Source organism: Mobula hypostoma, chromosome 20 (genome assembly GCF_963921235.1).
Source record: "Mobula hypostoma chromosome 20, sMobHyp1.1, whole genome shotgun sequence".
Lineage (NCBI taxonomy): Eukaryota > Metazoa > Chordata > Chondrichthyes > Myliobatiformes > Myliobatidae > Mobula > Mobula hypostoma.
The window spans coordinates 52415333-52473123 of NC_086116.1; the positions used below are offsets into that span (position 1 = coordinate 52415333).

The window sequence follows — 57791 nt, forward strand, 5'->3', positions numbered from 1 at the left end:
AATTGGTGAAAGCATGGATAAATGAGCGGCTACAGAGATGGAGCAGGGGACAGGAATTCAAGCTCTTGGATCATTGGAATCTTTTCTGGGAAAGGGGGTGACCTGTACAAGAGAGACAGATTGCATCTGAACTGGAGAGAAACCAATTTCCTGGTCAGGAGGATTGCTGTTGCCCTTGAGGAGAGATTAAACTAGTTTTGCAGGGGGCTGGGAACCAGAACACCAGATGAGTGAGAGAAATATTGGGAAGGTAAAATAGATGTCAGGAAAAGTATTGAAAAGCAAAACAGAAGTAACAGATATGATGGGTTAGTATTTTGAAGTGTGTATATTTTAATGCTAGGATTATTTTTGGTCAGGGTGAGTACATGCAACTTGATATTGTAGCAATGACTGAAACTTGGCTGAGAGAGGGGCAGAAATGAATGATTAATGTACCAGCTTTTTGAAATTTTGGAAAAGATGGAGGAGGAGGTAAAAGAGAGGGTGGAGCTGCTCTAATACTCAGGGACAATATTGAAGCTGCACTCAGAGGAGACACAATGGAGCCGTCAGATCCTGAGTCCATTTGGGTGGAACTCAGGAATACGAGAAGTGCAATCGTGTCGATTGGATTGTACCAAGGAGCCCCTAATAGTGACTGGGACATTGAGAAACAGCTATGTATTCTGATTAACGAAATGTGCAAAAATAAAAGGGTTGTTGTCATGGAGGATTTCAACTTCTCTCAGTTTTAGATGAGGTACAATGTGTTAAATATATCTAGGAAGGTTTCTGAAATCAATATGTGGACAATCCAACAAAAGGAGGGGCCGTATTGGACCTGGTGTTGGGTAATGAGCCTGGGCAGGTGATTAATCTTCCAGTGGGTGAACAGTTAGGGAACAGTGACTACAACTCAACTTTCAGGATAGCAAGAGAAAAGGATAGTTATGGTCTTTGTGGGAGAGATTGAAATTGGAGTAGAGCAAATTATGAGGGCATAGGTCAGCAACTAAGAAATGTCAATTGTGAGTGCCATTTCTCTGGTAAATCCACATCAGACACTTGGAGGGTGTATAAAGATGAATTGCACAGAGTACAGGAAAGGTAAGTTCCTGTTAGAAGGAAGATGGGGAATGATAGATACAAGAACTATGGATGCCCAGAGGTAATGAAATTAGTCAAGAAGGAAAAGGAAAACCATGTGCAACGACCTGGGAAAGGTTTCATTGCTGATGTAATGGTTTATCGGTAGCACGGTGTTTGGGTTATGACCAGCGATAACAGAGGCTTTGGAATGTGCACTGGTCAATGAGGGGAGATATTTTCTTTCTCATTTGCCGAGCGAAAGTTTTGTGGTCTTTTGTTCAGCGGAAGATGGAGAGAGAAGATGCCAGAACGGGGCACTCATAGACCGCAGGACGGAGTTGACTTGGAAAAGGGTCGGTAGTCGACGTCCGGGGAGAAAATCGATGGAGAACGAACAGACGGAAAGCGGTCAGCTCCAACATTGCACATTAGAGTTTTTCATGAGAATGGGCCCTCTTTCTTTTTTTGTTTCTTTACTAACCCGATAGTCTGATCAAAAATTATAAAGCGTAATCACTTAAGTGCATATTGTGTACAGTTTGTTATTTCATGGTACTGATTTGTTACAGGGGAACACATCACACAGCATCCACACAAACAAGATTTCTCAAGTTTGGCCGGGCCGGAGGCTGTCTTCCTCAAGATTAAGCTGTTAGCCGCACCTGAGGGTTACAATTGTTGGGGCTCGTCTGGGATTGATTTCATTGGATGCTGTGTGGTTACCCTGAGCATTGAGCCAGTGGGGCAGATATTCGTACTCCAGATGAATTGTTAATTTGCATGTTAAGTACTCTTAAAGTTGTGATTGTGGGCAGAGGTTAGATAAAATAGCAAGCGCAGCTCTCGTTTTAATGCAGACCAGCGCTGACATAGTTGTAGCTGGCGGCGAGATTTCAACGACAGGGTTCTATCATTTCTGAGGAGTGAGGGGAAGGAGTGGTCGGATTTGGAATGTCTAATTAGTCCCCGTTCCCCAGGGAAGAGTGAGAGTTCTGAGGCAGTATCCGCCCTTACCTCTCTGGCAAATAAATGGAAAAATGCCCAGGTTCAAAGTCCCAGCTATGGTAAACTCAGCCTATTATCTGGAATAACACCCACCCTAAAGGGGAAGAGGAGTGTGAGACTTGGGCAGTGCAGACCTCTCAGTTGTTAGATGAGTGGCAGTGCTCTGATGACATAAAGCAACAGTGATCGGTTGAGTGTTTGAGTGGGCGGGCTGCTGACATTGTGAGAGCCGTCAGGTTCCAGTATCCCGTCGATTACGTGAAAACACTGGACAATGCTTTTAGCACGATGGGAAGCCCAATGGAGCTCATGGCAGGGTTTCAGAACATGCGTCAGGAGAAGGGAGAGAAGCTTTGTGTCGACATCTTTCGGCTGGAGAGGCAGTTAAATTGCTTCAGGCACAGGGGGGCCACACAGGTGAGCAGGATGGCAGTGATTGTCAGGAACACTATGAGGAGGGATGTCACTTTCAAGCGGGGTATGCCCATGGCGTATCTGTGCCCGGTGACAGTAATGTCTAGTATCCCTGTGGGACAAGCCACGGAGGAACTATTGGAAAAGCGGGAAAAGTTGACCGCTGAGTCATTCACCTACTGGGACTCTCCGGTTCCCGCGGGTTGAAAGAGGAGGTTGGTAGAGAAGATGTTGAAGCTGGAAGTGTCTTTTCCATTGACGAGTTTGATGTGGATGAGCACTTGTCACTATCACGGTGCCCGAGGACACCCCCGTCAGAGAGAGGTCACAGCGACTGGCCTCTGCAGAGGTGGAAGATGTTCAGCAGCAATTTACTATGCTGAAGGAAGCTGGGATCATCACCAAGTCCCGAAGCCCCTATGTCAGCGGTCCCCAACCACATGCAAAGCATGTGCTACCGGGCCGCGAGGAAACGATATGATTTGGCGATATGAGTCAGCTGCACCTTTCCTCATTCCCTGTCACGCCCACTGTTGAGCTTGAACGCACGCGAGATCATTACCCACGCGTCATCCATGTCAGCGTGGGAAGGAGATCAACTCCTCGAGCTTGCAAATGACGGCGGGCTGAAAAGTATGTTTGACATAACATCTCTGCCGGCATTCTGGATCAAAGTCAAAGCTAAATATCCTGAGATAGCCACGAAAGCACTGAAAACGTTGCTTCCATTTCCAACATATCTCTGCGATGAATGCAACGAAAACTAAGTTACGGAATAGACTGGACATAAAGAACCCCGTTCGGGTATCACTGTCTCCCATCACCACTCCATGGGACTGCCTTGTTGCAGGGAAACAAGCCCAGGGCTCCAACTGATTCAGCGATATTGGTGTGTTGCAATGATTTTATATCTTCATATGGGGAAAATATGTGCTGTGTGTTTAATATCCAAACATTACTTAAAATGTTATGATGCTATTGACTTATATAACCATATAACCATATAACAATCACAGCACGGAAACAGGTGATCTCGGCCCTTCTAGTCCGTAATGAACGTTACTGTCACCTAGTCCCACCGACCTGCACTCAGGCCGTAACCCTCCATTCCTTTCCTGTCCATATACCCATCCAATTTTTCATTAAATTATAATATTGAACCTGCCTCTACCACTTCTACTGGAAGTTCGTTCAACACTTACTTCAAGCTCCCCTGTCCTCCCCTGATAATTGACTTATCGCTATATTCATGTGAGAAAAATATGCGCTGTGTTTAATATTAAATTCGTTAGATAAACCTTTTTAGAAACGAAATTGAGTGTATGAGCCGCTTGTCACCTATATTCCGGTCGTGATTAACACCAACCCCCCGCCGAACAGAATCGCCAAAAACGATCTGCAGAAAACAAAATCAGCACGAACACGTATGCGCAAGGCACGCATGCGCACTGGTGCCCACACAAGGCTTCAAGGTCATTGCAGTCTTTCTCGGGGTAAACCCAACATTTTGACTGCTACTCTTGTCCAGTGGCAACCCTACCCACCCCCCCCCCCCCGCCCGGTTGGCTGGTCTGCAAGAATATTGTCAATATGAAACCTGTCCGCAGTGCAAAAAAAGTTGGGGACCCCTGCCCTATGTGCCCCCAGCACTAGTGGCATGAAAGAAGAATGGGAAGGTACGGATATGTGTGGACTAAATGCGCACAGTCCCTGACCGGTATACGACCCCGAGGATCAAAGACACGCTAGATGTCTGAGTGGTGCAAAGTGGTTCAGTGTACTGGACTTACTTATTAATTATTATTAATGGCTCTGTCTGTCTAAGTAGACAGTGAATGCACCCAGTTTTCTGGGGCATAGACATGGGAATGAATATGGAGATCCTGGGCTGCCCAGACATCAAGAACCCCCTCTTGGCCTTGTGGATGAGGTCCAAAGGAATGTGAAGCATTATATTTGGCATCAGCTTGGCAGCAGGAGCTGCCAAGAAGTGACGTGATACGTCATCCACCTGCCTTAGGGGCTCCACTCCGGAGTTATGTAGGGTTTACTTCTTAGCCTTCTCTTCTCCCGAAGATACCCATAAGGCAGTGGGATCTGTAACCCTGGATAGGGGCCCATACCAGGTACTGTCAGCCTGAGTCAGCTGAGCCCGGGATTCGTGTAAGGCAGGGTCATCATGCCCTGTAGTAGTGACATATGGGGCCACTACCCACTATCCATTACCCACTGTACTGGACCGGACTTGAGGAGTGGATATTACCAGATCTCCATGAGTGAGGCTGACAAAGAGAAGATGGGATTTATAAGTCCACTGAGATTCTTCCAGTTGAAAGGATGCTGCAGGGCATTTCGGGACCCCTGTAACCTTTCAGCAGGTCATGGAGAAGATGGTGGGGGTATATGAACTTGCTTCAGGTATTGCTGTATCTGGATGACCTCATAGTGTTTGGATCCACCCTGGAAGAACATGAAGTGAGGCTACTGAAGGTGCTGGGCTGCCTGAAAGCTGTAGGGTTAAAACTTTCCCTGGACAACTGCCAGTTCTGCAAAAAATCTGTAAGCTATATTGGACACATAGTCTCATGCGATGGAGTAGCTAATTTGCAGCTAAGATAGAGGCAGTGACCACTTGGCCAAGGCCCCAGACTGTGAGCGCTCTGCGCTCCTCCCTCAGGTTCTGTGATTACTATCGGAGGTTCGTGAAGGGCTACGCCAAAATGAGTCACCTGTTGAATCAACTGCTGTGCGGTTACCCTTCCCAGGGAAGAAAGGGAGAGGGAAAGAAGGACAGGAGGGTGGGGAGTATCTTAGCCCGTCAGAGATCTTTGGACCAAGGTTGGCTGCAAAATGTGAGGGGGCCTTTCAGTCGCTGAAAGAGCTGCTGACCCAAGCACCGGTGCTGGCTTTCGCGGATCCCCGATTGCCGTATTCACTATACACGGATGCCAGCCGAGAGGGTTTAGGGGGCATCCTGTATCAGGATCAGGGCACTGTTGCATTTGTCAGCCAGAATCTGTCACCCTCTGAGAAAAACTATCCCACTCACAAGTTGGAATTTCTGGTGTTCAAATGGGTGGTGGTGGATAAGCTGAGTGACTACCTCTATGGGGCCAAGTTTGAGGTGAGGATGGACAACAGCCCCCTAACTAATATCCTGTCCTTGGCAAAACTGGATGCCACAGCACATCGGTGGTTGGGAGCGACGTCTGCCTATGATTTCAACTTGAATTATCAGCCAGAATGCAGGAACATTGATGCTGATGCTTTGTCTTGATGGGCACATGAGGGACTGGACAGGGACGAGGATTCGGATGAAGAGGTGATGTCAGTTTACCATCACCGTGAAGGCAGAGGGAAAGGAGGGGCAGGTTCGAGCAGTAGATCAATTGGGAGATTCTGATGGCGCCATTCCCCAAGATTACTGTAACCCGACTGCTCTAGCCACATATCAGCTGCCAGAATTGAGTTGGGGGGAGTGGCATCTGCTCAGTGAGATGACCCAGGCATTGGTACCATTTGCTCAGCAGTCAAAAGGGGACACATGGCTCAGGCAGAGAAGACGAAACACGCGGCAGTGCCTCCATTACTGAGAGAATGGCCTTGGTTGAAGTTTCAGAACCAGATCCTATACCAGGTCACATCACCCACAGACTGACCTTGGCATTGCCAGCTGGTTCTGCCGGAGAAGTATCGGAGGAGCGCATTGAAGTCATTTCATGAAAAGATCTATGGATAGCTCAGAGATCGGTTTTACTGGCCCCGAATGAAGTCGGAGGTCATGGAATACTGCAAGTTGTGCATTCGATGCATACGGCATAAGACAGTGCCTACGCAGGCAGCTCCCTTGTCCCACTTGCACAGCGTAGGGCCCCGAGACCTGGTGGGTATGGATTTCCTGTCCAGTGAACCCGATGCCAGCAATGCGGCGTATGTCTTAGTCATCACAGACCATGACACCAGATATGCTCAAGCTTTTCCTACCAAGGACCAGAGGGCGTCCACAGTGGCAAAAGTGTTATGGGAGAAGTATTTTGTTTACTATGGCCTTCCCAAGTGAATACATAGTGATCAGGGACGGGATTTTGAGAGCAGACTCATCCATGAGTTACTGTGCACGCTTGGAGTCCAGAAGTCGAGAACCACGCCCTATCATCCACAGGGTGATCCCCTGCCCAAGACATTGAATCGGACCTTGCTAGACATGCTCATGAACTTGGAGATCAGCAAGAAGAGCAGGTGGCATCAACATATTGGACATCTGGTCCACGGTTACAACTGTACCCGAAATGAAGCTACTGGGCACTCGCCATACTATCTGATGTTTGGTCACAAGGCAAGGTTGCACATTGACCTTTGTTTTGGGACTGACGAGGGCAACTTAGCACCAAAGACTTCTCTGAAGTATGTGTCTGATATGAGAAGAGAACTGAAAAGGGATTATGAATGAGCTGGGGTCGTGGCTGCCAAGCAGAATCAAGAAAACAACAGGAGGTATGATCAAAAGGAGAGGTTCTCCCAACTCCTGCCAGGAGACCGAGTCCTCCTAAAGAATTTGGGGCTACTTGGGAAACATAAATTGGCTGACTGCTGAACGGCTGCGCCCTAAGTGGTGGAGAGTCAGATGCCAAACCTACCAGTTTTCCGGGTGAAACCAAAGGATGGGCCTGTCAAGATTCTCCATTGGAACCACCTCCTTCCCCGGGACAAGAGGTGCAGGTAGACCCAGAGCCTGACCGGAAGCCTACACCTTTCAAGAGGACTCTGTGGAAATGCTGGGTGACTGTAGGGCCAATGGAAGGAGTGGTTAAGCTAGTCCCTACCCCTGAGAGAGATACTAATTCAGAGAATGAGGACCTGGATGTGTGGTGTATGCTGCCGTTTGCTAACTCCTCATTGATTGAGGAAGAGACTACCAGCCCTTCTCCTGCTGAGTCAGGTGAAATTGTGGGGGTGTGGGGCTATCTGTGGACAGCCTACAGCCTGGGTTGCAGCGGGACCCTGCAGGGTATGAAGTGGGGGGTGGCCACAGAACAGAGCGGTCCAAGTTGCCGGTGGGCTCGAGTGAGAGGCTGGGGGAGGTCTCGCCAGGTAGACCAGAAGTATCCCCAGTAGTGTCAGAACCTGAAGAGTTAGGTGAGGGGAACAGAGGTCTCAGAGAATTAGGAGACCACTGGATAGGCTGCCCTGTGTAGCACCAGGGGAACAGAGTGTGGCCCCTACCATTGTGGGGAGCTTTTACACCTGGGTTAGATTTTATGTTTTGCAGGATCAAAAGACAGAAGTCAGGATCAAATGAAGCACATGAGGCATGTAAAGAAGCCAGATAACAATTAACACCAACATCCCCTTAGGTCTTACACTGGCCCATTCCACATTTTGGAACAGATAGAAAAGAAATTATCTTAGATATGAGCGATAAACCTAAATGTATTTCAGTAGATCACATTAAACCAGCTGACCAAGACTTGGAGGATTCTGCTACCATGTCCCTGCTGGCATTACATGACTTCAAGCCTTTGGGACGAGTCAGAGGCAACGGGTGTTCCTCCACCTAAGGAACATAGCACCCAAGCTGGGCAGGTCATCTGAGTTCCAGACAGGCTCACAATGCTGTTTTTGTGAATTTTGGGTGCCCAGTGTAGGGTAATGTAATTGGTGGAAACGTATATGATTCACAAACACCGACATTAAGTTAGGGTTCACTTTCAGAGGCTGGTCTGACGTGATGATGCAATTATATGCAGTTCAGTTATCACGGTTTGTGTTCAGGTTTTGGAGTGCAAATTCATTGGAAGTTTGAGAGGGTGAGCTGCTAAAGTAGTGAGGGCTGTAAAGGCACAGAACCCCCTTGCCACTTCTGTGACCTACATGCAAGCACTAGGAAAGGTGTTTGGTGTGATGGGAAGCCCAAAGGAGCTCATGACAGGATTTCAGAACGTGTCAGGTAAAGGGGAGAAGCTTTCTGCCTACGTTTTGCGGCTGGAAAGGTAGCTAAGATGCTTGCGGGTTGGAGGGGCCATTCAGACACCTAAAATAGTCATAGTCATACTTGATTGATCCCGAGGGAAATTGGGTAATGAATGGACCAGATATCAAAAGGCGCCCAGTCCCAGAACCTGATCGCTTGGGTTCTCTGACTGTCTCGTCAGATGCGTCCCCCTCCCTCATTTGTTGAGCTGATCAGAGAAGTACAAGAGAAGGAGAATGCATCAGAGGCGCAAGAGGCCTCTGTCAGCAGGGTACAGTCCTCGGTAGTGGTCCCTTGCTTTGAAGTGACCACGGATAGCCCACTCCGGGAGTGGTAGAGGAGATCATGGCAGATTTGAGAACTGAGGTGTCCCGGTTGTTATCAGCTGGTGTGGCCCCCACCCGCCGTTTGATGGAGCTGATAGGGACCCCTCGGAGAGTGAGCCCTCAGAAACCTAAGCAGAGAGAGATGTCGGGAAAACTTGAAAGAGACCCAGTGAGGGGACAGCCTGGCGTCTCGGGGGCAACACATACCCAGCAATACAGGTTTCCCCCACCATCCGAAGGTAGAGCGTTCCTATGAAACGGTTCGTAAGCCGAAATGTCGTAAAGCAAAGAAGCAATTACCATTTATTTATATGGGAAAATTTTGTGAGCGTTCGCAGATCCAAAAATAACCTACCAAATCATGCCAAATAACACATGAAACCTAAAATGACAGTAACATATAGTAAAAGCAAGAATGATATGATAAATACACAGCCTATATAAAGTAGAAATACTTTCCCACAATCATTACTAAACTGTTCTCCGTAGCGAAAATCTCACGCAAGCACCGTCGGCAGAAAATCTCACGCAAACGCTGTTGGCAAGAACACTCTCTCCAGTAACCTTTAAGCGATGAAGCTGCCAAATCATACCAAATAACACGTAAAAATACACAGCCGATACAAAGTAGAAATAATGTACGTACAGTGTAGTATCACTTTCGGGAATCGGGAAGCTAGCTTGCCGAGCACACTGATGATGGTGTGTTAAACTGAGTCGTCGCAGGTTGGGTGGTGCAGTGGCCCCCACCCTCCAGGCTGCCGAGCAATACATTGCTGCGAAGCATGCAGGGATGCAGCGGTAGCCAGAAGGTACACAGCACATCTTTAAGAAAAATGCCAAAATAAACAAGCTAATTAATTAGGTGCCGCCCGACACGTAATTGTTGGCCCAGATCAGTGCCGATTTCTGATTGCGTCGTCTCTGATCTGGGCCGACAATTACATGTCGGCTGCACCTAATTAATTAGCATGTTTATTTCGGCTTTTTTCTTAAAAATGTTCTGTGTGCGTCCCGGCTACCGTTGCATTCTCCGCGAATCGGTATCTGTCTGTGGCCTGGGGGTTGGGGTGGTGGGACTCTGGGGTGTCATCTCGTCGTCTGTTTCCATTAGAGCAGGCAGCTCATCTTTTTCTATCTCTGCCTGCCTCGATGTCGAAGGTCGAGGTTCATCGTCTGCTGTGGCTGATGTGGAAGGCTTGCTTGACTGCTGAGGCTCGCGCATTTTTCTATCACACAGTTCTTTAATAAGGACTCAAACCATCCTGCAAATATCTCCTAAACCGACGTACCCTTTCAAAATTAAAGTCGTACTTTATTATTACTCATTCGGTTTTGATTGTTATTCTTTTTTCTTCCAATTGCATCAGCTCTTCATCTGTCAGTTCTTGGTGATGGGATGCCAAAACCTCTTCAACATCATGTTCGTCAGCTTCCACAAGCCAAACTCACGTTGTCCTTACTTCGTTCACCACGATCAAAACACTTGTCTAGTTTTACCATAAGTGTAACATCCTTACGAGCTCTTTCAGGCTTTTCCGATACCATAGAACTCATCTTGCAAACGGCTGCTTACAGGCACGTGTTAAAGCAAAGCAGTTCCCAATCCCGTGGAGAGCAGCTGCCTTTTATCGCGCACTGAATTTTTTTTCATAACAGTGAAAACACCTTCTGAAAGCGAAAACGGGGTACTAATGTAGGTCTTTCGTAACAGTGAGGTTTTGTAAAGCGAACGTTCGAAAAGCAGGGGACACCTGTATGTCAAGGGACACCCTAAAGCAAAGAACCCTATTCCTGAAGACTTAATGGGGCCAAGCTCCAGTGTATCGCTATGGATAGAGGATATTTATGCTAGAGTCATACTTGACACAGGGTCACAGGTCACTTCACTGTACCATTCATTTTACAACCAGTATTTGACGCATTTACCATTGATGCAACTCAGTGCACTGGAGATCTGGGGTCTTAATGCGGGTGACTATCTGTATGATGGTAATTTGTCAGTGAAGCTGGAGTTTTCAGAGGCAGATGTGGGAGTGGTTGAGATTTTTGATACATTTAGCGATGGTTTCTCTGGCCCCATTTAGAGGGATGGAGTTTCAATTCTTGTGGGGACAAATACTCCTATTGTGAGGAGGCTAATGGGAGCCTGCAAGGAGAGAGTTGGAGGGAGCTTTCTGAAGACATTGTCCATTCACTCAGTGTTTCGAGTTGCTTTAGAGGAAGTGTGTGGCCGCACTGGGCTGGGCCATCAGTTTAGACGAGGGACTGAGTGGTTGACCCAGACAAAGCCAATCGTGTTACGGCCTGGGGAAGTAGCGAGAGTGATGGGAAACCCCAAATTTCCCGGAATGCCTGAGGCTGAGGCCCTCTTAGTAGATGCTCCAGGAAACCACAAAGAGGAGTCAAATATACCTGCTGGGGTAGTGGTGAAGCCAAACTGCACAAGCCCTCGGTTGTACAGGCGAACAGGATGGCAGTGATTGTCAGGAACACTATGAAGAGGCAGGTCACCTTCAAGCGGGAAATGCCCCTGCTGCACCTCTTCCTGGTGGTGGTAATGTCTAGTGAACCTGTGAGACAAGCCAGGGAGAAACTATCTGCAAATGGGGGAAAGTTGACCACTGAGTCATTCAACTTTGGGGCCTCCCCAATACCTGTGTGTTGGAGGAGGCGATTGATAGAGAAGATGTTGAAACTGGAAGGTGTCTTTTCTACTGACAAGTTTGATGTGAGTTGTTCCAAGAGCACTCGCCACGAGGCCACCCCGCTCAGAGAAAGGTCGCGGCAACTGGGCCCTGCAGAGATGGAAGACATTGGGCAGCATTTGTGTAAGTTGAGGGAAGCTGGGATCGTCACTGAATCCAGAAGTCGCTATGCATTCCCAATAGTAGTGGCCAGGAAGAAGTACGGGAAGGTATGGATGCGTGTGGACTATAGGACTCTGAACAGGCGTACCAGTATATGGTCCCGAGGATCGAAGACCACTGGACTGTCTGAGTGTTGCGAAGTGGTTCAGTGTGCTGGACTTGAGGAGTGGATATTACCAGATCCCCATGAGTGAGGCTGACAAAGGGAAGATGGCATTTATATGTCCACTGGGGTTCTTCCCGTTTGAAAGGATGCCCCAGGGCATACCAGGAGCCCCTGCGACCTTCAAGTGCATCTTGGAGAAAACGGTGGGGGATATGAACTTGCTTGAGGTATTGGTGTATCTGGATGACCTCATGGTGTTTGGGTCCACCTTGGAAGAACATGAAGCGAAGGTACTGAAGGTGCTGGGCTGCCTGAAAGCTGAAGGACTAAAACTTTCTCTGGACGAGTGCCAGTTCTGCAAAACATCTGTCAGCTATGTTGGGCACATAGTCTTACAGCGTGAAGTTGCTACTGATCCTTCTAAGATAGAGGCAGTGACCACATGGACAAGGCCCCAGAATGTGAGTGCTTTGCACTCGTTCCTTGGGTTCTGAGGGTAGTACTGGAGGTTTGTGAAGGGCTACGCGAAGTGAGTCACCCTTTAAATCAGCTTCTGTGTGGTTACCTTCCCTTGGGGATGAAAGGGAGGAGGATAAAAGGAGTGGAGGTTAAAGAGTATCTGAGCCCTTGGGAGCAATTTGGAGTGAGGTGGGATGCGAAATTTGAAGAGGCCTTTCAGTCACTGAAGCAGTTGCTGACACAGGCACCTGTACTGGCTTTTTAGACCCCCAGTTGCTGTAGCTACTGCAAACAGATGCCAGTAGAGAGGGCTTAGGGGGTGCCCAGTATCAGGATCAGGGCACCAGGTTAAGACCTGTTGCGTTTGTCAGCTGGAGTCAGTCTCCTTCTGAGAAAAACAATCCCATGCACAAGCTGGAGTTTCTGGCATTGAAATGCGCTGTGGTGGACAAGTTGAGTAACTATACGGTGCCAAGTTTGAGGTGAGGACGAACAACCCTAACTTATATCCTGACCTCGGGAAAATTGGATGCCACAGACCATCAGTGGTTGGCGGCGTTGTCTGCCAATGAAGTAACGGTTAGGAAGTAGGAATATTGATGCTGATGCTTTGCCCTGATGTGCATATGAAGGGTTGGACAGGGATGAAGAGTGGGAGAGTGTTCCTGCCCCTGGAGTGAAAGCCATGTGCCAGTTTTCCATCACGGTGAAGACAGAGGGAAGTCAAGGGCAGGATTGAGCGGTAGATCAATTGGGAACTTCTGAAGACACCATTCCACAAGCTTATTGTAACCTGACTGCTCTGAAGGCAAACCAATACCGGAATTGAGTCCTGGGGAAGTGGTAGCTGCTCAGCAAAATGACCTGGGCATCAGCACCATTTGGTCAGCAGTCGAAAGGGAGACATTCTGAACTGAATTGAATTGAATTTCGTACATCCTTCACATGCATGAGAAGTAAAATTCTTTATGTTACGTCTACATCTAAATGTGCAATGTGCATTCATAGTCATTTATAATAAATAGAACAGTCAATATAATATGGAGTATACTCGAGTCAGTGTGAGTTCATCAGTCTGATGGCCTGGTGGAAGAAGCTGTCCCGGAGCCTGTTGGTCCTGGCTTTTATGCTGTGGTACCGCTTCCCGGATGGTAGCAGCTGGAATAGATTGTGGTTGGGATGGCTTAGGTCCCCAGTGATCCTACGAGCCCTTTTTACACACCTGTCCATGTAAATGTCCTGAATCATGCGAAGTTCACAACTCCAGAGGTGAAAGAGGTGCTGTGGGCCTTTTTCACTACACAACTGGTGTGTACAGACCACATGAGGTCCTCAGTGATGTGGATGCCGAGGAACTTGAAGCCGTTTACCCTCTCAACCCCAGATTCATTGATGTCAATAGGGGATAGCCCGACTCCATTCCTCCTGTAATCCACAACCAGCTCCTTTGTTTTTGCGACATTGAGGAAGAGGTTGTTTTCCTGACACCACTGTGTCAGAGAGATGACTTCTTCCCTGTAGGCCACCTCTTCATTGTTTGAGATAGGCCAGTCAATGTAGTGTTGTTGGCAAATTTAATTAGCAGATTGGAGCTGTATGTGGCCCAAGTGGAGAAGATGATACAGGCTGCGGTGCCTCCATTACAACGACCCAGATTGGAGTTGAGCAACCAGATCCTATACCGGGTCACGTCACCTCCGGACCGGCCTCGGCGTGCCCAGCTGTTTCTGCCTGAGAAGTCTCGTAGGATTGTGTTAAAGTCACTTCATGATGATTCTGGATATCTGGGAGTTGAAAAGACCTCTGGATTGCTCAGAGATCGGTTCTACTAGCGCCGAATGAAGCCGAAGGTTGAAGAGTACTGCAAGTCGTGCATTCGATGCATATGGAGAAAGGCATTGCCGACAAGGGCTGCTCCATTGTCTCACTTGCAGGGCGCAGGGCCACTTTTCCTGGTGTGTATGGATTTCCTGTCAATCGAGGCAGTTGCCAGCAACATGGTGAATGTCTTGGTCATCACAGATCACTACACCAAATATGTGCAAGCTTTCCTTACCAAGGCTCAGAGGGTGTCTACATTGGCCAAAGTGTAATGGGAGAAGTATTTCATTTATTGAGGCTTCTCCAGGTGGATACATAGTGATCAGGACCAGGATTTCGAGAGTAGGCTCATACATGAGTTACTAAGCATGCTTGGAATCGAGAAGTCGAGGACAACGCCTTATCACCCGTAGGGTGATCTGTAGCCCAAGAGGTTTAATCAGACCTTACTAGAGATTAGAATAGATTAGATACAACTGTATTGTCATTGTGCCAAGTACAGATATAAAGCCAATGAAATGCAATTTGCACCTGACCAGAAGTGCAAAAGAACAGTATTATTTACAAAATAACTGCGAATAAAAAGTAAGTGCTACAGCATACAAATATAAAAGTACTGAGATAGTCCAATATGGGTGCAATACTGCTTAACAGTGTGATGTGAGGTTCAGCAGGGTCACGGCCTCAGGGAAGAAGCTGTTCCAGAGCCTGCTGGTGCAGGAGCAGAGGCTCCTGTAGCACCGACCGGATGGGAGGAGAGTATAACGTCCATGGTTGGGGTGAGATGCATTCTTGATAATCCTTTTCACCCTGCCCAGGCAGCGTTTATGGTAGATGTTCTCGATGGTGGGCAATTGGGTGCCAATAATCCACTGGGCAGTTTTCACCACCCGCTGGAGTGCTTTGCGGGCCGATACGGGACAATTGCTATACCACACTGAGATGCAGTTGGTGAGTATGGTCTCAGTGGTACAGCGGTAAAAGTTCGACAATATCCTGGGACAGAGGTGAGCTTTCTTGATGCTCCGCAGGAAATAAAGGCGCTGTTGCGCCTTTTTGAACAGTGTGGAGGAGTTCAGTGACCAGGTGAGATCCTCGGAAATGTGGACACCAAGGAATCTGAAGCTTGATACACACTCCACTACAGCTCTGTTGATGTAGATGGGGACATGAGTGTGGCTCCTATCATGCCTGAAGTCCACAATCATCTCCTTGGTCTTCTGCGTGTTAAGGGCCAGGTCGTTGTCGGCACACCACGCAGCCAGTTGCTGGACCTCGTCCCTGTAGGCCGTCTCGTCATCCCCTCTGATCAGGCCAACCACCATGGTGTCATCTGCGAACTTGATTTGGGGTTAGAACCATGTACAGGAACACAGTCATAGCTGAAAAGGGAGTACAGAAGAGGGCTCAGCACGCAGCCTTGAGGCACCCTGGTATTCAGGGTGAGAATGGAGGAGGAGAGGTTGCCTACTTAACTGATTGGGGTCTGTTAGTCAGAAAGTCCAAGGTCCAATTGCAGAGGGATAAGCTGATATCAAGTTAGCAAAGTTTGGCGATCAGCTTGGAGGGGATCACAGTATTGAATGCCGAACTAAAGTCAATGAACAGCATTCTGACGTAAGAGTTGGGGCTGTCCAGGTGGGTCAAGGCAGAGTGAAGTGCCATGGAGATGGCGTCCTCTGTAGACCTTTTGGTGCAATAGGCAAATTGATGGGGGTCCAGGGCAGTGGGCAGACAGGATTTCAGATGTGATAGAACCAATCCCTCAAAGCACTTTGCAATGATGGGGGTGAGTGCAACTGGGCGGAAGTCATTCAGGCCCTTGGCAGTGGAATGCTTCGGCACTGGAATGATGGTGGCGATCTTGAAGCTTGTGGGGACAACTGCCTGGGCCAGGGACAGATTGAAAATGTCCGTGAAGACCCTGGCCAACTGCCCTGCAGAGACTCTGAGCACATAGCCGGGTATTCCATCCGGACTAGCTGCCTTCCATGCTTGGAACTTTGGAAGTCAGCAAGAAGACGAAGTGGAGTCAACATATTGGACATCTGGTCCACTGCTACAACTGTACAGGAAATGAAGCTACCGGGTACTTGATGTTTGGGCACGAAATGAAGTTGCCCATTGACATTTGTTTTGGGATTGGCGAGGAAGACCTACCACCTAAGACTTCACTGAAGTATGTGTCTGATATGAGAAGGGAGTTGAAAATGGCTTATGAATTAGCTGAGGTCGTGGCTACCAAGCAGAATCAAGAAAATAGGAGGAGGTATGATCAAAAGGTTAGGTTCTCCCATCTCATGCCAGAAGATCAAGTCCTCATAAGGAAGTAGGGGCTACCTGGGAAGAATAAGTTGGCTGACCAATGGGTAGCTACAGCCTATGTAGTGGAGAGTCGGATGCCAAATGTACCGGTTTTCCAGTTGAAACCAGAGGATGGGAATGGACCTGTCAAATTCTCCATAGGAACCACCTTCTGCCTTTGGGACAAGAAGTGCGGGTTGACCCAGAGCCCGACCTGGAGCCTACACCTAGTAAGAAGACTCTGTGACGAAGGAGAGCAACAGCAGGAGAGATTAGACCTGCTCCCGCCCCTGAATGAGATATGGACTCGGAGGAAGAGGACATGGGCTTTTGCTAACTCCCCACTGATTGAGAAAGAGATTGCCAACCCTTCTCATGCTGAGTCAGGTGAAATCGGGGGAACTATCTGTGGGTTTCAGTGGGACTGTGAAGGGGATGAAGCAGGGTTCAGCCAAGTGGCAGAGGGGTCTGCGTTGCAAGAGGGCATGAGTGATAGACCGGGGAGGCCTCGCCATGCAGAACAGAAGTATCTCAAAGAGTGTCTGAACCTGAAGAAGTAGATGATGGGGTATGGAGGTCTCAAAGAATCAGGAGACCGCTAGATAGGCTGGCCTATGTAGCACCGGGGGTAACAGAGTGTGGCAACTATCGCCTTGGTGAGTTATGTCACTACCATTTACACCTGATTTGGACTTGGTGCTTTGTATGAAGGGGTGGCAAATTATCTCAGTGTCATGAGAATATGATAATTTTGGGGGGTGAGAGTGTAACACCCTGGGAATGGTTTCACTGCTAACGTAACTGTCTTTCTGTAAAAGCAGCGTTTGGGTTATGGTTAGAGATAACGGGTGCTTTGGAATGTGAGCCATCCAATGAAGGGAGCGTGTTTTCGATTTGTGTGCCTGACACCGGAGTGAGCTAGGTTTCATTGTTCAGCGGGAGGTGAAGGGAGAAGACACCAGAGAGAAGAGGTTGTAGGACTCGACCTGGAGCAGGGCCATGATCTGACGAAACCCGGGGAGATCGAAGGAGGATCGGTAAAGGGAAACCCTGTCTCTAGATTGATGATGCTGTGAGGTGTGTGCAAGACTACCTGACCCATCAGAGTAATAGGTTCTGATGCTCCAGCAGTCCATTGTTTGTTTATATCAATGCATTCCTTCCACCTCTGGTCCCACTTTACAGAATAACACGCTGCAGGCTGCAACTTGTCACCACGCTTTTGACATACAATAGTAGTATAAAATTTCACCCACCCCAGTCATCATAAAAAAAACAGACTGGTTTGTTCATGTCCAGCAAGCCCAAAGCTGGTGCTACAGCTTGGTTGCTTTTGATGCGAAAAGGTCTGATCTTCCTCTGGCATCCATTTCAACTGATCTGAGATCTTGTTCCACCCTCTTATGAGAGCTTGTTGAGCCTCAGTGAGCTCAGCATAATTTTCCACAAAATTATGACTGTGATATCCAATGGATGCTTTTACTGTGTACAAGTAGAGAAGCTTTAGAATTGATTTTTTTATGTCCTTTGGTTAATACTTTCTCACCTGATCGAAACTTGTTCCTGATTTTCAGCTTGCCAGTTTTGTGGTACTTGTCCCACTTCCCCTCCACCTTTTGACCAACAATTGTCCTAGCTGTGCCTCACAATTGCTGTACGTAACTTGGCCTTTTCCCCTGTTCTTATAATCTCAGGGTTTATGCTCTCTGCTTCCACACCTGAAACATTCCACATCGACTTGCCTCTCTTGTCCTACACCTGCCATACCAGCTGCACATTTTCCTGTTTTTTATCCCACTCTGTGTTTCTGCTATCATCACCATTTTAAGGATTTGATTAAAAGTGTGGCCAATAGGTAGCCCCCGTTTTATTATCCAGCCCGCTGCGACCCATACATCTTTCAGAAGTTGTAAGAGGATGTCATTGTCCTGTTTAGGCCCATTTAGGCCACTATGTTGTTCATTAGCCTGATATTGTTGCCCAGCACGATCCTTAACTTTCTCCTTCGGCTCTTGCTACATTAAAGTAACATTGGTCCAATGTGCCTGTCCTTTACGTATCGATCCCAGTGCCCTTTCTACAATCTCCTCGCTGACACTCAGTGTCAGTTTCATGAAGATCATCCATATCATAGACTTGGTCCCAATGCAGAACAAACAGCTGGATTCCAGTGGTGAGGTCACAGTGTCACTCCTTTAAAAGAAGGCAGCATTTGATCGACTGCAGCATTCAGAAAATCTAGTGAATTGGAGACAATGGTCATCAGGGAGAGAATACTTCAATGGTTGGATTCATTTCTCACTCAAAGATGGACAAGGTAGGATTTTCCAACCCAGAACATCACTGCAGGATTGGCTTAGGTCAGGGTCTCAGACACAATCTTTATCAGCTGGTTAATAAACAACTTCCAACAGCTCTCTATCCGACAGCAGAAACACTATAGAGATCTTGGATAATTGGCAAGTGGATGAGAGGTGACAGGAGGAATCAAGTTCCTCCCCTTTTTTCTTCCTTCCATGTGCTTTTGTCCTTTCCTATTAGATTCCCCTTTCTCCTGCCCTGTATCTCATTCACCAATCTATTTCCCAACTCTTTACTTCACCCCTCCCCATCTTCCGGTTTCCCCACCCTCCCCTCCCCCACCGTTTTACTCTGATTCCTCATCATTCTTCTCCAGTCCTGCTGAAGGGTCTCAGCTGGAAACTTCAACTGTATTCTTTTCCATAGATGCTGCCTGGCCTGCTGAGTTCCTTCAGCATTTTGTGGGTGTTACTTGGATTTCCAGCATCTGCAGACTTTCTCTTGTATATGAATGAGTGAGTTCATCTGTGTAAATCAACTGTAGCTTATGAAGTATTCACCTAAAAATTACATTGTCATTGTCATCGGTAATATATATTGAAATCTGATGGCATGAAAAACATCGTGGGAACATAAACGTTCTCTGCAGCCTCCATTTCTCAGTGCTCATTTGCATTCTACATTCTGTCGTCACACTTGAAGCTCACAAAACATTCCTGTGGTTTCCCATTCATCTCAATAAAATCTCTCAATGATTGATTGGCAGAATTTTTATGCGGGTGGGTACAACCAATTGGATTTGATTTCAATGGTTCCTTGACGCCTCCAAGGTCTAAGATCTACACATAAATAGGAGTGCATCAGGATTGGAAATCTAATTGACTCAGAGAGCTGAGAGAGAGAGGTGGGAATGGCAGCAGGATATCCCCACTTTCACTGGGAAACTTGACACTAATGATGAATTATTTTCTTGTGTTTCAGGTTTGACAGAAGAAACATGATGCTGGTGTTGGTTTTCGTGGTGACCGCACTGCTTGTCAGTGATGTGGCAGGTAAGGTCCATTGATTCCAGAAGCTTTATGAATATACTGCTGTAGTAATGAATGTACATGCACTGTGCTGGGACTGTGGGACATATGAATTTGTGGGCATTGGGTCCGGTTGGGGTGTGGAAGGAAATATCTCTTGTTTGGGTCATTCATCTCTGAGCTATCGAGATGGATGATGAGTCAGAGTGTCTCCTATAGGTCGGGAGACAGAGATTTCTCCACAGTGACGCTTCGTAGGAAAACAAAGTTGCAGGAAGAGGGAGATGTGATATTCTGTCAGGAACCCAGGGGATACAGAGAGGGAGTTTCTACAGGCACTGGTCCAATGCACTGGGTGCAATGTACCTGTACCCAATCCAGTCAGGCATGAGGGAGGATATCCATAGTGCCGGCAATGGTACAGTGGGAAGTGAGGCAGTCCTAGAACGGGAAGGGAAATAGATAGCTTGTAGCTGTGCCTGATTTGATAACTTAACTGATGCCCAAGATCTCTTCAAAATATGAAAATGTTGCAGATGGTATCACTTAATCAATATGTAGATGTCCCAAGTAGATACAGTGGGACACCAAATCTCCTCTTAGGGAATGAGACAGGACAGGTGACAGAAGTGAGTGTAGGGGAGCACTTCGGAGCGAGTGATCAAGATTTAATCAGTTCCAAGATATTATGAAGAAGAATAGGACTAGTCCTCGGAAGAATTTCTAAAGTGGAGGAAGGCCAATTCTGATGGATCTGGCAGGTGTAGATTGGAACAGACTGTTTTCCAGCAAAGAGATGTTTGGCAAGTGGGAGTCCTTATAAAATAAAATATTATGAGTACATAATCTGTATGTTCCTATGAAAAGGAAAGGCAGGGTTAATAGGTTTAGGGAACCTTGGTTATCGAGAGTCAAAAACCACAGACAATTTTTTTTGCTATTTGCATCTTCATGTGATTTGCAGTGGCCTTTTGCTTCTTGAAAGATATCATAAATATTTTCTATATCTTCTTCACTATTATTGGCAAATACTACTATTATTGAAATGTTCATAGTTGCCCTCGAAATTTCACCAACAACATTCTGTCCAATAATTCCCAGTACCCCAGCAGGCTTTTCCTTCACTCAGGTGTTATTACCATATCTTGTTCCTTTTTCTCACCACCTGAATAGATCAGTTTGTGTTCAACAGAATCCAACCATCCACTCCGTTTCCAACTTGTCTCATACCAGCATATTCTGAGGAAGATGGAAGTTTTCAAATAAGATCGAGGGATATTCAGAAGTTTATTATGAAAAGGAAGGAGGCACATATCAGATAGGACAAAATGAGACACTTGAAGGGTATAAGAAATGCAGAATAACACTTAAGACAGATCTCAGGAGGGTGAAAAGAAGACATGAAGTTGCTCTGGTAGACAAGGTGAAGGAGAATCCCGAGGGTTTCTAGAGTTATATTAAAAACAGAATGACAGCAAGGGACAAAATTGGTCCTCTTGAAGATCAATGTAGACATTTATGCATGGAAACAAAACAATAGGTGGAGATCTTAATTGTCTTTTTCCATAAATATTTACATGGAAGACAGACATGGAGACTGCAGAAATGAGAAATGCAGTGTGATTATTAAATGTATCCAGATTATAGAAGAGGAGCTGCTGGCTGTATTGAGGTGAATTAGGGTTCACAAATCCCCAAGCATTGACAAAATGGCCCCTTGAACCTTGAGCTAGGTGAAGTAAGCTTCATAAATCCCAGGTACTGACAAAATGTCCCCTCAGATCTTGAGCGAGGCAAGTACAGAAACTGCAAGGGCTCTGGCAGAGAAACTGAAAATGTCCTTAGCAACGGGTGAGATGCAGAAGGATTGGAGGACAGTAAAAGCTGTTCTTTCATTCAAGAAGGGCTTTAAGAATGAGAAATTATAGACGATGAGCCTGATGTAAAACGAGGTTAAATTATCTGAAGGTATTCTAAGAGACAGGATATATAAGTGTTTGGATGAACAAGGCCTGACAATGATAGAAAACATGGCTTTCTGCTTCACAGGTCATGTCCAAAAAATCCCTAGAGTTTTTTGAGGGGATTACATGAAAGGTTGATTAAGGAAAGGCAGTAGATGTTCTCTACATGGACTTTAGCAAAGCCTTTGACAACGTTCTGAATAGGAGGCTGATCTATAAGGTTAAGTCACTTGGCCTTCATGCTGAAGTTGTCAGTTGGATTCACCATTGGCTTAGTGAGCAAGGCCAGAGAGGGTTTGTATATGGTCATCTCTCTGAGTGTTGTGCTGCAAGGATTGGTTTTAGGTCATTTGTGCTTTATCATCTATTGTATATTAATGATTGAAATTATAACCTGATAATGTGACAAAATGGACCAAAAAATTTACAGATGAAACAGAAATAGATGCATAGTGGACAGTGAGGGAGGCTATCAAAGCCTGCAGCATGATCTGACTAGCTGGGAAACAAGATTGAAAAATGGCAGATGGAATTTAATGCAGAAAATTGTGAGGTGTTGTACCTTGGGAGGACATGGGTTGGAGGAACAGGTTGAATAGGCTCATACTTCATTCCCTGGAGCACAGGAGAGTGAGAGGAAATCTCAGAGAGGAATACAAAATTATAAACGGGCATAGATTGGGTGAGTGCTTGCGGGCTTTTCCCCGAGTGTGGGTGAGAGAAGAACTAGAGGTCAGAGGTTTAGGGTGAAAGGTGAAATATTTACGGTGAATCTGAGGGGTAACTACTTGTCTCAGAGGGTGGTACATGTGTGGAATGAGCTGTCAGCTGAAGTTGCAGATATGGATTTAAGAGAAGTTTGGATTGGTATATAGATGAGATTGATATGGAGGGCTGTGGTTTAGATGCAGGTAGATGGGACTACCTGAATGATACAGAGCAGATAGGCTGAAATTATTTCTCCACATCTCCCATGAATCAATAGGTGCAGTTAATGTCAGAGAAATGTATGCAATATACATCCTGAAATTCTTTTTCTTTGTAAACATCCACAAAAACAGAAAATGAATGAATGACAGTTAAAATGTTAGGACCCCAATGCACCCCACAACTCCCCCTCCCACGCATAAGCAGCAGCAAGGCAATCACCCCAGCCCCACCCCCACCAGCAACAAACCATCAGCATCCTCCACCGAGCACTCAAGCATGCAGCAAAGCATCAATAAAGACACTGATCTGCAGTACCCCAAAAACTACTCAATCACCCAGTAATTCAACATACCCTAGGCTCTCTCTCCCTTAATAAGGGAAAAAGAGATGTCCTTGTTTCACAGTGAGAGGGGAGACATAACAAACAATTCACTGATTTATGATGCTGAAGTCTGTTACGTCGCTGTTTCCAAGCTCTGCTCCCAGAGTGTCGGCACCAAAAAGGTGCATCTCTCTGGACACACAACCCCTGGCAGCTGACCTGCTGCTCCTGATTTTCCATGTTCTCCTGGAATGCTTCAGTCAGGGCCACTGGCCAAGAATCAGCATATCCCCAGAGCACAAACACACAGAACCCTAAGGTGCACTTGTCTCCCAGGCCGCGTCCTTGAGATATCAAAAAGCGGCTGGTCATGAGGCCCTGAGAGTGGGCCCCATTCCCACAAAGAACCGAGGTCAGAGTGTAACTCCAGGTCAGGGTCTTCAAAAGGATCCCCCACAACTGGAAAAGGAAAATAAGAGATATCAAAGATAGAAATAGAGCTGCTTCCAAAGATGCAAACAAAGCAGTCGCCGTTTAGCACCATCTTGACTTCTGCCTGACTCCAGTCGAACAATCCTGTGAGCAACTACTTGTATCCATCCCCTTGGTTTTTGACACTCTGCAGAACCTGGTCTCCAGATGTCTTGGATACCCGTGTTCCACTGCTTACTATCCTACCATTCCCCATGTAGACTCTTGTCCTGTTTGCTCCCTACAAATGCATCATCACACTCTCTTAAGATTGAATTCCACTGTTGTTCCTACCTGCCCAATCCACAGACATCTTAACCAATCATTGTTCTATACTGCCTACCAGACTGTCAGCATTAGAATCATCAGCAAACATCTTCATTGTCAATGTCAAAGAAAATTAATTCTCAAAGTATGTATACATCAGCTGTTGCTACCGTGATATTTATTTCTTGCAGGCATTTTACAGTAAATACAAAATACAATAGCATGAATAAAGTCTGATGAAGAACAATAATGCGAAAGAAGAGAAATTGTGCAAAAATATTGAGAACATGAATTGTAGAGTCACACTTGTGCACATACATTTTCAAGGTCTGTAGGTTGTGGAATGAGTTCAGAATTGAGGTGAGATACAATATCCATGCTAGTTTAGGAGACAGAAGGTTGCAGGGTAATAACTTGTTGACTTGGTGGTGTGGTGCCTAAGGCTATTGCATCTCTTGCTCGATGATAAAGCAAGATGTGTGTATGAGCTGGATAGTGAGGGTCCTTGATAATGGATGCAGGGTTCTTGTGGTAGAATTCCTTGTAAATGAGCTCAATTTTTGGGATGATTTGTCTTGAATGGACTGGGTGTCTCCAGCACTTTCTGTAGATTTTTTCATTCCTGGGGATTGGTGCTTCCATACCAGGCCATGATGAAACCAGTCAGGATACTCTCCTCTCTGCATCCATGAATGTTTATCAAAGTCTTAGATGACATGCGGAATCTCTGCAAAATTCTAAGAAAATTGAGGTGTTGTCATGTATCAAACATCCTTCCAGTTGCAACAGCCCCTGTTGATCTTTTCCTTTTTTCACTCCCGGAACCAATCTATAACTTTACGTTAAAGTTAACAGATTGTACAACAAAAAAACTATTGGCCACCATCTCCATGACAACTATCAAGTACAATTAACCTCATCCCTTTCACCAGCAGTTGGCCTGTAGCCATCCGTCCAGCCATTGTGATTCAAGTGCTTCTTCAATGCATCCAAGTGCTGTGAGAGTACCCACCTCTCCCACCAACTCAGGAAATATATTCCTAATTGCAAACATACTTTTGGTGAAATAAATCCACAGATCCCCTCTAAATCTATTACACCTCGCCTTAAACCATGTCCACTGATTTTAGATGTCTCTGTACTGGGGAATAGTTTCTCACATCCACCCAATCTAAGCCCCTCATTATATTGTCAATCTCTATCAGGTCTTCATTCAGCCACCTCTACACCAGGGAAACAAAACAAGTCTATGCAGTTCCTTCTCAGATCTGAAACACTCCAGCTCGGATGATGTCCTGGTGAATCTCCTCTGCACCCTCTCCTGTGCTATAATATGGACACCTCTTCTCCAGGAGTCGACCAAGCAAAATATTTCATATAGTTGTTTCTCTTGTATCTACTTGAATCAATCGCATGAGACTTTCTCAAATACTTAGTTAAAATCCGCATTTGCCATATCAAACCTATCGTCACTGACACTTGATTAAAGCTCCAGAAAATTTAATCGCTCATCAGATACAACTATCTCGTAACAAGCAACACACATCAAAGTTGCTGGTGAATGCAGCAGGCCAGGCAGCATCTCTAGGAAGAGATGCAGTCGACGTTTCGGGCCGAGACCCTTCGTCAGGACTAACTGAAGGAAGAGTGAGTAAGATATTTGAAAGTGGGAGGGGGAGGGGGAGATCCAAAATGATAGGAGAAGACAGGAGGGGGAGGGATGGAGCCAGGAGCTGGACAGGTGATTGGCAAAAGGGATACGAGAGCATCATGGGACAGGAGGTCCGGGAGGAAAGACGGGGTGGGGGGGGAACCCAGAGGATGGGCAAGGGGTATATTCAGAGGGACAGAGGGAGAAAAAGGAGAGTGAGAGAAAGAATATACCCCTTGCCCATCCTGTGGTTCCCCCCACCCCCGCCCCGGTCTTTCTTCCCGGACCTCCTGTCCCATGATCCTCTCATATCCCTTTTGCCAATCACCTGTCCAGCTCCTGGCTCCATCCCTCCCCCTCCCGTCTTCTCCTATCATTTTGGATCTCCCCTTCCCCCTCCCACTTTCAAATCTCTTACTCACTCTTCCTTCAGTTAGTCCTGACGAAGGGTCTCGGCCTGAAACGTCGACTGCACCTCTTCCTAGAGATGCTGCCTGGCCTGCTGCGTTCACCAGCAACTTTGATGTGTGTTGCTTGAGTTTCCAGCATCTGCAGAATTCCTGTTGTATCTCGTAACAAAATGTTTTGTCCTAGAACAACCTGCCAAACTCTAAATATCAATTAGTTTCATCCCTCAGAACTGTTTACAAACATTTCCCACCTGGTTTGTTGTTTACTACTGTCCCTATTGCAAGGAATGGTGTCCGTCCAGAAACCCCTCATGCTTTTGCACCGTGATGTGGGTAAAGAGCATTGGCCAACTTTGGTGGATCCAGAGAGATTCTGGCATTGTGACAGTTTGGAATTGGTATTTTAATGATTTTAGTTGTTCCATTATGTTTCATTCTTAATACCTGTTTCAATGAAAGGGAATTCCAATACCTCGGCAGAGGAGAATGAACTGTTCCAACGTGCATATCTAATCCAAGGACGCTGTGATCCAGGCTGGTTTTATTATCGGACTTTAAACTCCTGTTACCGGTATTTCAATGCGAAAAAGTCATGGGAAGAAGCTCAGGTAAGTTCCTGAAACGCGGCAATTGGTCAGCGAGGCCTGGGGAATGTTGGTCTCTGCTGGTTCATTCCTATTAACTCACAGCACAGCCTCCAGTTGAATTGTCAATGATGGGTCCTTGTGTTACAGGGTGTGCTTCACTGCGGTTGTGGGCTCCACTTCCTATCAGTCAGATCAATGTGTGAAAAAATGGGAAATAAAGACCATAAAACCATAAGATCATAAGTCACAGGAGCAGAGTCAGGCCATTCAGACCATCGAGTCCGCTCCACCATTCCATCATGGCTGATTTGTTATCCCTCTCAATCCCATTCTCCTGCCTTCGCACCGTACCCCTCAAAACCCTGATTAATCAATAAACTATCAACCTTCACCTTCATTAAACCCATTTACTTTGTCTGGACAGCTGTCTGAATTCCAGATTCACCACCCTCTGGCTAATGAAATTTGTCCACATCCATGTTCCAATTCCCTGTCCTACAATTTTGAAGCTGTGCCCTCTAGTCCTCAACTCCTTCACTGTTGGATACATCCTCTCTACATCCACTGTATGTCGGCATTTCAAGGTTTGATAGGTTTCAATGAGATCTCCTTTCATTCTTCTAAACTCCAGTGAATAAAGGCCCAGAAAATCAATCACTCCTCGAAAGAGGTCCAAACACTGACCCCTGCACACACCACTAGTCACCAGCAGCCAACCAGAAAAGGCCCCTTTTATACCCACTCTTTGCCTCCTGCCGGTCAGACAATCTTCTCTTCATGCTAGTACATTTTCTGTATTACTGTGGGCTCTTACCTTGTTCGGCCGCCTCGTGTGCAGCAATGGCCTTCTGAAAATCCAAATAAACAACATCCACTGACTCTCCTTTGCGTATCCTGCCTGTTATTTCCTAAAAGAATTCCAGCAGATTTGTCAGACAATATTTCCCCTTGAGAAAATCATACAGCCTTTGGTCTGTTTTATCATGTGCCTCTAAGCAGCCCAAAAGATCATCTTTAATTACAGACTCCAATATCTTTCCTGCCACTGTTCAGGATAACTGCCCCCATACCAATTCTTCAGCCACACATTCATGTGCCAATTCATCCTATTCTTACCCCCCTCACTTGCATGTGATATAGGTGGCAAACCAGAGGTTAATACCCTGGAGTACATGCTTTTCAGCTTCCTACCTAACCCCCTATATTCTCTCTTCAAGATATCCTCCCTTTTTCTACCCCTGACTTGGTACCAATATGGAGCACAACATCCAGTTGTTCACCAGACCCCTTTAGAATGCCGTGACCCAGTCTGAGTTATCCCTGACCCAGACATCTAGGAGGCAACATACCATCTGGGTGTTCCCTTCATGTCCACAGAATCTGCTTTCTGCTCCTCTAATTATGGAATCCGCTATTATCACTACTGGACTTCTCTTCAGACACCCCCTCCAATCCCTTCTGAACCACTGTGCCAGACCCAGTACCAGAGACCTGGCTTCTGCGGTTTCCACCTGACAGGTTGTCCCCTCCCAAGGGACACCAAACCAGTATTCTTATTATTGAGGAGAACGGCCACAGGAGAATTTAGAGGAAACTCTACAACCAGCAGTTAACACAGAGCTGGTTTTGACACCAAACACTTTGAAGTCTGTTTAAGGATATTTCCAACATCAGGTCAGATGTTTTACTGAAGGCCCAGTGTGAGCATTGAAGATAATAATACTCTTTTATTTCTAGACGCTCTGCAATATACCCCCACATTATGGAAAACTGACTTCCGTGTGCAGTAAAGGCCACAACAGCTTCATTTTCAAAGTTCTCAGAAGGCAGGCAGGAAGGAGATCAGCATGGATTGGCCTGAATGACATATCACGGGTAAAGTTAATATGACGTGTTACATTGCCACCACAAACAGAATTCCACATAACGTCCCGCAGAGTAACAGGAATGTGGCAGTGTGAGGGTTAAGTTACTGGTCGTGTTCTAATGATCCAGGGACATGAGTTTCAATCCCATCCCAGCAGCTGGGGAACTTGGATCCAAGTAAATAAAATGTAATAAATCTGGAGTCAAACATTACTATCGGAAATGGTGACAATGAAACCACCAGACTGTTGTAAAAACTCATCTGGTTCATTGTTGTTCTTCAGGGTGAGGAATTTGCCATCCTTCCCCAGTCTGGCCTCACTGTGACTCCAGAGATCCATCAATGTGTTGACTCTTCCCTGCCCTCTGAAATAGTCAGAGGATGATCAGGGAAGGACAATGAATGTTGCTCTGACCAGTGTCACCATGTCCTATGACAAGTAAATCCCACATGTTTATGTCCCTGTTTATCTCCACATGAGCTTTCTCTCACACTCCTTCATTTGACACAATCCATGTGACTTTCCTTTCTCCCTCATGAGTGTCTCTGTCTTTTCCTCACTGATCACTGATCCCAGTGAGTCACATTCTGAACAGTCTGCAGAGAATGGTTTCTCTCGAGGAGCCTGCTGGATTGATCAGTGAGTCTCCTATATTTATGGTCCAGCACCAGAAGTGGAAGCATTTCTCTGTGTTGACCATGTTGGATCTTCACAGTTTGAAGGAGGATCCCAGTGAGCTGCTTGGCCATTTCACACACAGTCATCTGGCTTTAACATCCAAGTGTTAATTGTAGCTGTGGCTCTACAGTTAGAGCAGGTAACCATTCAGAAAGAGAGAGAGACAGAGAGGGTTACTGGGAAGTAGTCACCCCTAAGATGCAGGAGGCGAGTCGCTGGGTGACTGTCAGAAGAACTGGAAATCTGAATAGTCAGTTAGCACAGAGCAGCCCTGTAGCCATTCCTCTCAATAATAAATATACCATTCTGGATACTGTTGTGGGGGATCACCACCCAGGGAAATGCCATGGAGCGTGGGTTACTGGCACTAAGTATAGGTTCGTGGTGCAAAAGGGAAGAGGTAGATGAGGGGAGCAGTCGTGATGAAGGACTCAGTAGTCAGGGGAACAGACAGGAGATTCTATGGATGTGAACGGGACACCCGAAGGGTCTGTTGTCTCTCAGGTGCCAAGGTCAGGGACTTCTCAGCTCATGTCCACAGCATTTTGGAGAGGGAGGGACAGCAGATAGATGTCTTGGTACATATTGGTACCAATGACATAGGGAGGAAAAGCAAAGAGGTTCTGAAAAGAGAATTTAGAGAGCTAGGTTGAAAGCTGAGAAACAGGACCTCCCAGGTAGTAATTTCTGGATTGCTACCTGTGCCACGCGCCAGTTGGGGTAGAAACAGATGATCTGGCAGATTAATGCATGGCTGAGAAGCTGGGGGAAGGGCTTCAGATTGTTGGATCATTGGGATCTCTTTTGGGAGGGAGGGTTGTATTTTGATGGGTTGCACTTGTACCTGAGGGGGACCAATATTCTCATGGGCATGTTTCTTAGAGTTGTTAGGGAGGGTTTAAACTAATTTGGCAGAGGGGTGGGAACTGGAGTGAAGGGACTCAGGATAGGATGGACGGTAAAAAAGGGAACAATTGCATATGCAGTCAGACTGTCAGGATGGGCAAGCAGATAATAGGACAAAAGTCCAGCCAGCAGGGTGAGTATCAGTGCATTAGGGATGCAGAATCAAAAAGGGTAGCAAATACAGTACTCAAAGTGTTATATCTCAATGCACAGAGTATAAGAAATAAGGTGGATGATCTTGATGCACTATTACAGATTGTTGGCTGTGATGTTGTGGCCATCACTGAATCATGGCTGAAGGATGATTGTCACTGGGAGCTGAATGTCCAAGGTTACACGTTGTATTGGAGGGACAGGAAGCTGGGCAGAGTGGATGGCATCTCTCTGCTGGTAAAGAATGCCATCCAAACAGTGGAAAGATGTGACACAGGATCGGAAGACGTTGAATCCTCATGTGCTGAGTTAAGAAACTGCAAGGGTAAAGGTACCCTGATGGCAGTTATATACAGGCCTCCCAACACTAGCTGGGATGTGGACCACAGGTTACAATGGGAAATAGAAAAGGCATGTCAAAATGGCAATGTTAAGGCTGTCACTGGAGATTTCAACATGCAGGTCAATTGGAATAATCAGGTCGGTAATGGATATCAAGGGAGTGAAGTTGTTAAATCGGAGATGGCTTTTTAGAGCAATTTGTCATTGAGTCTTCCAGTGGATTAAATATACTGGATTGGATGTTTTGTAATGAACTGGAGGTGATTCAGGAGCTTAAGGTAAAAGAACCCTGAGGAGGCCATGACCACAGTATGATTGAGATCAATCTGAAACTTGAGAGGAGGAAAGTAAAATCTGACGTAGCGTTATTTCAGAGGAGCAAAGGCAATTACCATGGTATGAGAGAGGAGTTGGCCAAAGTAAATTGGAAGGAGATGCTGGCAGGGATGATAGCAGAGCAGAAATGGCAGGGGTTTCTAGGAAAAATGAAGAATGTGCAGGATAGACAAAAACAAATAAGTATTCAAAGTCAAAATAGTACAACCATGACTGACAAGGAAAGTCAAAGCTACGTAAAAGCAAAGAGAGGGCATACAACAAAGCAAAATATAGTGGTTAGACAGAGAATTGGGAAGCTTAGAAAAACCTGCAGGGAGCAATTAAAAGAATCATTAGGAGGGAAAAGATGAAATATGAAAACAATGAAAGATGAAATACCAAAGAGGATAGTAAAAGCTTTTTCAAGTATGTAAAAAATAAAAGAGAGATGAGAGTGGATATAGGACTGTGAGAAAATGAGGCTAGAGGAATAATAATGGGGAGAAGGAGACGGCAGATTAACTAAATGAGTGTTTTGCATCAGTCTTCACTGTGGAAGACGCTGGCAGTGTCCCAGATGTTGAAGGGTGAAGATGTTGAAAGGTTTTTATGGAGTACTTGGTGACACAGGACAAGATAGGACAAAGTTCTGCATGGTTTCCTTCGGGGAAAATCTTACCTAACAAACCTGTTGGAATTCTTTGAGGAGATTACAAGTAAGATTGATAAAGGGGATGCAGTGGATTTTGTATATTTGGACTTTCAGAAGGCCTTTGACAAGGAATGTTTCTGGTATTATTAGAGCACTGGCTGATTGGTGGGATGCAGCGAGTAGGAATAAAAGGATCCTTTTCTGGTTGGTTGCCAATGACTAGTGGAGTTCTACAGGGATCAACAAACACCCTAAAGGTTAAAGTGCAGCTGGAGTCCATGTTCAGGAAGACAAATGCAATGTTAGCAATCATCTCAAGAGATTCCGACTACAAGAGCAGGGATAATCCTGAAGCTTTATAAGGCACGGGTGGGACCTCACCTTGAGTATTGTGAACAGTTTTGGGGCTCCCTATTGAAGAAAAGATGTGCTGGTATTGGAGAGGGTACAGAGCAGGTTCACAAGGATTATTCCAGGAATGAAAGAGATATGATACGAGGAATGTTTGATTGCACTGTTTCCATACACACTGGCATTTAGAAGAGTGAGGGAGGGATCTCATTGAATCCTTTTGAATGCTGAAATGCCTAGACAGAGTACATGTGGAAAGGATGTTTCCCATGCTGGGGTAGTCGAGGACAAGAAGACACGCCTCAGAATGGAGGGGCATTCATTTAAAACAGAGATGTGCAGAAATTTCTTCAGCCAGAGGGTGGTGAACTTGTGGGATTTGGTACCAGGCAGCTGTGGAGACCAACACTACAGCTGGATAGGTTCTGACTGAATACAACATCAAAGGTTATGGGGAGAAAGCTGGGGAGAGTTTGCTGAGGAGGAAAAAACAAGATCTGCCATTATTAAATGGTGGAGCAGACTCCATGGGCCAAGCAGACTAATTCAGCTCCTATGTCTTATGTTCATTCTTCCTTCTTCCTGACTTTTACTCTCAGATCCGGTTTCTTTTGTTCCAAGGATTCTGTTACTTCCATGAGATTTCCCCCACCCTGACAGTCCGTCATTTAAAATCTCATTCACTGCCCCGTTTGTCCGGACTGCTCGTATTCTGCTCTCACTCTGACTCGGGTCCAGCTCCTCCCTGTACCAGTAAGTGACAGGTTACCACAGGAGTAACCACTGATTTATATCCCACAGGAAGGGACTTACAGATGGGTTGATGGAGCATACTACTCTTATAGAAATTGGGGTGCAAATGAACCCAATACTTGCAGACGCTATGAAGACTGTGTGTTAATTCGTGGTGCTTCAGGTAAGTGTAACAGTGAGAGAAGTGTTATTTTCTTTGAAGTCCATTTCAGACACAGTATTGAAGGTTGTGGGTTCGAGTCTCTGCCAAGGCAGTGTGTTGTGTCTTTGAGCAAGGCACCTAACCACACACTGCTTCAGTCCACCCAGCTGAAAATGGGTACCGGCAAATGCTGGGGGTTAACCTCGCGATAGACTGGCGTCCTATCCGGGGGGGGGGGGGCGGGGTGGAGTCTCGTACTCTCAGTCACTTCACGCCACCGAAACCGGCATAAGCAGCGGCCTGATGGGCCACAAGGCTCGGGACAGACTTTAACTTTTTTTAATCTTATGAGAATAGGTTGAGTGTACTTGGTCTTTTCTCCTTGGAGCGACGGAGGATGAGAGGTGTCCTGATAGAGGTGTATAAGATGATGAGGGGCATTGATCATGTGGCTAGTCAGAGGCATTTTCCCAGGGCTGAACTGGCTAAAACGAGGGGCATAGTTTAATAGTGCTTGGAAATAGGTACCGAGGGGATGTCAGGAATAAGTTTTTGACACAGAAGGTGGTGGGTCCGTGGAAGTGGTCAATGGCACCAGTGCTGCCAGCACCGGCGGAGGAAGCGGATACAATAGGGTCCTTTAAGAGCCTCTTATGGAGCTTAGAAAAATAGAGGGGTATGCACGAGAGAAATTCTAGGCAGTTTCTAGAATATGTTACATGGTCGGCAGAACACTGTGGGCCGAAGGGCCTGTAATGTGCTGTAGATTTCTATGTTCTATGTTCGATGCTCTTCAGTCTGAAATTAAAACTTGAAATATCATGTTCAATGTCTGCATCACTCCATGTGGTATTATGAACTATTCAATGGATTACAAATTCTGAACCCATTATGTGAGGTCCGAGTGCTGGGGAGGCCTCAGTTTATCTCTGATGGGACAGTCATATTTTCCAGCCCACATGGGGAGTTCCAGCTCAAGGTGAATTCGGCACTCAGTCTGGAACAGTTCAAATCCCCAGTCAATATTGTGAGGTGTCAGGATTCAGCAACACACACTCTGACTGCACATGAACCACAAGAGGAAGTGGTTTGCTTTATTTACAAGGCAAACTCATGGATCACGGTCAGGGAAACTTCATCGCTCACAGACAATAAACACTGAAACAAATCTGAAAATTAGGGACATCGATTTAGGTGTGAGGAGAAAGATTTAAAAGGGAACTGAGGGCAACTTCTTCAATCAGACAGAGGTGAGGCAATGGATCGAGCTACCAGCGGCAGTGATTGAGGCTGGGTCAGTATTCTCATTTGAAGAGCACGTAGATCGGTACAGAGAGGGATGGGGTTTAGAATGATACTGGCCAGATACAGGAAATAGAGACTGAATGGGTGGAAATCATAGTTGACGTGGTCTTACTGGGCTGAAACACCTCTGTCCATGATGTATTGTTCTATGACCCTCTGACTTTAACACTGAGCTGGTGAGGCAGCATCTACAGAGAGAGGAAAAGAGATAACATCTCCATCAATGACCTTCCTGTTTCTCTCACTATACATGCTGCCTGGCCTTCTGAGTACTTCCAGAATTATTTTCAGCTTTTCAACTTGTATTCCTTTTCTCTGTTTAAAGGTGGAGATTGGGATGATGTTTCCTGTGATGAGAAACGTGGTTTTGTTTGTTCCTACATACTGCACTGAAATTGGAAGACTCTAGAACCATCCACTCATCATTTCTAACAGTGGGTTCAGTGCCCTAATTTTTTTGTAGCCAATCTCACTGTCTGTGTTGACTGTACTCACTTAGTTTCTCAGCCAATAATAAAGAGAATTTGCATCCTGAGCTGTGTGTTTGTTGTTGTGTGAGTTCGGTTTCCAGCAGACTTCCTGTCCCACTGTTGCTCCCTCCCCACCTCTGCACTCAGCGCTGAACTGAGGAGAATTCGGCACAGACTTCACAAAATTAACTAATTCCATTTGGCCACACTTGGTGTGCTGGGTTCTGGTCATTCCACATGAGAGTGAAATAAAGGATCTCTATTCGATAATTAACAGAAATGGGAAAGGGACAATTTCCGATAGAATTCTGGGAACTGTGACACCCCTCAGAGAATTCCACTCCTGACCTTCCGACAAGCTTTTCCTGTTTTCGATCACCCTGCTTCCAGATTAAAACTTCCCCAAGTGACATGATCACATTGCAGGAGGGAAACCCGATCTGCCAAGAGATGTTGAAGGAAAACAGTCATTCTTTACTCACAGAATAAGCAGCATGTACTCGAGTTTGCACGATGAACAACACCTCAAATGCCAAGAGATGTCACCTCCTTCCCATTATTCCTGCTCTGCCTTCGTCTCTTATGGGATTATATCTTTGTCATCCCTCTATCACTTCCAGCTATCTCCTCCCAGCACCCTCGCATCTGGTGGTATGTTTCATCTGCATACCACCTCCCACTACTTATATCAACTTTTACAGGGGTCCTGCTGAAGGGTCTCAGACCAAAACGTCAACTATACTCCTTTCCCTAGATGCTGCCCAGCCCGCTCTTGCAACATTTTGTGTGTGTTGCTTGGATTTCCAGCAGCTGCAGATTTTCTGTTGTTTGTGATTACACAAACTTTCATCTGCCAGCCCATGATTCACCACAAACCACCAATTATTTTATTCTTTTTCCCCTCTACCTGTTACTCTACATGAAGGGTCTCACCTTGAAATGTCAGCTGTCTGTTTTCCTCCATTGAGGCTGCCTGACCCATTGAGTTGCTTGAGTCTCTCCAGCCTATTGAATCTGCTGGAGGGTGTGGGCAGGGCAGGCAGTATCTGTGAAGGAAAAGGAACTGTCAACGTATCAGGTTGGATCTTTGCAACAGAAACCCTGGTTTAGTGTTTTGTATGTATACGTCAGCCTATACTACCCTCAAATTCATTTTCTAGCAGGCATCTACAGTAGATAAAAACACAATAAAATTAATGACAAATTATACACGAAACCATAAGACATAGGACAATCTCTGCCTTAAATACACCAAACGACCTGGCCTCCACAGTTGCATGTGGCAACAAATTCCAGAAATTCACTACCCTTCGGTGAACAAAATTTCTCCACACTTCTGTTTTGAAAGGGTGCCTCTCTATCCCGAGACTGTGCCCTTTTGTCCTAGACTCTCCCACCATGGGAAATATTCTTTCCACATCTAGTCTGTCTAGGCCTTGCAACATTCAAACAGTTTCAACGCGATCCCCCTCATCTGTCTGAATTCCAGCAAGTACAGACCCAGAGCCATTAAACGTTCCTCATATGATAACCCTTTCATTCCTGGAATCATCCTTGTGAACCTTCTCTGGACTCTATCCTTTGTTTTGAAATCTTTTTATTGTTATATTATACAAAAGAAATAATACGAGTACATTGAAGTAACAACACTTACAATGTCTCAAAAAAGACATTATCTTAAAGATTGAAAAAAATTTGTGATAACAAAAAAAACCTACTGAACGGAAACAGAGAGAAAAAGAAAGAACCCGTTAGGTGTACAATCCCGGAGCCATGCCTCATACAAAAAGCTTCTAAAAATAAACATCAAACTGCCAGCAAGAAAAGAAAATATACCAAAAAATTTATAATTAGATCGTGGAAAAAATCTATCAATCAGCTCAGATGATAATAACGAGCAAATGAGCCCCATCTTTTCTCAAAATCAAATAAAGGTTCAAAGGTTCGACTTCTAATTTTCTCCAAACTAAGACATAGCATCACTTGAAAGAACCATTGTGACAAAGTGGGAGCTGATGTATCCTTCCACTTCAACAAGATGGCCCTCCTGGCTATCGATGTAACAAATGCAATAACATGTTGGTCAGACACAGAAATACCATGAATATTTTGAAGAATTATTCCAAAAATCACAGTTAATTTATTACATTGTAGATTAATTTTAAGTGCTTTAGAAATTGTTGAAAAATCTGACTTCCAGAACTGTTCCAATATAGAACAAGATCAAAACATATGAGTCAGTGTAGCTACCTCAGTTTTACATCTATCACAACAACTGTCAACATTAGAAAAGATTTTAGAAAGTCTTTCCTTCGTCAAATGATAACGATGTACAATTTTAAATTGAGTCACTGAATGGCTAGCATAAATTGAAGAAGAGTTAACCAACTTCAAAATCCGCATCCAATCCTCCATCATAAAAGTCAAATTGAGTTCCTTTTCCCAATCCCGTTTAGTAAGATAAAGGACGCTTATCCTATTGTAATAATAAATTATAAATTCTTTCAATAGAACCGTTGATCGAAGGATTCGTACTCATAATAGTATCTAACAGGTCAGCCTCCAATATGTAAGGAAAATTACTTAAATATTTTTGTAAAATATGTCTAACTTGAAGGCATTTCAGAAAGTGTGAGTATGAAAGAGAATATTTATCAATTAATTGTTCAAATGACATCAACGTATCTCAACACTCACAACACACTGGAGATTATTTTGTGTCCTTAATCTATCTTCTTTAAATAAATCCAGAAAAGAATTAATATCTTTATTTTTCTAAAGTAAAAAAATTGGATCACTCAAAGAAGGCTTATAAAAGTAATTTCGCTAAATCAAACTACAAAGTTTAAACTTTTTAAGATTAAAAAAAAATGCGGAACTTGAGCCAAATTTGTAAAGAATACTTAATCACAGGATGTAGGTTTAAATTAACAACTTTAGCAAATTGTATAGGTAAAACTGCTCCCAATAACGAGGTTAAATAAAACTGTTTTACAACTTTCAGTTCCAGGTCTACCCAAATTGGCCGATCACTCTTATCAACTCAATATAACCAAAAAGACTTGTATCGCACATTAACAGCCCAATAATACATTCTTAGATTAGGCAAAGCAAGACCTCCATCCTTTTTCAATTTTTGTAACTGGCATTTACTAATTCTTGGTCTTTTATTATTCCAAATAAAAGATAAAATAATAGAATCAATACGATCAAAAAACTTCCTAGTCAAAAAAACAGGGATATCCTGAAATAAATATAAAAATTTTGGTAAAATCATCATTTTAACTATATGAATACGACCAACAAGTGAAAATGTAAGTGGACCCCATCTACCAAATAAATACTTCATAGAGTCTACTAAAGGAACAAAGTTGGCTTTATAAAGATCCTTATATTTTTTAGTAATTATAATACCTAAATATCTAAAAGAATCTGTGACTTTAAAAGGCGTATTATCATATATAGAGACAGAATCATTTGACCCTCTCCAATGCCAGCACCTCTTTTCTAAGATGTTCCACACAGTAGGCTTACTCAGAAAGTTAGAAGGCATGGGATCCAGGGAAGTTTGGCCAGGTGGATTAAGAATTGGCTTGCCTGCAGAAGGCAGAGGGTGGTGGTGGAGGGAGTACATTCAGATTGGAGGATTGTGACTAGTGGTGTCCCACAAGGATCTGTTCTGGGACCTCTACTTTTCGTGATTTTTATTAACAACCTGGATGTGGGGGTAGAAGGGTGGGTTGGCAAGTTTGCAGACGACACAAAGGTTGGTGGTGTTGTAGATAGTGTAGAGGATTGTCAAAGATTGCAGAGAGACATTGATAGGATGCAGAAGTGGGCTGAGAAGTGGCAGATGGAGTTCAACCTGGAGAAGTGTGAGGTGGTACACTTTGGAAAGACAAACTCCAAGGCAGAGTACAAAGTAAATGGCAGGATACTTGGTAGTTTGGAGGAGCAGAGGGATCTCGGGGTACATGTCCACAGATCCCTGAAAGTTGCCTCACAAGTGGATAGGGTAGTTAAGAAAGCTTATGGGGTGTTAGCTTTCATAAGTCGAGGGATAGAGTTTAAGAGTCGCGATGTAACAATAAAACTCTGGTTAGGCCACACTTGGAGTATAGTGTCCAGTTCTGGTCACCTCACTATAGGAAGGATGTGGAAGCATTGGAAAGGGTACAGAGGAGACTTACCAGGATGCTGCCTGGTTTAGAAAGTATGTATTATGATCAGAGATTAGGGGAGCTAGGGCTTTACTCCTTGGAGAGAAGGAGGATGAGCGGAGACATGATAGAGGTGTACAAGACAATAAGAGGAATAGATAGAGTGGATAGCCAGCGCCTCTTCCCCAGGGCACCACTGCTCAATACAACAGGACATGGCTTTAACGTAAGGGGTGGGAAGTTCAAGGGGGATATTAGAGGAAGGTTTTTTACTCAGAGAGTGGTTGGTGCGTGGAATACACTGCCTGAGTCAGTGGTGGAGGCAGATACACTACTGAAGTTTAAGAGACTACTAGACAGGTATATGGAGGAATCTAAGGTGGGGGCTTATATGGGAGGCAGGGTTTGAGGGCCGGCACAACATTGTGGGTTGAAGGGCCTGTACTGTGCTGTACCATTCTATGTTCTATGTTCTACGTTCTATAAGGGGCCCAAAACTGTTCACAATACTCAAGATGAGGCCTCATTAGTCCCTTATAAAGCCTCAGCATCACATCCTTGCTCTTGTATTCTAGACCTCTTGAAATGAATGCAAACATGGCATTTGCCTTCCTCTCCACCAACTCATTCAGCAAGTTAACCTTCAGGGTGGTCTGCACAAGGACTCCCAAGTCCCTTTGCATGTCAGATTCCTGGAGTAGAAAATAGTCTGCATACTTATCTCCGCCACCAAAGTGCATGATCATGTATTTTCCAACATTGTACTTCATTTACCACTTCCTTGCCCATTCTCCTAATCATCTATGCCTTTCTGTTTCCTACCTGTTTCCTAAACACTACCTGCCCCTCCACCAATCTTCATATCACCTGCAAACCTGGCAATAAAGTCATCAATTTCATCATCTAAACTATTTACATACAGCATAAAAAGAAGTGATCTCAACAGCGAACCCTGCGGAACACCCCGAGTTACTGGCAGCCAACCAGAAAAGTATCCCTTTATTCCCACTTGCTGCCTCCTACCATTCAACCAATGCTCTAACCATGTTCGTAACTCTACTGTAATACCATGGGCTCTTAACTTGGTAAGCAGGATCACGTGTGGTACCTTGTCAAAGGCCTTCTGAAAGTCCAAAAAACAACATCCACTACATCCCCTTTACCTATCTTGTTTATAATTTCCTTAAAGAATCCCTACAGGTTTGTCAGGCAGGATTTTCCCTGAAGGAAACCATGCTGACTTTGTACCATCTTATCCTGTGTTACCAAGTACTCCATCACCTCATCCTTAACAATTGAATCTGACATCTTCCCAACCAGTGAGGTCAGGCTAACTGGTCTATAATTTCCTTTCTGCTGCCTTCCTCCTTTCTTAAAGAGTAGAGTAACATTTGCAGTTTTCCAGTCCTCTGGCACCATGCTTATTGAATTATCCAATGATTATTGAAAGATCATTTCTAATGCCACCACAATCTCTAACGCAACCACTTTCAGAACTCCAGGGTGCAGTTCATCTGGTCCGGGTGACTTACGTACCTTTAGGTCTTTCAGCTTTTAGAGCACCTTCTCCTTTGCAACATTTCTTCAGACAATGATTGGTGTGTCAAGGCCGACCTGGATGGAAAAGGCAGTTTTCTGGAGCAAATAGCTTTCACCACATTGCGTCCAGATATAATCGTATGGTCTGACACCAGTAGAGAAGTGGTTATTGGTGAACTCACAGTCCCCTGGGAAGACAACATCGATGAAGCCCATGAGCGCAAGTAAATCAAGTATGCAGAATTAAGATCAGAGTCTCATGCTATCCATTCGAAGTAGGCTGCCGTTGGTTTATTGCGTTCACTTTCCAGAAGTGGCTGTGTGATCTTGGCTTCACTAGAAGAGAGATCAAGTCAATCAGCAGAGCTGTAGCTGAGGCAGCAGAGAAAGGATCAGCATGGGTGTGGACCAAGTATGTCCAGAGGGGCAGGTAGTCAGACAGTGTACACATATCTTGCAAACCCTTCAGTAGTTGCATAGACACCGGAAGAGCAGACCATCTGTTGGATGGAAGTGACTGATAGAGGCAGATGCCAAGTTTTTAAGCTCACCAGTGGGAGGTGGTGCTTTAGCACTGCTGGCCCACCACCTCGAGGGAGTCTTGATCATAAGCGGGCCGAAACTCCTGAAGACAGGTGGTAGATCAACTGATGATCCCACTGGTGATAGCACAGGACAGTTAATATCTTAGCCATGTGTATTTTTAACTCTAACTGCACCCACTTCTCTTCCTTCATACATGATAACATCAGGCATACTGTGTGTGTTTTCCAAAGTGAATATTGACACAAAATACCCCTTTAGTTCATCAGCCATCTCCTTGTCCCCCTTTATTATTTCTCTGGCCTCATTTTCTAGCGGTCATATATCCATTGTCATTTCTCTTTTATTTTTAACATACTTGAAAAATCTTTTACTGTCCACTTTGATATTATTTTCAGGCTTGCTTTCATATTTCATCTTTTCCCTTCAAATGATATCTTTACTTGCTCTCTGTAGGTTTTTAAAAACTTCCCAGTCTTCTAATTTCCCACTAATTTTTGCTTTGCTGTATGCCCTTTCTTTGGTTTTTATAATAGCTTTGACTTCCCTTGTCAGCTACGGTTGTACTATTTTGACATTTGAGATTTTTTTTTCATTTTTGGAATACACGTGTCCTGCACCTTCCTCATTTTTCCCAGAAACGCACACCATTGTCGCTCTGCTGACATCCCTGCCAGCATCTCCTTCCAATTTACTTTGGCCAACTCCTCTCTCACTGTAATTTCCCTTACTCCACTGAAATACTGCTGCATCAAACTTTACTTTCTCCCCATCAAATTTCAAGTTGAACACAATCATATTGTGATCACTGGTTCCTAAGGGCTCTTTTACCTTAAACTCCCTAACCACCTCCACTTCATAACATAACACCCAATCCAGTATAGCTGATCCCCCATTAGGCTCAACAACAAACTGCTCTAAAAAGCTATTTCTTAGGCATTCAACAAACTCACTCTCTTGAGATCCATTACCAACCTGATCTCCCCAATCAAACTGCGTGTTAAAATCTCCCATGATTATCATAACATTGCCCTTTTGACTCGCCTTTTCTATTTCCTGTTGTAAGCTGTGGTTCACCTCCCAGCCACTGTTGGGAGCCCTGTATATAACTGCAATCAGCGTCCTTTTACCCTTGCACTTTCTTAACTCAACCCACAAAAACTCAAAACCTTCTGATCCTAGGTCACATCTTTCTACTGATTTGATGCCATTCTTTACCAGTAGAGCTACACCACACCCTCTGCCGACCTTCCTATCTCTCTGATGTAACGTGTAACCTTGGACATAAATGAAGTCCGATGAACAACAACATTCGCAAAAGAAGATAAATTGTGCAACATACTGAGAACTTGAATTGTAGAGTGTCAGTAACTCCAGTTGAACTCTGTCTTTTTGTGTGTTTCCCCCTAGCTGTCAGTCTGTGGTTTTGTATTGCTATGTGCTCCTGCCTTACTCCAGCCCCTGTATTACTGAGTACTCCATCTCTCATAGGTTTCTCATTATTACCTGTATTGCTGCCACCTGTGTCTCATTGTGCTCCACCTATCCGCCACCTCTCTGTTTATTGCTCAGTGTATTTCAGTCCCGGGCTGTCACCTGTTTGTTACCAGATTGTGCCAATGAGTTTTCCTGAGACTTTCCAGCATTCGTATCTGAACTCTGTCCATCTGAATATCGACTTTGCCTGTTTCTCGATTTTGGATTTCTCTGGAATTTTTCATCTTCACATGAACTTTGATGCTGACTTTGTTGCCCCTCTGGATTTGCTACTCCGTAAGCATCACAGTGCGCTCAGTACTTGGTCTGTGATTGGGTCCCTGCTTCAGTGCCCTGACATAGAGTCACACTTGTACACACACACTTTCATCATCTGTAGGTTGTGGAATGTGTTCAGAGTTGAGGTGAGTTACGCTGTCCCTGCTAGTTCAGGAGCCTGAGGTTTACAGGGTAATAACTGTCTTGAATGTGGTGGTGTGGTCCCTATGGCTCCTGTACATCTTGCCCAATGATAGAAGCAAGGAGAGAGCATGAGCTGGATAGTGGGGGACCTTGATAATGGATGCAGATTTCTTTCTTTCTTTTTAAATCTTTTTATTAATTTTCAAAATAATAAACTCAATAACAAAGTTGATACAAAGAGATTGGAATAATCTTAATCAGCATATACAAAAAGGATTTTGTGTAACATGGGTATAATAGACTTCCAAACTCATAATGAAATTAGTCATAAAAAAAGAAATAAAAAGAAAAAAAGTATATAAACAAAGAAAAATCCCCAAAAGAAAAAGAAAAAAAAAACCCAAAAAGAAACAGAACAAAACAAAACAGGGCTAGACCAATATCTTGAATCAGACACGCTCAGTAACGTCATCAACTCCACTCCTCTATTCATATAATTTAAGTTTTAAAACAAGATTCGGAAAGGTCAGATTACATCATGTAAAAATGTTGCATAAAAGGTTTCCAAGTTTCTTCAAATTTAACCAAAGGATCAAAAATATCACTTCTTTCTAAATTTAAACTTAATATCGTTTCAGAAAACCATTAGAATGTAGTAGGAGGATTGATTTCCTCCCAGTTCAACAAAATAGATCTTCTAGCCATTAAAGTAACAAATGCTATCATCGGACAGGCTGAAGAAGACAAAGATCTATGTTCTACTATTGGCAATTTAAAAATTGCCGTAATAGGATGGGGTTTTAAATCAGAACATAGAACTGTTGAAAGAATATCAAAAATATCTTTCCAATATTTTTCCAAAAGAGGACAGGACCAAAACATATGAGTTAAAAAAGCCACCTCAGAGTGACATCTATCACAAGTGAGGTTTATATGGGAAAAAAAATGAGCTAATTTATCTTTGGACATATGGACTCTATGTACTACTTTAAACTGTATTAATGTATGTTTAGCACATATAGAAGTACTAACTAATTGAAAAACTTTATCCCATTTCTCTATAGGTAGACAAAGTTGAAGTTCCCTTTCCCATTCATTTTTAATTTTATCAGATATGCTTGGCTGTAATTTCATAATTATATTATAAATAATTGCTATTAATCCCTTCTGAAAATGATTTGAACCTAAAATTTCATCAATAATGTCAGTAAGATTTGAAGTCAGAAAGGTAGGCAACGTAGTATTTTTAAAAAATTTCTGATTTGTAGGTATCTTAAAAAAAGGGATCTAGGCAAATAAAATTTCTTAGATAACTGCTCAAAAGACATAAAACAGTTATGCAGAAATAAGTCACGAAAACATATTATACCTTTCGTTTTCCATATCAAAAAGGCTTGGTCCATTACCGAGGGTTGAAAAAAGAAATTAGATATAATAGGACTTGATAACATAAATTCATTTACGAAATTGAAACCATATTCACAATGTATGTTTAACTATAGGGTTAAACATTTGTTTATTCAATTTAGATAGTACAAAAGGAAGTGAAGTTCCTAAAATGGAAGCTAAAGAAAATCCCTGTACAGAGTGGCCTTCAAGGTTTACTCAATATGGCCTTGGAGTTGTATTCCAATCTTGCATCCAAAACATTAAATATCCAATATTAATTGCCCAATAGTAAAATCTTAGGTTGGGCAATGCCAAACTACCCTCTTTCTTAGAATTCTGTAAGTATTTTTTACTTAATCTGGGATTTTTATTTTGCCATATATAAGAGGAAATTTTAAAATCAATAGTATCAAAAAAGGATTTAGGAATTAAAATTGGTATCGTTTGAAATAAATATAAAAATGTAGGTAAAATAATCATTTTAACAGCATTGATTCGGCCGATCAATGATAGAGACAATGGGGACCACTTAGTAATCGGTTATTTAACCTGGTTAATTAATGGTAAAAGGTTGAAATTGAATAGATCCTTATGTCTCTTAGTAATTTTAACTCCCAAATAAGTAAAATAGTCAGTAGTCACTCTAAATGGAGAATTTCTATAAGTGGGAACCTGCATATTTAATGGAAAAAGTTCACTCTTACCTAGGTTCAGTTTATAACCAGAAAAACTACTAAACTGAGCAAGCAAAGTTAAAACTGCTGGAATAGATTTTCCTGGACTAGAAATATATAATAGTAGATCATCTGCATATAGTGATAATTTACGAGTCTCATTTCCACGGGTAATGCCAGATATATTAGGGGAGTCACAAATGGCAATAGCTAGCGGTTCCAAAGCAATATCAAATAGTAGTGGACTAAGAGGACAACCCTGCCTAGTACCACGGAATAGATGAAAAAGAGGGGATCTTTGATTGTTAGTAAATATCGAAGCCAAAGGGGTAAGATATATCAGTTTAATCCAAGATATAAATATCAAACTAAAATTAAATTCCTCAAGGGTGCTAAATAAATTTGTCCATTCAACTCTGTCAAAAGCTTTCTCAGCATCCAATGAAAGAACACATTCTGGAATTTTGGGTGAAGGCGTATAAACAATATTCATTAATCTCCTAATGTTAAAAAAAAAGAGTAACGATTTTTAATAAATCCAGTCTGATCAGCAGAAATTTGAGGTAATACATTCTCCAATCTCATTGCCAATATTTTAGAAAAAGTCTTAGAATCCACATTCAGCAAAGATATAGGCCTATAAGATGCACATTCAGTAGGGTCCTTATCCTTTTTAAGAATTAGGGAAATAGAAGCTCGATAAAAAGATTGTGGTAATTTACCTATAGATACTGCATCCCTAAAAACACTACATAGCCAAGGAGTCAGTGTAGTAGAAAAAAAATTTTAAAAATTCGACTGTAAATCCATCTGGGCCAAGTGCTTTACCTGAGTTCATCGAAAAAATAGCGTTCTTTATTTCCCCTACTGTAATAGGTACAACTAGTTTTGAACGTTCATTAGATGATAATTTTGGAATATTCAATTTCTTAAAAAATTCCTGCATTATAGTAGAGTCATCAGGAAATTCTGGTTGATATAAGGAGGTATAAAATTCTTGAAAGGATTTATTAATCTCGTCATGGTGAACTGTCAAAGGGCCAACTTGTTTATGAATCTTAAGAATTTGTCGTTTAACCGAGGCCGATTTCAATTGATTAGCTAAAAGTTTCCCAGTTCTATCACCATGTATGTAAAATTGACTCTTAGTTTTGATTAATTGACTTTCAATCAAAGATGATAAGAGATCATGTTCCATTTGAAGTTCAACTGTCTGTTTATAAAGTTCCTGATTAGGAGCTATAGAATATTTCTTAGCAACCTCTTTAATCTTGTCAACCAGTTGAAGTATTTTATTATTAGTTCGCTTTTTTAATCCAGCAGTATGTGAAATAATTTGTCCAAGAATACATGCTTTAAAAGTATCCCATAGTGTCCCACTGGAAATATCCTCTGTAGAATTCATTGCAAAGAAAAAAATCAACCTGTTCCTCAATGAACCTAACAAAAACCGAGTCTTGAAGCAAAGTGGTATTAAATCACCATTGTCTAGAATTAGTACATGTATCCCTTAAGTTAATAAATAATTTCAAAGGAAACAGCAATAGAATCATATTTGCAACCAGTAACAAGAGGAATGAATCAAGAGTCGCTTTAAAAAATATAGTCAATTCTTGAAAAGTGCTGATATACATGTGTAAAAAATGAGAACTCTTTCTCATTTGGATGTAAGAATCTCCAAATTTCTGAGATTCCGGAGTCAGTCATAAAAGAATTAATAAGGGTAGCTGACTTGTTCGGAAGTATTTGATTGGACTTTGATCCATCCATCAAAGGATTTAAACAACAATTGAAATCTCCACCCATAATCAACATATAGTCATTTAAGTTAGGAAGAGATGTGAAGAGATTCTTATAAAAAAATCGGAACAGTCAACATTTGGGGCATAAACATTAAGCATAACAAGCAACACACATCAAAGTTGCTGGTGAACGCAGCAGGCCAAGCAGCACCTATAGGAAGAGGCGCAGTCGATGTTTCAGGCCGAGACCCTTCGTCAGGACTAACTGAAGGAAGAGTGAGTAAGGGATTTGAAAGCTGGAGGGGGAGAGGGAGATGCAAAATGATAGGAGAAGACAGGAGGGGGAGGGATAGAGCCGAGAGCTGGACAGGTGATAGGCAAAAGGGGATACGAGAGGATCATGGGACAGGAGGTCCGGGAAGAAAGACAGGGGGGGGTGACCCAGAGGATGGGCAAGAGGTATATTCAGAGGGACAGAGGGAGAAAAAGGAGAGTGAGAGAAAGAATGTGTGCATAAAAATGAGTAACAGATGGGGTACGAGGGGGAGGTGGGGCCTTAGCAGAAGTTAGAGAAGTCGATGTTCATGCCATCAGGTTAGAGGCTACCCAGACGGAATATAAGGTGTTGTTCCTCCAACCTGAGTGTGGCTTCATCTTTACAGTAGAGGAGGCCGTGGATAGACATGTCAGAATGGGAATGGGATGTGGAATTAAAATGTGTGGCCACTGGGAGATCCTGCTTTCTCTGGCGGACAGAGCGTAGATGTTCAGCAAAGCGGTCTCCCAGTCTGCGTCGGGTCTCACCAATATATAAAAGGCCACATCGGGAGCACCGGACGCAGTATATCACCCCAGTCGACTCACAGGTGAAGTGATGCCTCACCTGGAAGGACTGTTTGGGGCCCTGAATGGTGGTAAGGGAGGAAGTGTAAGGGCATGTGTAGCACTTGTTCCGCTTACACGGATAAGTGCCAGGAGGGAGATCAGTGGGGAGGGATGGGGGGGACGAATGGACAAGGGAGTTGTGTAGGGAGCGATCCCTGCGGAATGCAGGGGGGGGGAGGGAAAGATGTGCTTAGTGCTAGGATCTCGTTGGAGGTGGCAGAAGTTACGGAGAATAATATGTTGGACCCGGAGGCTGGTGGGGTGGTAGGTGAGGACCAGGGGAACCCTATTCCTAGTGGGGTGGTGGGAGGATGGAGTGAGAGCAGATGTACGTGAAATGGGGGAGATGCGTTTAAGAGCAGAGTTGGTAGTGGAGGAAGGGAAGCCCCTTTCTTTAAAAAATGAAGACATCTCCCTCGTCCTAGAATGAAAAGCTTCATCCTGAGAGCAGATGCGGCGGAGACGGAGGAATTGCGAGAAGGGGATGGCGTTTTTGCAAGAGACAGGGTGAGAAGAGGAATAGTCCAGATAGCTGTGAGAGTCAGTAGGCTTATAGTAGACATCAGTGGATAAGCTGTCTCCAGAGACAGAGACAGAAAGATCTAGAAAGGGGAGGGAGGTGTCGGAAATGGACCAGGTAAACTTGAGGGCAGGGTGAAAGTTGGAGGCAAAGTTAATAAAGTCAACGAGTTCTGCATGCGTGCAGGAAGCAGCGCCAATGCAGTCGTCGATGTAGCGAAGGAAAAGTGGGGGACAGATACCAGAATAGGCACGGAACATAGATTGTTCCACAAACCCAACAAAAAGGCAGGCATAGCTAGGACCCATACGGGTGCCCATAGCTACACCTTTAGTTTGGAGGAAATGGGAGGAGCAAAAGGAGAAATTATTAAGTGTAAGGACTAATTCCGCTAGACGGAGCAGAGTGGTGGTAGAGGGGAACTGATTAGGTCTGGAATCCAAAAAGAAGCATAGAGCTTTGAGACCTTCCTGATGGGGGATGGAAGTATATAAGGACAGGACATCCATGGTGAAAATAAAGCGGTGGGGGCCAGGGAACTTAAAATCATCGAAAAGTTTAAGAGCGTGAGAAGTGTCACGAACATAGGTCGGAAGGGATTGAACAAGGGGTGATAAAACAGTGTCGAGGTATGCAGAAACGAGTTCGGTGGGGCAGGAGCAAGCTGAGACAATAGGTCGGCTAGGACAGGCAGGTTTGTGGATCTTGGGTAGGAGGTAGAAACGGGAAGTGCGGGGTGTGGGAACTATAAGGTTGGTAGCAGTGGATGGGAGATCCCCTGAGCGGATAAAGTCGGTGATGGTGTGGGAGACAATGGCCTGGTGCTCCTTAGTGGGGTCACGATCGAGGGGTAAATAAGAGGAGGTATCCGCGAGTTGTCGCTGTGCCTCGGCAAGGTAGAGGTCAGTACGCCAGACTACAACAGCACCCCCCCTTTATCAGCGGGTTTAATAATAAGGTTAGGATTAGTGCGGAGGGAGTGGAGAGCAGAGCGTTCCGAAGGAGTGAGGTTGGAATGGGGACAAGGTGCGGTGAAGTCGAGACGGTTGATGTCCCGTTGGCAATTAGCGATAAAGAGATCCAGAGCAGGCAGAAGACCAGAGCGGGGTGTCCATGAAGAAGAGGAGGGTTGAAGACGGGAGAAGGGGTCATCGGTGGGGGTGGAAGAGTCCTTGCCGAAGAAGTAGGCTCGGAGACGGAGACGGCAGAAGAAAAGTTCCGCATCATGACGAACACGGAACTCGCTGAGGTGTGGGCGAAGGGGGACAAACGTGAGGCCCTTACTGAGAACAGAGCGTTCTGCCTCCGACAGTTGAAGGTCGGAGGGGATGGTAAAGACCCAGCATGGATGAGAGCTGGGATCAGAGCGGGGAGGGGGGAGGCTGGGTGTGTCAGTGGAGAGGGGAGGGTTGGGGTGAGAGGAAGATGGAGCCTCTGAGGGCCCAGGAGTTGACGGTGGGATCTGAGGGAGACGGGGTTGCAGAGTATTGGTGGGGGAAGGGGAGACGGGAGTCACAACAGCAGCACATAAAGACCCGGCCTGGAGTTCAAGGCTGGACATAAGCATAACAATTTTTGTTAAGTAACAAGCTAATAATTAACAAAAATCAGCCATTGGGATCTGAAATTGTCTCATAATGCAGAAATGAAATCGACTGATCTATAAAAATAGAAACGCCTTTTCTATTACTTTACTTTAGCCTGAGAGTTCGAGTGGTATAGTTTTTTTCCTTCCAGATTCTAAAATAACGCTGATTATCCTCTTTCCAGACATGAGTTTCTTGTACAAAAATAATATGAGCATTCATCCTATGGAATACTTAAAAAATTTTCTTCCGTTTAATCGAGTGATTTAAGCCATTTGTATTCCAAGAAACCAAATTAATAATCTTATCTATCGTAATGAGCTCGAGCATAAGGTATGTAAAGAGTTAACCAGAGTACAGAGTCATGACCCCGGAAGAGTTAAAAAGATCCAAAGAGGAACCGGAAGTTACGACATTTCAGACATTTTGGTAGTTTCAGGTCAGCCCAGTTTAAAAAGCAAACATGAATTTAAAAATAAGAACAAAAATACCACCCTCCTCCCACAAAAACCCAGAAAAAAGCCAGAAAGTGTCCAATGCTAAATCTAAAGCTAATCCTAACCCCATCTTTCCAGAAGGCAACCCAAAAGAAATGTTTATCAAAAGAAATACCACCCATATTCAAAAAAAAGTCAAAAAATAGCTATAACGGTAAGAAAAAGCTTACAACGATTGTAAGCATCGTTCCTTCTTATTCAGATTTCAAAGAACATTGAACATTAGAACATATTACTATATTAATTTTTCATATATAAATGATCGGAAGTGGCGTTAGAGACAGAAAGGATTCTGGGGAGAAGAAGAGAACAATCCACCATTTTAAAATATAATACTCCAGTAACATTTCAGAAAGAAGACAAGCATTAAAATTGTAACTAAAAACTTTCAAAGATTATTAAGAGTAATATATACAAGATCACTAACAGAAAAGCATAATATCATTTAACAGTATAAAGCGAACCTACACTGCAAGATCAAAGGAAAAAAACCTTCGAACTATACAAATCAAAGACGAGAGAGAAAACAAAATGATACATTAATTAATCCTCTGCAGAGGGAGGTAGATCATCGAGAAAACTTTGGGCTTCCATCGGATTTTCAAACAGACTACGCGAGTTGTCCCGCATATCCACTCTCAGACGGGCTGGAAACAGTAACACTATTTTATAGCCCCGACAATAAAGTTCTGCCATCTGTGGTTTATAAGCCATTCGTTTTTTCAGTACGCCTTGGCTGTAGTCTTCAACAATCCTGAACTTGAATTCTCGAAATTGGATCATACCTTTCTTCCGAGCAGCTCGAATAACTCGTTCCTTATCATGGACATAATGAAACCGAATGACGATTGGTTTCGGTCTGGCCACATTCTCCGGATTAAAACGAAAAGAACGGTGTGCACGATCTAATAGTGGGGGCTCCGGATGCAGCCTTCTTGTGGCAGCGTTCCTTGTAAATGTGCTCAGTTTTCAGGAAGGCTTTGTCTGTGATGGACTAGGCTGTATCCACCACTTTCCGTATAATTCTTCTTTCCTGGGGACTGGTTTTTCTACCAGTCCATGATGAAACTATTCAATACTCTCTTCTATATATCTATAAAACTGTCAAAGTCTTCGATGGTATGCTGAGTCTATGCAAAATTCTAAGAAAGTATAGGTGCTGTCATGGGTCAGACATTCTTCCAAAGCCAACTAATCCTGCTGACCTTTTGCTTTTGATTTCTGCCCCCTCCCCCGAAATAATCATTAATTTCACCTTAGAATCAACAAATGATGCAACAAAAACCCTTTGGCTCACCATATTCATGCCATTGTGATTCAAGTGCTTCTTCAGTGTTTCAAAGTGCTGTATGAGTACATAGCTCTCCCACCATCTCAGGAAGTGCATACCGGATTGGAGAAACACTTTAGGTGAAAAAAATCTTCAAAACCCCTCTAAGCTATTGCACCTCACTTTAAACGATGTCCTCTTGTTTTAGAAGTCTCTGTACTGGGGAATAGTTTCTCACAACCACCCTCACTGTATTGTGGATCTCTACCAAGTCTTCTTTCATCCTCCTCTACTCCAGAAAAACAATCCAAGTCTATCCAATCCCTTCTGGTATCTGAAACACTCCATCTCAGACAATACTCTGGTGAATTTCCTCTGCACCCTCTCAATATTATTGCACAGGAGTCCTGAACTCCAGGTGTTAACTACTTTGTAAACTAAGTGCTGCATAAAGATCTTTTGCTTGGATCTACCTGATTTAACCACATGAGACATTCTCAAACACTTCGTTATATCAGCGTTTGTCACCTCAAACCTTCTATCCTCATTGACACTTGATTAGAGCCCCCCAAAATGTAATTGCTCAGAAGATAGAACCATCTTTTCACAAGATGTTTGAGTCCCCATCTTTCATTCTTCAGTCCTGACGAAGGGTTCCGGCCCGAAACGTCAACTCATCATTTCTGACTGATGCTGCCTGACCTGCTGAGCTTGATAACATGTCCAATCTATCAGTCTCTGCCTTAAATACACCAAACGACCTGGCCTCCACAGCTGCATGTGGCAACAAATTCCACAAATTCACCACCCTTTGGCTGAAGAAATTTCTCAGCAACTCTGTTTTGAAAGGACGCCTCTCTATCCTGTGGCTGCGCACTCTTGTCCTAGACCCTCCCACCATGGGAAACATCCTTATCACATTTACTCTGTCTAGGCCTTTCAACATTCAAAAGGATTTCAACGTGATCCCCCCCCCCATCCTTCTGAATTCCAGTGAGTACATACCCAGAACCATCAAACGTTCCTTGTATGATAACCCTTTAATTCCTGGAATCGTCCTTGTGCACCTCCTCTGGACCCTCACCAATGCCAACACATCTTTTCTAAGATGAGGGGCCCAAAACAGCTCTCAATACTCAAGGTGAGTCCTCACCAGTGCCTTATAAAGCCTCAGCATCACATCCTTGTTCTTGTATTCCAGAACTCTTGAAATGAATGCTAACATGGCATTTGCCTTCCTCACCACTGACTCGACCTGCAAGTTAACCTTCACAGTGTTCTGCACAAGGACTCTCAAGTCCCTATGCATCTCAATTTTTTGGATTTTCTCCCCATTTAGAACATAGTCCATATATTTATTTCTATTGCCAAAGTGCATAACCATGCATTTTCCAACATTGTATTTCTTTTGCCATTTTCTCGCCCATTCTCCTAATCTAAGTTCTTCTGCATCATACTTTGCTTCAGTATTTACCAAGCAAAAGGATATGGAGGACCAGGTGATTAGTGTTGAGTGTATAAATGCATTAGGGCATTTAGAGGTCAAGGAGCAGGATGTGTTGGGCCTCCGAAGGATTATTAAGGTGGATAAGTTCCCAGCGCCTGATGGGATTTACCCTAGGTTATTGAAGGAGGGAGGAGATGAGATTGCTGGGCCATTAACCAATACCTTTCTGTCCCCTCTAGCCAAAGGTGAGGTCCTGGATGACTGGCAACTGCTTAATGCTGTAGCTCGATTTATGAAGGGAACAAGGGGAAAAACCTGAAGAATATGAACCCATAAGTCTCATGTCAGTTGCGGGGAAATTGTTGGAGAAGTTTCTTAGGGATAGGATATACGAGCATTTGTTAACCGATGGCCTAATTTGGGAGAGCCAGCATGGATTAGTGTGTGGCAGTCCATGCTTTGCCTTGTTTGAATGTTTTTGACAAGGCGATGAGAGAGATTAATGAGGGTAGGGCAGTGGATGTTGTTTACATGGATTTTATTAAGGCGTTTGACAAAGTCCCTGATGGGAGACTAAACCAGAAGATTAAGATGCACGGGATTCACAGCAAATTGACTGTTTGGATTCAGAGCTGGCTTGCGCTTAGAAGACAGAGACTAGTAATTGAAAGGACTTATTTGAGCTGGAGGTGTGTAATTAGCGGAGTTCTGCAAAGATCTGTGCTGGGACCGCTGCTGTTTGTGGTGTATATAATTGACCTGGATGAAAGTATAGATGGCTAGGTCAGTAAATTTGCAGATGATACCAAGATTGATGGAGTTGTCTGGTGTAGAAGACTGGCAGAGAATACAGCACAATATAGACCAGTTGCAAAAGTGGGCTACGAAATAGCAGGTGGAGTTTAACCCACATAAATGTGAGGTATTGAACCTGGATTGGGCAAAAGCAAGGAGACAGCTAAGGACAAGGTTCATAACAGTGTTGCTGAGCAGAGAGTTCTTGGGCTCCAAATTCATAGTTCCTTCAAAGAGGCTCCACAGGTTCAATTAGAAGTTTAAGACTTGTGGAATAGGGGCCTGTTCCTGTGCTGTAGACTTCTATGTTCTGTCTTCTGAGGGGCCCAAAACTGCTCACTATATGCCAAGTGAGGCCTCACCAGTGCCTTATAAAGCCTCGGGATTACAACCTTGCTTTTAGATTCCAATTCTCCCAAAATGAATACGAACATTGTATTTACCTCCCTTACCAACAACTCACCAGGCAACATAACATTCTGGGAAACCTGCTTGTGGACATGTCTAACACTGGCACCTGAGTGGGCAACATATCATCGGGAAGTGTCATTATTGTCCACAAAATCTCCTCTCACTACTGCTCACCTCTTCTCTCCACTTCCCTTCTGAGCCACATAGTGATACTCAATTCCAGAGTCCTGACTATCGTAGCTTTCCACTGCGCATCTCATTGCAGGTGCAATCTCGAGGAAATCTGCAGATGCTGGAAATTCAAGCAACGCACAAAAAGTGCTGGTGAACGCAGCAGGCCAGGCAGCATCTATAGGAAGAGGTACAGTCGAGACCCTGACAGGGCCTCGGCCCGAAATGTCGACTGTACCTCTTCCTATAGATGCTGCCTGGACTGTTGCGTTCGCCAGCATTCATTGCAGAAGGGATGGTGTTGGGGCGACCTCTAGTGGATGGTGTGGGAAAGCACCACCTCAACAATTCTTACTGGACACAGGAGGCTCCCACACTATTCTCAACACATCTAAATTGTTACCTAGCAACTAGAAAACTGAGGCAACTGCTGTTAGTTATCATTAGTGGATTCACTGGACATATACAAATGCACAGTATCAGTGTTCCTGTTCCATTTAGGTTCTTTGAAATTGTACCATCCTGTTATTTTATCAATTTATACCCAGGAACAGAGCATATTTTGAATTCTGATTTGATGCTGAGGTTTTCCCTTTGTGGAGGCCCTGTGAAGAAAGGAAATTATAAGCCAGTAGGCCATTGGCAATTAGCCAATGCTCTATTTATGCTCGTTTCTTTCCTGTAAACCCTGGGTCTTCTCTTGTTTAGCTGCCTCATATGCACAACCTTTTCAAAAGCCTTCTGAAAACCCAAGTGATTGATTCACCTTTGTCAATCTTGCCTGTTATTTCTTCAGAGAACTCCAACAGATTTGTTGGGCAAGATTTTCCAAAAAGGAAACCATGATGATTTCGGCCTGTTTTGTATGTGTCTCCAAATACCCCAAAACCACATCTTTAATAACTGACTCCAATATCTTCCCAACCACTGAGATCAGGCAAAATGGCCTATAATTTCCTTTCTTCTGCCTTCCCCCCCTCCCCGCACTTCTTGAAGAGTGGTGTAACATTTGCAATTTTCCAGTGCTCCAGAGCTGTGCCAGATTCCATTGATTCTTGTTGACTCTCAGTTCCAATAATCTGTGGATTAATTCAGCAACCTCTGTCCTGCTTCCTTTGCTGTTTCTAAGGTTGGGAGTCGAGTCCTTCAACATTGATCTGTCTGTGAATCTTTCCACTGTTATGCTCATGTGCCACAAAAACATGGTAAAGTATCACCAATTCAAGGGCTTTGGGATGGGGAGTCAGCAGAGGAATATCAACCCAAACAAACCAAAGTCAGACATCCCACCTCTCCCAGGAGTTCCGGGAGCCTCCCGTAATCAATAGTGGCTCCCTGATGCCCGCAAATTATATACAATATCCCAGAAATTGATTTTTTTTTTTAAAGAGAGGGAGGGGAGAAAAAAAAAGAAAGAAAATGAATGAATCTTCTCAGGCCAAAACATCGACTGTACCTCTTCCTAGAGATGCTGCCTGGCCTGCTGCGTTCACCAGCAACTTTTATGTGTGTTGCTTGAATCCTGCTTGATCTCTCTTTGTGCTCAGTAGACGATGGTTTCTATGGCAGAAAATAGTTCGGCACAGCCAAGAAGGGCCAAAAGGCCTGTTTCTGTGCTGTAGTTTTTCTGTGGTTTCTTTCTGGATCTATCAGTTTTCTCTGTGGGCGGGCTTTACAGTCGATCCCTCTATCGCTTCCATATTCCTCAGTTCAGTTACTGCCGGATATTTGGTTGGAATAGGACGCTGGGCCGGGCTCGACTGGAAGCTGGCTGTGTTTTGCTTGATGCGTGAATGTAGTTTGGAACCTGTTGAGGGAAAGAGAGTGGGGAAGGAACGGAAATTGCTGGGAGGGTGGGAGGGGGTTGTGTGGGTCCGGTAATGGCGGACAAGATAAGGGGGGGGTGGTTGAGGGAAAGTAAATGGATAGGGACTTGGGTTCAGAGGTAGGCAGCAGGGGAGAGGTGGATTATTGTGAATAGAGAAATAAAGGGAATGAGGAGGTAGTGAGGGGTCGGATGAATAAAAACCAAGACAAAGGGAATAAAAGAATAAGAAATGATAGTGGAGAAAGCTCTGAAAGTGAGGGAGATGAACAAGCTCAGAGAGGAGGTGTTGTCATAATTAGGTTTAATGAGAAGGCTCAGGGACATATGAAGAAAATTAAGCCGTTTGTGCTAACAACAACTCTGGCAAATAAGATAGGGGAAATAGTATTTGCAAAAGTCCTTAATGATGGCAACTTATTGGTAAGATGTGCGAATGAGGAACAACTTGAGAAAGCACTCAAGCTAAAAAGATAGGAAAATGCAAGGTGGAATACACTGGGAGGGTGGGAGCACAAAACAGTGGTCGTAAAGGAATGATCACGGGGGTACCAATGAGTATAAATATGGAGGATTTAAAGAGGAATATCAAAGGAGGGAAAGTAATGAATGTTCAAAGACTGAAAACAACAAAGGAGGGAGTGAAAATGGAAAGTGAATCAGTATTGATTGAATCTCTTCAATTTAGCCATGTATGCTGAAACACGGTGCCAGAAGTCCATGAGTGTCAGGCAGCAGGACTGAGTGTCATTGCTATTAATAGGAAAATGTGCTAGGCAAACTCAAAGGTAGTAAGGTGGGTATGTCACCTGGGCCAGATCGACTATATCCCAGAGTCCTGAGAGAGGTTGCTGAAGAGTTAACGGATGCATTGGTTATGATCTTTCAAGAATCACTTGATCCTGGCATGGTCCCGGAGGACTGGAGGATTGCAAATGTCACTCCACTCTTTCAAAAGGGAGGAAGGCAAAAGAAAGGAAATTATAGGCCAGTTAGTGGTTGGGAAAGTGTTGGAGTCTATTATGAAGGATGAAGTTTTGCGGTATTTGGAGACTAATGATAAAGTAAGTCAAAGTCTGAAAGGTTTCCGTAAAGGGAAATCTTGCCTGACAAATCTGTCAAGAGATCGTCGAGGAAGTAACAAACAGGGTAAACAAAGGAGAGGCAATGAATGTCATTTACTTGGATAATCAGAAAGCATTTGATAAGGTGCCAAGCATGAGGCTGCTTAACAAGATAAAATCCTATGGTTCCACAGGAAAGATACTGGCATGGATAGAGAAATGGCAGATAGGTAGAAGGCAGCAAGTGGGAATAAGAAGGGCCTTTTCTGGTTGGCTGCCAGTGACTAGTGGTGTTCCTCAGGGGTTAGTATTGGGACTACTACTGTTTGCATTGTTTCTCTTTTTTTAATTTTATTTTTATTTGGATAAGGTATTCACAAGCAATACACAAACTTTTTTTAACATATATAACATTTTCCATTTTTATGTGAGTAAATCTGTATTAATTTGTACTTTCACAAGTGCACATTGAGATAATATAGAAAATAATTAGGCATTCAAATAGATGTTTATGTGCAATTGTAATTCCACTCTATTAAGCTAAATAATGATAATAGTTGTTATAAAAATATTAATAATAGTGTTTGAATACTAATTTCCATTTATCTCTTGTGGTACATTTCTTTTTGGTCCAAAGTTTCCCCAGATCTTTTCTTTACTTGTGTTAATTCCACATTTTCCAAAAAAAAACAGTAAACATTCGAGCCAAGGGTGCTTACGTTAACACTTGTCACCAGATGGTGTGGCAAGTGCTCTTGGAACAACACACATCAAGCTCATCAGTAGAAAAGACATCTTCCAGCTTCAATATCATCTGCACTTGTCATAAGGCGGTGGCTGGGAACGGTACCAAGTGCAAGACACAGACACTGAAGTACTAGGGACAGAACTAGGATACAGGCTGAGGGCAAGGACATGGACACGAAAATGGAGAACCCGGAACAGGACTGGACAAGAGAGCTAGGAGTCCAGGCTTGGACTCCGAGCCAGAGACTGGACAAGGACCCAGTACCTGGGTCTTGCCTCTGGCTCGGACCCCAGAACTAGGTAAGGTCGAGGCTTGGCAGGCAGGCAGGACGAGGCTGGAGTCTTCAGGCTTGAGGCTAGAGGCGAGGCTTGGCAGGAGGCTGGAATCTTCAGGCTTGAGGCTAGGCAGGA

General features: G+C 44.1%; 1 protein-coding gene across 1 annotated transcript; it reads left to right on the forward strand.

The window, feature by feature from the left end:
• The first annotated feature begins 19543 nt into the window (after positions 1-19543).
• LOC134359529 (macrophage mannose receptor 1-like) lies at positions 19544-34281 on the forward strand. Its single transcript, XM_063072926.1, has 5 exons — positions 19544-19700; positions 26151-26299; positions 28016-28153; positions 32348-32462; positions 34072-34281. The coding sequence occupies exons 1-5, from the start codon at positions 19646-19648 to the stop codon at positions 34137-34139; spliced, it is 525 nt and encodes a 174-aa protein (XP_062928996.1). The 5' UTR covers positions 19544-19645; the 3' UTR covers positions 34140-34281.
• The last annotated feature ends 23510 nt before the right edge of the window (positions 34282-57791 follow it).

Coding starts and splice junctions, on each gene's coding strand:
- LOC134359529 (XM_063072926.1), top strand. CDS start 19,646: ATGATGCTGGTGTTGGTTTTCGTGGTGACCGCACTGCTTGTCAGTGAT. Junction 28,154..32,347: donor GCCTGAATGACATATCACGG/GTAAAGTTAATA, acceptor TATATCCCACAG/GAAGGGACTTACAGATGGGT. Junction 32,463..34,071: donor GTTAATTCGTGGTGCTTCAG/GTAAGTGTAACA, acceptor CTCTGTTTAAAG/GTGGAGATTGGGATGATGTT.